Source organism: Manis pentadactyla, chromosome 2 (assembly GCF_030020395.1).
Source record: "Manis pentadactyla isolate mManPen7 chromosome 2, mManPen7.hap1, whole genome shotgun sequence".
Classification (NCBI taxonomy): Eukaryota; Metazoa; Chordata; class Mammalia; order Pholidota; family Manidae; genus Manis; species Manis pentadactyla.
In genome coordinates, this window is record NC_080020.1 from 17,280,009 (window position 1) to 17,340,956 (window position 60,948).

The following is a 60,948-nucleotide window of genomic DNA, read 5'->3' on the forward strand; positions in this document are numbered from 1 at the left end:
ATTCTATAAGGTGTCTTTCCTATGGGATTTTCTTTCTATATATTGTATGAAACCAAAGGTGGTCTTATGAAACTGCTTTTTATTCTTTGGTGCCCACTTCCATGGGAAATAAACCTGATGGGTCAGCCTGTCCCTGTGTGTGTGTGTGACTGCCAGCCGCCCCCAGCTCACCTACCTGGCCCTCTGGCACTGCCCCTCACCCCCACCACACCCGGGACAGCCGACAACAGCACATCCTTCCCAGGAGCCTTGGCCCAAGGACTACACAGCATTCGACACATTAATTAAGATGAGTATTTTTTGGAGAACCGCATGCTTTTTCAACGGATTTAAAAGGACAAAAACCAGTCAATTTTCCTCCAGATGATAGAAAAGGAGTAAGAAACAGCCCCTAGCTACATTCTAAAATGCTCTGCACATAGCTTGGTAAAACAGCACACGATTTTTTAAATGCATATGTCTAACTCTTACAAGCTATGAAGATTATAAAGGTTCAAAAGACCAGGTCAAAATAATTACAGACTGCTACCAACCACTTGTTAAGAACTTCCAGAAAGGTTTGGCTACATCCCTGAAATTAGAGCTTGAACTCTGAAAATAATAATCCTGAATATATATTTATCAAGTCATTAACTTACAATCTGTACTAGGTAAGAAAAGCTCTGATTTTTTTTTTTTTTTTTTTTAAGATTCTACCAAAGAGCTCTGTGTCATGTTGGCCACATCAAGTCCTCACACAGGCTGCCTTCAGGAGGGGCCTGGTGCTGGCTGGACGCCTGTGTGTGTGATTCTGGATGCCCAGGACACAGTGGGTACAGCCCAGCTGCTGATTCTCCCTTGCACGAGGTTTATTAGTAAATTGGGAGCCGTGGTCCCAAACAACTTTCCCTTAAATGTGCAACTGTCAAAAGGTGGGTCTCCGTTGGTATGACAAGATCAGGGTCTACTCAGGGGGACAGCTGTAGACCTCTCCAGGGTGGGCTGGGCCCGAGCTGTCTGTCATTGCTGAGGCTGACCTAATGGTCAGTTGGAGGGCGGCAGGTAAAGGGTTGAGAAGGATCTGTGGTGATGGACAGGAACTCATTTATTTCTCCAGACTTCATTTTCTTTGTCTCAAAATGAGCTTACTGAATACTCCCCAAGGTTAATGACAAATAAGATAATTTATGTAAATGCTCTCTACATAGTAAAGCACTAAGTAAAATATTTCTGTCATCTGTTTTCCTTTAGATAGATCCCAAGCTGGAAAACTGATAGCTGGTATTATAGATAGGAGTAACTCAAGCAAAGCTGGAGAAACTGAAAGGTTTAGAAAAATGCACATTTACACAAAGCCTGAAATAAATGCAACGTGGGGAGGAGAGACTAGCTACATAAGGTGGGAGAAGAACGGCTGGGTGCAAATACATCAACGCAAAAAGATAAAGTGAGGACAACTATGTTTACTCTGTAATTAGAGAAAAAGCAACAGTTAATAAAGGATTCCATTCATCTAGTTAGGGCCGCTACAATCTTTACACACACGTTAACACACCTAAATGCAGGTATGTGATCTCATTTAGTCCTCACACAGCTCTGTGAAGTGTTGGGCCTTCAGACAGTCATCTTTCTACTGACTGGGTGTCAAAGGGGCAGCTCGGGGGGATGACAAACCACACTCAAAGGACAATAGCAGGTGGTCCTGCGCACAAGATGTGGTCTGGGCTTCTAGACTCCCCTAGCACATTCCATTCCTGAAACAGGTAGCTGACACCACAACTGCTCGTGTTCCCCAAAATCTGTCAGGTTGAGGAGGCAGTCCCAACTTCTGGAGGCATTCCACTCCATGCCTGCACACCTCTACTTTCTCATCTACTCAGCCAACATTTACTGAAAACCAGCTGATTGACAGGAACTACTGGGCACTGGGACTGTGATCAAAACAAAATCTCTGCCTTCATACTGAAGAGGCCAACTATAAACAAATACTGCAGACAGTATATGCTGCAGACAAGCACAACAGAGAAAAGTAAAACAGCATAAGGGAAGAGTGAGGCCATGAAGAGGCAGGTGGTATGGACTGTCCGGGGCCTCTTGAGCATGGGAAGCATCCATCATGGGCTGAAATGGGTCTGCTTAGAACACCTGCCCTCCAGGGCTGCTCTGCCCTTTGGTGCACGCACAGTCAGTCCACATTCTACTTGAGATCCAAGTGCAACCCCAACGTTATTTTCCAGCTCCACAGCTCCACATTCCCCATTTGCTCATTCATTCATTGATTCAGTATTAAACAACTTGTGTGTGCCAACCTACCAGGTACAGGAAGATAAGAAAGAATAAAACACATTCCCTAATCTCTGGCAGTCAGCTGTGGTAGCTGAACCAGGAGTTTCCAGGCTCCCCTTGAGGAGGAGATATACTCTCTGGCACATCAGGGTCCCTTAGAAGGGAGACGGTACCCATCACGAAGAACAGCACCCCAGCATGGCCATGGATGTGCAACTGGTCTAGATACAGCCTTATTACAAAGTGGTATAATTTTGAGTTAGCCTTTTGACGGCCTTATCGCCTTTCCTCATTTTCAATTAAAAGGCCACCAATGTGCTTTATTTACCTATAGAATGAATATATAAAGGCATTTACATTTAAAATTACATATAGACGTATATAAAAAGTCTCAAAGTGAACATCTCACTTCACAGCCCTGCATGGAACTATGGGTGCAAATATCTTGATGTATCTTTCCAGTCTTTTTCTGTGCAATCACAAATATTTATACACATCTACATGCAAATATACATTACCATTTTGGTTTGCTTTTGTTACATAATTTCTTCTGTGATAGTTTCTCATTTAGTAATACACCTTAGAATCTTTCCAGGCCAGAATGCATAGGTATAACATTTCTTTTTAACAGATGCACAATATTCTATAGAATGACTGAGTCATGTTATTTAACCATCTCCTTGTTAATGAACAGTTGTATTGTTTCCAATTTTTCACAGTGAATATTCCCCCTCCCTTCTCTTCAAGATCCCCCTGCCCTACCCACTCCTTATCAAAGCAGATTTTCCCTTTGTAGTACATGCTGCATGAATTTGTCCAATCTGAATTCAGGACTTTATACCTTCCCTGTTAAATTTCATCTTGCTGATTTTGGCTCATCCCAGTCATCCAGCCAGATTTTTTTTTTGGAGCTCTGTATTCAGTTTATTAGCAATTCCCTCCAACTTTATGCCATCTATCACTTTCATGAGCCTGCTTTCTCTGTAGTCAGTTAAGTCAATAAATATGTTGAATCTGGAATGTCACCAAGGATTTTCTTAGAGTTTGGCATCAGTTCCTTTACCAACATCATCTGAGTTTGGAGTTTTAAGGCTAAATTTACTTAGCTACATCCAGTTCACAAGTTTTCATCTTAATAGTAAGGATAGTATGACAAACTTTGTGAAGTATCTTACATTATGATTTCATTAATCATTTCAAAAACACATTTGGTTAGCGCCTCACTTCTGGGCCCCTGACAAACACAAAGATAATTTTAAAAAGTCACAGTGTAAAGGGAGGGAGAAGGAGGGGAAGAAGAAAGGGGGCCTTAAGATTAGCATGTATAATGTAGGGGGGGCACGGGGAGGGCTGTGCAACACAGACAAGTAGTGATTCTACAGCATCTCACTACACTGATGGACGGTGACTGTATGGGGTTTGTGGGGGGGACTTCGTGATGGGGGGAGTCTAGTAAATATAATGTTCCTCGTGTAATTGTAGATTAATGATACCAAAATTTTTTAAAATGCCAAAACAAACAACAAAAAAAGTCACAGTGTAAAGGCAGATATGTATAAGGCAGGTTACTTTACAAATGAAAGATGGCAGGCTTTTGCCAGGAAAAGACCTGAAACTAAGAGGTAGTCTGGCCTTTTCCATTTCTTTGAGAAGTTAAATAACCCATCAAGGGGACCCCTTCTGCCGTCTGATAGAACAGGCTGAGCGGTTTCTCAGAAGCCCTTAGCCTATACCGGGCCACGCAGGGACGTGAACGCCTCTCTCTGCTGCCATCTGCTGTCGACATGGATAACTGCAGGGGCTGGGTCCTTGGCGCTTCCCTCAGCCGCGGCCGCCGGATTCCTTAAGAGACCCGTACACCTACCAGCCACATTTACCCCTCCATAAAAACCTCATTGCTTCCATTGCCCCGGAGTTTATATTTCCGACTTGTTGTCTTGTTACGGTAACCATAAAAAATGAAAACCAAAAATTCACACATAAACATACACTATTTCCTCTCATAAATAATAAATACTAAATAAGCAGTACTGGCCAACTTCTGTGCTCTCATGGTTGTAGTTAGCGGCTTTTCACAAAGTTCTTATTTGGGTGACTTCTCAGGTTTCTCTAAGTATTCTGCACTCGGATTTTGAAATTTTACCATCTAGAACCATAAATGCTATTTTCTACTCAACACTCCTCTGTGTGTTGGGGGATGGGGCGGTGGGGGCAGCGAATCTCTTGGTTTTTTTTAAATTTTTAATCGTCATCTAATATTAACACAGCAGCTCTTTAAAGATTCACCCTTTGGGTTTTACTTCTGCTATATTGTTAGGAGGCGGAAAATCACCTAATATATTCCACTGAAATTTCTCAGGCTCTTTATTAATTGTGATGTCTTTTCAAAACCTGAAAAAATAGGGTTAGGCCAATTTTGAGTCACAATAACTAAAGACAGCATGACTTTTTCCCGTTTGCCCTGCTCTTTCCAAAAGAGAAAGATCTCAATTTGAGCAGATATTTGAAAACCCATGTACACAGCATTATTCTCAATAGACAAAAGGTAGAAGCAGCCCAAGTGTCAATTGACAGGTGAATAGATAAACAAAACATGATATATAAGTATAATGAAATATTATTAGGCCTAAAAAGGAAGGAAATTCCGGCATATGCTACAATATGGACAAACCTTGAGAACATTACACCAGTCACAAAAGGACTGTGAATAAACCAGTCACAAAAGGACAAATACTGCATGACTTCACTTACATGAGGCCCTCACAGCAGCCGAATTCACAGAGACAGAAAACAGAAATGTGGCTGCCAGAGCCTGAGGGAAGGGGAAGTAATTGTTTAATAGGTACAGAGCTTTAATGGGATATAAAAAAGTTGTGGACATAGATGACGGTGATGGGTGCACAATAACGTGACTATGCCTGAAAAGATACACAAAAAAATGGTTAATATGGTAAATTTTATATTATATATATTTTACCACAATTTATTAAAGTGAAAAAAAGAAATATCTTTTCTTAACACAAAAGACAATGGATGGTCTCCAATAGGAGACACAGGTTGAAATGATAGACATGTTAAGAAGTACTCTGAACTCAGACACACATCAAACACTGTTAACGTCTCTATTCCATTAACACTGTCATGCACCAAAATAAATTCCATATATATTAACCATAAGCATTAAATTAATAAGACAAGTCTGAGCACACAGTTGAGTGTTTCCCTGCCCTGTGAAAAACAATCCTGTTCAAGTCTGGCCAAGTCATTTAGGGAAGAAGTACCGGAAAAGTACTCTGCCTCAGATGCTAGAAGTTACCTTTCCTAATCTTAAAAACATTTACAGTATTCTCTGTAGCCAAAGCCAGGTAGAATATTATGAATAAAAAGCATTCCCAAGAATGCTGATAAAAATTGGGGGTGGATGGGATACTCCCATGGCCAGCTCTTAAAAGCTCACATTTTTCTAAGTCCCTGTGGTGGTGTCCCCTGTCAACTTACTTCCCAAAGCTGGTATGAATTAGAATTCATTATAGCAATCTTGTCTAGTTTTCATTTCTGTCCCAACCAGAAGCGAAGTGTTCATAATAATGACATCTTCGATATTCAGAAGCATTTGAGGGTTGGAAGAAGTTGTTTCCAATGGCCAGCAGACTTCCAGCTGTACAAACGGTACAACAAATTTTAAGTCAAAAAAAAGAGAATTTTTTCCTGGGATTTCATCCCCAAGAATCTTTGACTACCTTTGGGTTTCCAAAGACATACTCCAACATTCTAGAAAGTAGCAAACAAAGTCGAGTGTCTATGAGGAAATGGAAATGGACACCTTTTGTTGTTGTTATTGTTTTCCCTTTTAAAAATCCATTTAATGATTTCTTCCTGGCTCATTCTGCTTTAAAATGAATAGGAAAATAATTTTGTTTATTGGTTAGGGAGAATGTCAAAAGTTTAGCTATGCTACTCGTTGGTACTGCTGCCTTGACATCCGTTTTGTTTGGACTAGAAGCCATCAGGGGCCTTGAACCGACACTAGCCCTTCATGCAACCACATGCCCTAGACAGCAGCCCTCAGACATCATCAAACATAGGTTCCTGTCACCAAGTGCTTGTCACCAAGAGCCTCCCCACCTCCCAGGGCTTTCCCTCCGTGTACCCCTTAGATAAGACCCCCATGGAGTTTACCAAAAACCCAATTTTCTTGGCTTGAATTGACTGATTTCTGTCCCAAACAGAAGCAAGGTGTTCATAATAATCACATCCTCGATATTCAGAAGCATTTGGGGGTTGGAAGAAGTCCTACCTCTCTCTGTCTGCACCCTGCTGCACCTCCCCATGTGGCCCCTTGAAGTGTGCTGGGTACTTGCTCCAAGACCTGTGATAATAAGCTTCTCTGTCTCGGTTTCCCTTGTGGTCTATTGCTGAACCGCAGCTCACCATCCAGCACACTGTGTTCCATTCAACAAATGTTAATTTAACAGTCAGAACAGAGAGGTAAGGCATGGTTCTGTTAAAAAGCAGTACTGGCTGGAATTGGCAAATGTTCAGCCCTTTGATTCCACAAGTTACTTACGTTCAAGCAAAGAATAGCACAGGGGAGCCCAGAAGGCTTATGAGAAAACTCAGTGAACTCCAAGGGTGAAATATGTGAAAGAATTCGAGGTCCATCTACTCAGTCCCATCAAGGCTCTGAAGGAATTATAAAAACCTGTAAAACTCAGTCCAGGGCTCTAGGGCCTTGCAAAAGGATATGAGAGCAAAGGAAGCTCAGATTGTTCATATTCCCTGAGAGGAGGGGTGAGGTGGAAATGCTGGACTCATTCCAGGTCGAGGACGACATACACAGAGGTGCAAAATGGGAAAGGAAGAAGCTTGGGTGCATATCAGCCAGTGCCCCAGGCAGGCAGGAAGGTCAGCTGGGCTGGGCCAGGGAGCCCCTAAGCAGAAAGGGAAGGAGGCGGAGCTTGTGTTGTGGGCAATGGGAAGCCATTGAATGCTGCAGAGCAGGGAACCACACAGTCCGAGCTAGGCTCCCAAAAGGTGACTTTGACTTCAAGATAGTTGTAGAAGAAAGACTGAAGGGACGCTATTTGGAAGGCTACTGGAATAGTCAGATATACTCACGTGGCCAAATTAATTTACTGGTAGAAAGGAAGAAATATATGTTAAATAATGTTTTATAATAATCCTGACTTGGCAACAGATTAACTATGGCAGATAAAAGAGAGAAGAAGGCTCAAACATACCTAACTTTTCATGCTGTGCAGTAGGAATTAGAAATAATTCCTGTACATTGTGAGTGGGAATGCAAAACTTTGGCTCTGAGGTCTTTTTAAAATTGATGCTGTGATCAATCAGGGGGTGTATTTAAAGTCTGGTTGGATAAAAGGATTCATAGATATTCTGCCACACAGTCATTAACTGCGCCACCACTCAGACTAGAATGATACATCCGTTTATGAAGACTGTCAAGGTCATTCTCAAGCAGCAATTGACAAATGCATCATCAACACCAATCATAGTATCTAATATTTGTAAGCTGCTTTATAGCCTTTACCTAGCACCTGTACTCTATGAATTCATTTATATGAGGTCTTACACAACCCTTTGAGTTTGGTGGTATTATTCTGGGTTCAAAGGTAAACTAAGTTCAGAGAAATCAATAAACTTCCCCCACAGTTATACAACGTACAATAATACCCAACATTTGCCCAACTTTTTAAGTGTTCAGACAAACTTAAAAGATATCAGTGTGAGAAAGCACTTGTCAGGGCAGCTGGCATAGTCAACCCCAGCAGATATAGTTGTCCTTTCTCCTTGCACATATTTTCATCTCAACAGTGTTATTAAAACAGAAGCTTTCCCCATGCTGCAGATGAGCAAACTGCCTCAAAGAACCAGGTGGCTTCTCCAAGGTAACACAGCTGCAAGTGGCGGGGCATTTGAAAGACTTTGCCTTTTGTGACCTTTGAATGTGTAATTCAGTTTGAATGTATGTTCAGAAAGTTTTTATGTTAATTGGTAATTATTTTAAACTTCCCTAGTATTTCAACAACTGGCACTCAACATAAGTACATTCCCTGTTTTTAAAATGGCATAGAACCAGTGACTTTAACTAATGCTCATTTGAGAGGAAAATGTTTTCAAAAACCCCACCACTGCAGGGTCAAGAGTACATGTGTGTGAATTCCAAAACACTTATGCCAAGACAAATAGAAGGAAAATGATCTTATACCAGTTCATGTGTGTTCACTTCCTCCTGTGTGGAGGAGGCCGCCATGCTGACGGCAGGAGGCCCCCGTCCTGTAGCTCTGGTAAAAAGGACACCAGCTCACACTACTAAATAGCCCCTTGCAGCAGGGGCATGCCCTGATTTCCAGTCTCAGGTTGGAGTGATTTGACAGGAAGGCCTTAATTAATAAAAATGCTAGGGCGTTATAGGAAGTGTTGATGATTCAGCAAGCATTTTACTTCTCTCTGAGTCAGACTCAATCACAGCAAACACTGGGTAAGACAGGTTTTTAAAAGGGCGTGGGGACCTCATCTTCAACAACCAATGGAGAAGAAACAGAGCCCTCAGCGAAGAGGGGATAATAATCTGCTAGTGCCTTTGAACTAGGTGTGGAAGTGACTGGGGAGGTGCAGGACAGTGCCCAGGACTGTGACAGACATGTGGTGATGAGGCGCTCAGCATGCCTGCTGGGTCCTGGACCTGTGGGTGTGAGCAAGCCTGGCCAGGAGGAATTCCCTGGGAGGTCAGGAAGTCATGTCAGCCATGCTGCCGCTTTGGCTGAGGGCACAGTAGGGCACCCAGGGTACTCCAGCCCGTGCCCCAGCAATGGGAGAGTCTTGGATCCATGGGTCTCCATCCCAGAATTCTGGCAAGAGGCCTTCCTGACCCTTCCCAACCCACTTATTCAAACAGTGCCTATTGGGCACTGACCTGCTGCTTCTCCTTCCAAACGCCCAGGCCCATGTCTGGAATCTGTCTCCACAGCACAGAGGCAGGAGGGGCTGCTCTGCCCGGCTGGCTGGGGCTGCTTGGCAGGGCAGAGGGCGTTTGAACGAAGCCTGAAGGCTGCTGGGTGAGGGGAAGAGGGTTTCAGGACGCAGGGGTGGGACAGAGTGCAGCGTGCTGGACTGTAGTGACAGCTTGAGCAGTGAGACCCCCGTACCCTCTTGTGTGCCAACCTCAGGACTCCCCCAAAGACCCACTGTCTTCCTACACCCTTGCCCAGACCAGGGTCATTGTTCTCTAGCTGAGTCCACAGTTCTCTTGCTGAAGCTCACTGAGGCCCCTGCAAACTCTCTCGATTCTCCTCATTGCCTTTTATTTACCCACCTGCAAGGTCCATCATTTCTGGAAGACTTAGAGTCATCCTACGTTTCTGATCCTGCCATCCTGTTGGGAGATTCTGCTGTAATGGGGTGATCTGCCCACCCCAATGTCACGCAGCCTAGGCGTCCACTCCAATGATCCCCATCCACCCTCACGGGTCACATCATACGACTGTCACAGCAAGGGGCACCCTCCTGCCCCTCGGAAGGGCTGCTCTCTGCACAGAGCTTGCTCTACCTGGGGCCATTTTCCGGCCAAAGAGATATGGAGAGACATGTTTCTCTCTTTCAACCCTCAAAGCAATGAAAAAGCTAGTTTTATAAGTCATTGAGAAAAAAGCTAAGAAAACCAAGCAGAGTGCTTTTCAGTGAATTTTTATTTTCTAACTCAGAGGATATTAAGAACACATGGTGTGACTGAAAATAGTCAGATTTATGAAAGACGGAATGATTGTGGGGGGTAAGGGAGGCGGTCCCCTAGTTGTTCAGCTCTCTGACAGCCATACTCACCATCTAAGCGACAGCAGTCTCTAAGGGCTGTGTAGGTTGTAGCTTCCCACCCCCACCCCAGCCACCCCATCACCCACTCAGGAGGCTAGGCCAGAAGGGCCAGTCCTCAGCCAAGTGCCAGGACACAAGCCGTCTGTGCTGGGTCCCCCTTCTGCAGCTCATCACTGACCGTGTTGACATTCAGTTACCACTTCTCATCCCTTTGGGGCTTGGGGGCGGTGAGCATCCCTCACCTATGACCAAGAAGTTCCAAGCATGAGGTCTGCGCCACGTCTCGGCGTGGGAGGAAAAGCGGGGCCTGAAGAGCGCCTCCCTCGGTGTAAACTCAGGTATCCCTGCCACGGACACTCCCGATCCCTGCCCGCTCGCCTCGCAGGCAGCACTGCTCCCAGCCCAGCACCATCGCGGGGCGAGTGCCCAACAAAGGCCAAGGGTTCTGGGTGCCCTCGGCTGGCTGCCGCCCTGGCCACGCACTCAGAGCTTCTCTTCACCCCCCGGGGCCCCCAGTCCTCCCACCTGCCGCCCCTCCTAGCTTCCCGCCACCCAGACCTTTAGGCACCTCGACCCCTCGCCGCACTGGCCCTTGGGGCGTCCAGCGTGGCAATCCCAGCTCTGGACCGACTGGCCACGCGTTCTCCTTGCACCGCTCCTGCCGGGAAAGCTGTGTAGCTGTGCTGGACACCTGCCCGCCGGCTTGTCGTGGCCCATCTGGGCCCTGGCTCTGTACAGCAGGCCTTTAGCTCATCGCAGTGGGGCTTGGATCCCGCCTCCTCTCCGGACCTGCATTCTCTAGCTCCTGGCTCTTCCTGGGAAGCGAGTTCATCCTGTCTCTCCCCTCCGGGGCCCAGTGCCCTGGCGGGGAGGAGCGGAGACTCCCACCAGGCTTTCCTGTTGCCTGAGAGAGAAATTCCTTCCTCGCTGCTTTTGTCATCCAAGGGCTTTTCACACCTAATCCAAGTCTGTGCCTCCAAACTCACCTTTGCCTGCTTCTTGGTGACGTCCTTCGCCCCAGCCCACATGGTCTCTTCCTGGATCTGTACACATCGCAAGATCTTTCCTCTAATTGTGGTAAAAAACAAACAACATAAAATTGACCATTTTTAGGCGTACAGTTCAGTGGTGTTAAGCACTTCCACATGGTTGTGCAGCCATCACCACCATCCATCCTCAGAACTCTCCTCATCTTACACAACTGACCCTCTGTCCCCATTAAACAACAGCCCCCCATTCTCCCTTCCCCCAGCCCTGGAAGCCACCCTTCTACTTTCTGTCTCTATTATTTTGGCTACTCTAGGGACCTCATATAAGTGGAATCATACAGTATTTGTCTTTTTGTGACTGGCTTATTTCACTTAGCATAATGTCCTCAAGGTTCACCCCTGCTACAGCGTGTGTCAGTGTCAGAATTTCCTTCCTTTATAAGGCTGTATAACAATCCACTCTATGTATAGACTACATTTTGCTTAACCATTCATTGGTCGATAGGCACTTGTGATCCATCTATTGTGACTAATACTGCTATGAACATAGGTGCACAGATGTCTCTCTGAGACCCAACTTTCAATTCTTTTGGGTGGATACCCAGAGGTGGAACTGCCAGATCATATGGTAGTTCTATTTTTATTTTTTGAAGAACTGCCATACCGTTTTCCACAGTGGCTGGGTCATTTTGCATGACCACCAACAGTGCACAAGAATTCCAATTTCTTCACATGCTTGTCAACACTCATTAATTCCTGTTGTGGTGGTAGTTGTTCATGGCCATCCTAATGTATGCGAGATGCTGTCTCATGTAGTTTTGGGATGCCTCTCACTAACGATTAGTGATGTTGAGCATCTTTTCATGTCCTTATTGGCCATTCATGTATCTTCTTGGAGAAATGTCTTTTCAAGTCCTCTGCTCATTTTCAAATTGATTTGGTGTTTTGTTGCTGAGTTTTAAGAGTTCTCTGTATAGCCTGGATACTAATCCCTTACCAGATATATGATTTGCAAATATTTTCTGTGGATTTTCTTTTTACTCTGTTGCTATAGTCCTCTGATGCACGGAAGTTTTTCATTTTCATGAAGTTCAATTTCTCTATTTTTACCTTTTGTTTCCTATGTCTGTGGTGTTATACCCAAGAAATCATTGCCAAATCCATTGTCATCAAGTTTAGCCCTCTGTTTTCTTCTAAAAGTAAGTTTTAGTCTATGTCTAGGTCTTTGATGCACTTTGAGTTAATTTTTTAACACAGTTAAGTAAGAGTATAACTTCATTTCTTTTGCATGTGGCTATCCAGTTTTCCCAGCACCATTTTTTAAAGAGACTGTCCTTTCGTCATTGAATGGTCTTGGCACCCTTATCAAAAGTCATTTTACCATGTTTGTGAGGATTTATTTCTGAGCTCTCTATTCTATTCTATTGATCTATATGTCTGTCTTTATGCCTGTTCCACACTATTTTTATTAATATAGCTTTGTAGTAAGTTTTGAAATCAGGAAGTGTGAGTCCTCTAAGCTTGTTCTTGCCTCTCAAGCTTGTTTTTGGAGGGAATCCTGTGAGATTCCATATGAATTTTGGAATGGATTTTTCACCCATTATCTTTTGTTCTTTGCTTTTGCTACTGTTGTGTCCTTTGTCCTGGCCTTCCTTTTCAGCTATCACTCAAACCATTCAAAATCCAGCTCATCTCCTTCCTAACTATTCCCATCCACACTGACTACCTCCTCTAAGCAATGCCTTCCCTCATTTCCTGTGTCACTCAAGACAGCCCCTGACTCCTCTCCCATTCCTAGCCTTTAATCCTCAGCCTTAATGTCACCCAATCTAAATTGGGCCTTTCTGTTAGTCTTTCTTTTAACTCCCTGGTTTTTTTCCTTTAAAGCACCCACCATGACTAACAACTAATTTCTAAGTTAGTTCTTATACATGCAGAATCCAAGATAAACAGTTCTTTCACATTTTAACATCTCTGAAATAGAGACCTGTGTCTTACCATTAATGACATCTTATCATCCGAATCATAGTTTTTATTTTGGTGGAACATGAGTAATGGTATGTCTTCAGTCTATAATACTTTAGATTCAATGAAATGCAGTGTATGTCTGCTTGAGTATTTACCTGTCTAATGATTCCCATTAGACAGTAAGTTCCAGGAAAATAGTAACCAAATTAGCGCACAGTCACACCCCCAGCCTGGTTGCTCTCTTTGTCCTAGTCGATGCAGTCACCCAGCTATGTAGTGGACTGGATGAGTTCCCCAAGGTAGCTATAGATCCATGATGCTTACATAGGAGCACCACAATTCCTAGGACAGGGCTATTTGCACTTCGGCACTTGCTGAATGACCAGTATTCAAGCTAGTAACACCTAATACCTGATTGGCCTAAGCTCTCTGATGGGAATAAAGGGATTCAACATACCTCATTCTTTTAGAGGCAAAAGCAAGGTAAGTACCGTCAGGAGAGCCCAGCAGCTTATGTTTTCTTTCTCTTAGCAAACAACTGACAGAGCCTTTGTGAACAGAATGTTGTTTTCTAAAATTGACACACACATAATCTTTCATTTTGCTGTTGTGGCAACAAACTCAGCCTTGGTGATGTCACATGGGAATCCGTTGAAAGTAATGTTATTTTTTTTTCTCAAGAGGGTTGGTGATATTATCTGTTAAGAAAATGACACACCTGTAAACAGGAGGAGCCAAGATCGTGGCGTGAGTAGGGGGGCAGAAATCTCCTCCCAAAACCATATATATTTCTGGAAATACAACAAATATTCCTAAAAGAGAGACCAGAAGATACAGGACAATAGCCAGGTGACAGCTACACCTGCGAGAACCCAGTGCCTCACAAAGGGGGTAAGATACAAACCACAGCCTGGAAGGACATGAGCTCGCCCCCCACCCCAACTCCCCAGTGGGAGGAGAGGAGTCGGAACAGGGAGGGAGAGGGAGCCCGGGACTGCTAAATACTCAGCCCTAGTCATCCGCGCCAGGAGAGCAGACAGACAGTGTATGGTGTGCTGGATACTAGGGAAATGGGACAGTAAAACCTGCAATCTGGTCCCCGCAGCTGGCGCCCCTGGGACAAAAGAAAAGCGAGTGCTTTTTGAAAGTCTTAAAGGGGCAGGGACCCCACAGCTGGATGGAAACATCCCAGCACACACAGCCCAGAAGCAGGGAATCCCGAGGAACTTCGGGCACCCTAACCCCCTGGGTGGCAGTGCAGTTCTGAGGCCCCTCATGGTGATAAACAGCCTCCCGCCTGTTCCCCCTCTGGTGTGGCCCCACCATAGTGGAGCAGCCGCCTGAGGCCGGCCACACCCACAGCAGCTGCGTACAGCTTCCTCCACAGCCACCGGGCCAGACTCAGAGGCCCCGTCAGCACGCAGCTGCCCAGCACAAGCCACTAGGAGTCGCCATTCTCACAGGAAGGGAAGGCAACATGCAAGCAGGAAGGGATTTGTTCTCCCAGCTGACACGTGCGCCAACTGCCCACGACTAACTCTATCACCATGAAAAGGCAGAAGAATTTGATCCAGACCAGAATCACACAGACATCCCCTGAGAAGGAACCTGGGGAGATAGATTTAACCACTCTTCCTGAAAAAGAATTCAAAATAAAGGTCATAACCATGCTGATGGAGCTGTAGAGAAAAATGCAAGAGCAAACGAATAAAGTAGAGAGGGAGAATACAGAAATTAAACAATCTCTGGGAGGACTTAAGAGCAGAATGGATGAGATGCAAGAGGCTGTTAATGGAATAGAAATCAGAGAACAGGAACACAGAGAAGCTGATGCAGAGAGTGATAAAAGATCTCCAGGAATGAAACAATATTAAGAGAACTGTGTGACCAATCCAAACAGAACAATATCCCCATTATAGGGGTACCAGAAGAAGAAGATAGAGAGAAAGGGATAGAAAGTGTCTTTGAAGAAATAATTGCTGAAAACTTCCCCAAACTGGGGGAGGAAATAGTCACTCAGACCATGGAAGCACACAGAACTCCCAACACAAGGGACCCAAGGAGGACAACACCAAGACACATAATAATTAAAATGGCAAAGATCAAGGAAAAGGACAGAATTTTAAAGGCAGCTAGAGAGAGGAAAAAGGTCACCTACAAAGGAAAACCCACCAGGCTATCATCAGACTTCTCTACAGAAACCTTACAGGCCAGAAGAGAATGGCATGATATATTTAATGCAATGAAACAGAAGGGCCTCGAACCAAGACTACTGTATCCAGCACTATTATCATTTAAATATGAAGGAGGGATTAAACAATTCCCAGACAAGGAAAAGTTGAGGGAATTTGCCTCCCACAAACCACCTCTACAGGGTATTTTAGAGGGACTACTCTAGATGGAACCACTCCTAAGGCTAAATAGATGTCACCAGAGAAAATAAAATCACAGCAAAGAAAGCAGACCAACCAAATACTAACTAAAGGCAAAAAATAAAATCACCTACCCACAAAAGCAGTTAAAGGAAACACAAAAGAGCACAAAATAAAACACATAACATATAAAGAATGGAGAAAGAGGAATAAGAAGGGAGAGAAATAAAGAATCATCAGACTGTGTTTATAATAGTTCAATAAGCAAGTTAAGTTAGACAGTAAGATAGTAAAGAAGCTAACCTTGAACCTTTGGTAACCACAAATCTAAAGGCTACAATGTCAATAAGTACATATTTTTCAATAATCACCCTAAATGTAAATGGACTGAATGCACCAATCAAAAGACACAGAGTAATAGAATGGATAACAAAGCAAGACCCATCTATATGCTGCTTACAAGAGACTCACCTCAAACCCAAAGACATGCACAGACTAAAAGTCAAGGGATGGAAAAAGATATTTCATGTAAATAAAAAGGAGAATAAAGCAGATGTTGCAGTACTAGTATCAGACAAAATAGACTTCAAAACAAAGAAAGTAACAAGAGATAAAGAAGGACATTACATAATGATAAAGGGGATAAAGAGGTCAGTCCAACAAGAGGATATAAACATTATAAATATATATGCACCCAACACAGGAGCACCAACACATGTGAAACAAATACAACAGAATTAAAGGAGGAAATACAATGCAATGCATTCATTCTAGGAGACTTCAACACACCATTCACTCCAAAGGACAGATCCACCAGACAGAAAATAAGTAAGGACACAGAGGCACTGAACAACACACTAGAACAGATGGACCTAACAGACATCTACAGAACTCTACACACAAAAGCAGCAGGATGCACATTCTTCTCAAGTGCACATGGAACATTCTCCAGAATAGACCACATACTAGGCCACAAAAAGAGCCTCAGTAAATGCAAAAAGATTGAAATCCTACCAACCAACTTTTCAGACAACAAAGGTATAAAACTATAAATAAATTGTACAAAGAAAGCAAAAAGGCTCACAAACACATGGAGGCTTAACAACATGCTCCTAAATAATCAATGGATCAACGACCAAATTGAAATAGAGATCAAGCAATATATGGAGACAAATGACAACAACAGCACAAAGCCCCAACTTCTGTGGGACTCAGTAAAAGCAGTTTTAAGAGGAAAGTATATAGCAATCCAGGCATATTTAAAGAAGGAAGAACAATCCCAAATGAATAGTCTAAAGTCTCAATTATCAAATTGGAAAAAGAAGAACAAATGAGGCCTAAAGTCAGCAGAAGGAGGGACATAATAAAGATCAGAGAAGAAATAAATAAAATTGAGAATTATAAAACATTAGAAAAAAATCAGTGAAACCAAGAACTGGTTCTTTGAAAAAATAAACAAAATAGATAAGCCTCTTGCCAGACTTGTTAAGAGAAAAAGAGAATCAACACACATCAACAGAATCAGAAATGAGAAAGGAAAAATCATAATGGACCCCCACAGAAATACAAAGAATTATTAGAGAATACTATGAAAACCTATATGCTAACAAGCTGGAAAACCTAGGAGAAATGGACAACTTCCTAGAAAAATACAACCTTCCAAGACTGACCCAGAAAGAAACAGAAAATCTAAACAGACCAATTACCAGCAACGAAATTGGAACAGTAATCAAAAAACTACCCAAGAACAAAACCCCCGGGCCAGATGGTTTTAACTCGGAATTTTATCAGACACACAGAGAAGACATAATACCCATTCTCCTTAAAGTTTTCCAAAAAATAGAAGAGGACGTAATACTCCCAAACTCATTCTATGAAGCCAGCATCACCCTAATACCAAAACCAGGCAAAGACCCCACCAAAAAAAGAAAATTACAGACCAATATCTCTGATGAACATAGATGCAAAAATACTCAACAAAATATCAGCAAACCAAATGCAAAAATACATCAAGAGGATCATGCACCATGACCAAATGGGATTTGTCTCAGGGATGCAAGGATGGTACAACATTCGAAAATCCATCAACATCATCTACCACATCAACAAAAAGAAGGACAAAAACCACATGATCATCTCCATAGATGCTGGAAAAGAATTCGACAAAATTCAACATCCATTCACGATAAAAACTCTCAACAAAATGGGTATAGAGGGCAAGTACCTCAACATAATAAAGGCCATATATGATAAACCCACAGCCAACATCATACTGAACAGTGAGAAGCTGAAAGCTATTCCTCTAAGATTGGAAACAAGACAGGGATGCCCACTCTCCCCACTGTTATTTAACATAGTTCTGGAGGTCCTAGCCACGGCAATCAGACAAAACAAAGAAATACAAGGAATCCAGATTGGTAAAGAAGTTAAACTGTCACTGTTTGCAGATGACATGATATTGTACATAAAAAACCCTAAAGACTCCACTCCAAAACTACTAGAACTAATATTGGAATTCAGCAAAGTTGCAGGATACAAAATTAATAGAGAAAAATCTGTGGCTTTCCTATACACCAACAATGAACTAACAGACAGAGAAATCAGGAAAACAATTCCATACACAATTGCATCAAAAAGAATAAAATACCTAGGAATAAACCTAACCAAAGAAGTGAAAGACCTATACCCTGAAAACTACCAAGACACTCTTAAGAGAAGTTAAAGAGGACACTAAAAAATGGAAACTCATCCCATGCCCTTGGCTAGGAAGAATCAATATCATCAAAATGGCCATCCTGCCTAAAGCAATATACAGATTCAATGCAATCCCTGTCAAATTACCAACAGCATTCTTCAATGAACTGAAACAAATAGTTCAAAAATTCATATGGAACCACCAAAGACCCCAAATAGCCAAAGCAATCCTGAGAAGGAAGAATAAAGTGGGGGGGATCTCACTCCCCAACTTTAAGCTTTACTACGAAGCCACAATAATCAAGACAATTTGGTACTGGCACAAGAACAGACCCATAGACCAGTGGAACAGAATAGAGACTCCAGACATTAACCCAAACATATATGGTCAATTAATATTCAATAAAGGAGCCATGGGCATACAATGGGGAAATGACAATCTCTTCAACAGATGGTGCTGGCAAAACTGGACAGCTACATGTAAGAGAATGAAACTGGATCACTGTCTAACCCCATACACAAAAGTAAATTCAAAATGAATCAAAGACCTGAATGTTAGTCATGAAACCATAAAACTCTTAGAAAAAAACATAGGCAAAAATCTCTTGGACATGAACATTAGCGACTTCTTCATGAACGTATCTCCCCGGGCAAGGGAAACAAAAGCAAAAATGAACAAGTGGGACTATATCAAGCTGAAAAGCTTCTGTACAGCAAAGGACACCATCAATAGAACAAAAAGGCATCCTACAGTATGGGAGAATATATTCATGAATGATAGATCTGATAAAGGGTTGACATCCAAAATATATAAAGAGCTCATGCACCTCAACAAACAAAAAGCAAATAATCCAATTAAAAAATGAGCAGAGGAGCTGAATAGACAATTCTCCAAAGAAGAATTCCAGATGGCCAACAGACACATGAAAAGATGCTCCATATCGCTTGTCGTAAGAGAAGTGCAAATTAAAACCACAATGAGATATCACCTCACACCAGTAAGGATCGCCACCATCCAAAAGACAAACAACAACAAATGTTGGCGAGGCTGTGGAGAAAGGGGAACCCTCCTACACTGCTGGTGGGAATGTAAATTAGTTCAACCATTGTGGAAAGCAGTATGGAGGTTCCTCAAAAAGCTCAAAATAGAAATACCATTTTACCCGGGAATTCCACTTCTAGGAATTTACCCTAAGAATGCAGCACCCCAGTTTGAAAAAGACAAATGCACCCCTATGTTTATTGCTGCACTATTTACAGCAGCCACGAAATGGAAGCAACCTACGTGTCCATCAGTAGATGAATGAATAAAGAAGATGTGGTACATATACACAATGGAATATTATTCAGCCGTAAGAAGAAAACAAATCCTACCATTTGCAACAACATGGATGGAGCTAGAGGGTATTATGCTCAGTGAAATAAGCCAGGCAGAGAAAGACAAGTACCAAATGATTTCACTCATCTGTGGAGTATAAGAACAAAGGAAAAACTGAAGGAACAAAACAGCAGCAGGATCACAGAACCCAAGAATGGACTAACAGTTACCAAAGGGAAAGGGACTGGGGAGGATGGGTGAGAAGGGAGGGATTGGCGGGGAAGAAGGGGGGCATTACAATTAGCATGTATAATGTAGGGAGAGGCACAGGGAGGGCTGTGCAACACAGAGAAGACAAGTAGTGACTCTACAGCATCTTAATATGCTAATGGACAGTGACTGTAATGGGGATTGTGGGGGGAACTTGTTGAAGGGGGAGGGAGCCTAGTAAACATGATGTTCCTCATGTAATTGTAGATTAATGATACCAAATTAAAAAAAAGAAAATGGCGCACCTATGTGCTCTTGGTGTTGTTAACCATTTATGAACACATTGTCCTCCCATATCAAATAAAACTGAATCTTGAATAAAATAAAGGAAATTAACTTTGTCCTCTTGTGAGGGAACATTGAGTTCCTGGTCTGCATTCACCAAGTATGACTACACAGAGGAGGAGCTTGGCCAGGTGAGCACAGACAAATCCCTCACCGACTGCCCAGATCATGACAAGGGGGCCTCTCGGAGAGTCAAAAGAGAGGGTATGGATTCACTTAATAGAAATAAGGTTTGTGTGGTGTTTTCATTTCTACCTGTTCATTCTCTGCCCAAACTAAAATCTGAGGCTATGTTTTGCAATTGATTCTTTCAACGTTTGAGGAATTCACTGATTATGTAAATGACTCTATTTACAGTAAGTAGCTTTTGCAAAGGAGGGGAAATAATGATATCTAGATCAGTGCTTTTCCTACCATCTGTAGTGAAAGGTTGTTTTTTTCTTTCCCTAATCTTGGAGGACTGGTGCCTTTGTAAATTATAATACACATGTCATAGTAATAACAAAATGCTATAAAAATTTCCAAGTAATAATAATGAGTACTATTTTTTGAGCTGCCACTATGTACCAGGCACTGTATTAGACTATTTCATATGCTGGGTCACCTTGATTCATTTTCAAAACAATCCCTTGTAGATAATCTCCATTTTTGTGCCATTTTGGGCCCATGGGACTTGCCCAGTGCTGGAGAGCTAATGAGGGAGAGACCTGTGATTTGGACTCAGACATTCTCCTAATTACTCTAAAGAATATACTTACTACTTATCTGGTAATTGCTGCTGATGGCAGGAAATTTGCCAGCAGAAATTAGTTGTGGAGGCTTGCCCGGCACCATTTCCACGCATTCCCATCACAATTGATGAGGAGTGGGGAGAGGGGTGCATTGGGGGGAAGTTTGGGGGAGAAGAGCAATCAGCATTGAGGAACTGGGTTAGGGAAAGAGGAAATGATATCTCAGGCAAAAGTAAAATTAAAATTAGAGGACTGGTAAAGTTAAGTGAGAAGAAAATGTAGCCAGTAGAAGCCAAGAAAGAGAGCAAAAAAGGAATCCAGAAAGGTAATCAATGAGCAAAACCTGTTCATCAGCCCCGTGAAGAGCAGTGCCTCCAAGCCTCCATTCCTGGCACTCCGCGGCACTATTGTGCCATCTCTCCCTCCTCTAAGAGCAAAAGTCATGTTAAGGGGATAATTCCAGGAGTTCAGGGCACACCTGTTCTTATTCTTCCGTTTCTGTGTCAATGACCTGGGCAGAGTCAAGTCCCAGGAAACCTGAGGCTGCCACCTGGTGACTCAAAGACACACCTTCTCCTCCTGCACCTTATACGAGATGGCGCAGGTATTCTACAGATTTCCAAAATCAACTGAGTCATCAGACAGGTTTTACTTAATGCTTTGACACAGTGTTAATATCAAGTATAATTAGATCTGAACTCATCCCTTCTTCCAGACGGCTGCCATCCATCACCTCTGCACAGATGCCTTCTCTGGCCACCTTTCAGAGGTATACCCCTGCTCAGACACCCCTCTGCCTCTTACCACCTTACCCTGCTGGACCTCCAGCTGTGCAAATCACCTCATGCTGAAGCCAGCCACTTCTCAACAACCACAGGAGAGTGCACAGGGTGGACTGCAGCAGATGCCCTTCTCCTTTAGAGGACATGACTAGCAAGCCTAAACTTTCTGACCAAAAAATACACACAAGAAATACATCACAAGATTACTTACACATTACTGTATAAATATAAAGTATGTGTTTATATAAAATATACGCACACATACTACACACACTACTGGTTAAGAGCAAGGGCTTGGAAGCCAGGAGATTCATATTAATATCCTGGTTTTGCCACTCATTAGCTGTGTGACCTTGGGCAACTTGTTTAATTTTTCCGAGTGTCCACTTCTTCACTGGAAAACTGGGGATCCTATCAACCTCGCTGGGTTGCTGTGAGGATTTTTTTTAAAGTATAATTAACTTGAAACATTATATTAGTTTCAAGTGCACAATGTAATGATTCCATATTTGTATATATTGCAAAATAATCACAATAAGTCCAGCTAACATCTACCACCACATATGATTTTTTGTAAGATTTTGCCCTTTTCGTGATGAGAGTGATGAGAACTTTTGAAATTCACTCTTCATGCTACTTTCAAATATACCACACAGTATCATTAACTATAATCACTATGCTGCACATGATATCCATTAATTAATTCGTTTTATAACTGGAAGGTTGCACCTTTTGACTTCCTTCACCTATTTTCCCAACCCCCCACCTCAGGTGACTACCAATCTGTTCTCTGTGTCGAGGAGCTCTGGGTTTGGCTGGGTGGCAGGGGACTGATACTACATATAAGTGCGATCATACAGCATTTGTCATTCTCTCTTATTTCACTTAGCATAATACCCCTTAGGTCCATCCATATTGCCACAAATCTCATTCCTTTTTATGGCTAAATAATACTCCTCTGTAGATATGCACTGTATCTTCTTTATCCATCCACCCATGGATGGACAGGCGGAGAGGATTAAGTGAGCTAATACACGACAATTTCTGAGCTGAGTGCCTGAACATGTAAGTACTCATTGGATGGACAAAAAAACCTCCTCTGAATCCTTCCTCTGGTGAAATAGTCCTGGTCCCTTCAACCACTCTTCATATTTCATGGTTTTCAGTCCCTGCTCCATTCTTTCAAATGGGTGGTATCCATTTAAACAGCCTTCTGATTGGATTGAGTCCAAAACTAAACACCACCCTTGAAACGTGGTCCTCAGAGCATGTGGCTCTGATCTCCTTGCTCTGTTGGCAAGCCTACCTCTGCTGGCACAAGATATTTTCTGCCACTACCATCTGCTGGCACACATGGACCTGTGCCACTATTTTGCCTTGATTCATTATCTGTGAAAGTACTTTTTTTTTTAAATAACAGAGAAGAGGAATGTATACTTATACCTCTAAAAAGGCATCTTTCTTTATGGTTTGACCATCTTCCTAGGCCAAAGCAAGCCTGGGCCTCCTCCATTGGCATCAGGAGTTGAGACAGGCAGGAACACTGACGCAGGCTCCAGGCCATGAGACCCAGGGGTGGGTGGAAGGAATGACTGCCCCTTTCAACACAGCCAGAAGCTGTCCCCGGGAACATAGGCCTCAGAGGCAAGTAGCCAGGGAGGCCATGATTACAGTGGGTGGCCAACACGCAGGATGGGGCTTGTGATGGGTGTGGTCAGTGGGGGGATGATGCAGGGAGGAGGTGCAGCCTGGTAAACAAGTGAAGGTGACAATCCCTGGGCTTGGCCAAATACAGCTACGAGGAAAGCAGAGCAGGCCTGGCAGGCCCTAAGAATCCAAAGGGTCTCAGTCAGAGCTGTGGCTCAGCTGGTGAGAAGCTCACTTTCCAGAGGCCGGGGGAGAGGTGCCTGGCTGGTCCCAAGGCCTTTAGACGACACCCATGTGGTTCCCAGTAGTTTGGAGGGGACAAACCACATTCCAGTCACAGCTTGAAAAGTCCTCCTTGTTAACCTCAGAACTTGGGGGGCCAAGCTGAGTCAGGAGGCCTGACAAGGGCTGCCCACGGGCAGAGCCAGTCCGTGGGACCGAGGCTGCCTCAGCACACACCTTCTCCAACACACACCAAGCACAGCAGCCAGCTAGACAGATCACATGAAATACTCCATGAGCTATAAGCCGGAAGGGCAGAGGAGCTGAAGCAGAAATCAACCCATTAAAATACAGTCTCTCCTGAGGCAAATTCTGAGAATTTGCTTTAACTATAAAGACCACTTCTCTTGTTTCCTTTCATGATAAAATTTTAATCTGAGACATATAATCCATTTGCCACCAAAGAATGTCAGCCTCTTGAAAAGTCATTATCTTTTTCTGTGCTGGCTTCCCCAGTTTTCATAAGCAAAATACCACAACATCTCCACAGCAGATTGTAGAGGATAAAGACCATTTCTGCCAAAAGTAAGAAATGAAAACACACCAGCACTGCAGAAGCTGTCACAATAACCGGGTGGCCCGCGTCGCAGGACTGCAGCTCGGTGGCTCACCCCTGCTGCTAGCATCCCTCTCTAGATGTTACCAAGACTTCTCCTAGTTCATAAATGATTAAGTTATTTTCCTAGTCAACCTCAGAAGTCTCAGAGTTGCACAAAAAGCCCCAGATGTGTAGTCCAAAGATGTGGGCTTGTGGACTATTGACCAGCAGTGGAAAATTCTTCAGACCTTTCACATCCCCACTCTGCCTCTGAAATGGGACGTGATCCCTTCCCTCTTTCCTCACACTTTTGTTGTGAGGCTCAAGTAAGATCAAGCACTTTTGATAAGTCTGGCTAGGGGTTTGTCTATTTTGTTTATTTTCTCAAAGAACCAGCTCTTGGTTTCATTAATTCTTTCTATTGTTTTATTCTTCTCAATTTTATTCATTTCTTCTCTGATCTTTATTATGTCCCTCCTTCTACTGACTTTGGGCCTCATTTGTTCTTCTTTTTCCAGTTTCAGTAATTGTGAATTTAAACTGTTCATTTAGGATTGTTCTTCCTGCTTTAAATAGGCCTGAATTGCTATATACTTTCCTCTTAGAACTGCCTTCACTGCATCCCAAAGAAGTTGGGACACTGAGCTGTTGTTTTCATTTGTCTCCATATATTGCTTGATCTGTTTTAATTTGGTCATTGATCCATTGATTATTTAGGAGCATGTTGTTAAGCCTCCATGTGTTTGTGGGCCTTGTTGTTTTCTTTGCGTAATTTATTTCTAGTTTCATACCTTCGTGATCTGAGAAGTTGGTTGGTGCAATTTCAATCTTTTTAAATTTACTGAGGCTCTTTTTGTGGCCTAGTATGTGGTCTATTCTAGAAAATGTTCTATGTGCACTTGAGAAGAATATGTATACTGCTGCTTTTGAGTGGAGTGTTCTACAGTTGTCTATTAGGTCCATCTGTTCTAATGCATTGTTCAGTGCCTCTGTCTCCTTACTTACTTTCTGTCTGGTTGATCTGTTCTTTAGAGTGAGTGGTGTGTTGAAGTCTCCTAAAATGAATGCATTGCATTCTATTTCCTCCTTTAATTCTGTTAGTATTTGTTTCATATATGCTGGTGCTCCTGTATTGGGTGCATATATATTTATAATGGTTATATCCTCTTGTTGGACTGAGCCCTTTATCATTATGTAATGTCCTGCTTTGTCTCTTGTTCTTTTCTTTGTTTTGAAGTCTATTTTGTCTGATACAACTGTTGCAACTCCTGTTTTTTTCTTCATATTAGTTCCATGAAATATCTTTTTCCATCCCTTCACTTTTAGTCTGTGTATGTCTTTGGGTTTGAAGTGAGTCTCTTGTAGGCAGCGTATAGATGGGTCTTGCTTTTTTTATCCATTCTGCAACTCTATGTCCTTTGATTGGGGCATTCAGTCCATTTACATTTAGAGTAATTACCAATAGATATGTACTTATTGTTATTGAAGGCTTTGGATTTGTGGTTACCAAAGGTTCAAGGGCAGCTTCATTACTGTAACAGTCTAACTTAACTCACTTATTATGCTATTATAAACACAAACTGAAGATGATTTTTTTTCTCCTTTCTTTTTCTTCCTCCTCTACTCTTTATATGTTAGATGTCATATTCTGTACTATTCGTGTATCCCATCACTGACTTTGTGGGGAGCTGATTTAATTTTGCATTTGGTTTGTATTTAATTGGTCTACTTCCTTTGCTGTGGTTTTCCTTTCTCTATGACAGCTATTTAGCCTTAGGAAGACTTCCATGTAGAGAAGTCCCTTTAAAATACACTGTAGAGATGATTTGTGGTAGGTAAATTCTCTCAACTTTTGCTTATCTGGGAATTCTTTAAAACCTCCTTCATATTTAAATGATAATCTTGCTGGGTAGAGTATTCTTGGTAAGAGGCCCTTCTGTTTAATTGCATTGAATATATCATGCCACTCCCTTCTGGCCTGTAAGGTTTCTACTGAGAAGTCTGATGATAGCCTGATGGGTTTTCCTTTGTAGGTGACCTTTTTTCTCTCTCTGGCTGCCTTTAATACTCTGTCCTTGTTCTTGACCTTTGCCATTTTAATTATTATGTGTCTTGGTGTCGTCTTCCTTGGGTCCCTTGTGTTGGGAGATCTGTGTACTTCCATGGCCTGAGAGATTATCTCCTTCCCCAGGTTGGGGAACTTTTCAGCAATTATTTCTTCAAAGACACTTTCTATCCCTTTTTCTCTCTTCTTCTTCTTCTGGTACCCCTATAATGCGAATATTTTTCTGTTTGGATTGGTCACACAGTTATTTTCAAATTTTTTCATTCCTAAAAATGCTTTTTTCTCTCTCTGCCTCAGCTTCTTTGTATTCTTGTTCTCTAATTTCTATTCCATTTACTGTCTCCTCTACCTTATCTAATCTGCTGTTTGCACCCCCTCTAATCTCCAGAGCACCATGCAATGTGGGTTTGTGCTCCTGGAGTAGATTTCTAGGGCTGGGTATTTAGCAGTCCTGTGTTTACTCTGCCTTCGCCCTCTCATTCTCTTCCTCCTTCCAGTGAGCTGAGGTGGGGGGAGTGCTTGGTTCCGCCAGGTTGTGGCTTTTTTACATTATGCTTTTCCATGAGATGTTCTCTTCTCCCAGATGTAGAGAGGCTGGTGCTATCTTATATCTGGTCACTCTCTTAGTAATAGTTGTATTTGGTGTATTTTCATAATATATTTGGTTTCGGGAGGAGATTTCTGCCTCACTTCTCACACCACCATCTTTTTCCCCTACCTAACATATCTTTTAAGAAATGTGTACAGAACATTCATAGTCATGGCAGAAGCTATCTAAATTACTATAATTTTTTATTTTCTGCCATTGTCTGCATCCAAGACCAACTGGGTTTGGAGTGCTTATTTGTGAATTAATACTTTGTAATTCAGAACAGATTGTAAATTCCTCCAGTGGACAGAGCTCAGCACAGTGAATTCTTTGATTATAGAAAGTGGAAGCTTCTCATCTCCCCCAAGACCCAGCTCATGACCTTGTATGACCACAAGTTAAATAAACATCAATTGAATTAATTTACAAAAGTACTATAAAGATATGTACAGCTCATAGCGTAACTAAAATAGTATGCATTGCCAATTTATTTAAGTAGGTAACAAATGGTACTGTCTATACAGTAATTTTAAACTAAAAGGAAAAAAATCAGGTTAACAGTTCTTTTATACATCTTTAATTTAGGTACTTAAGGAAAAGTACCACTGAGTTCTGTTGTCACATAATCATAGACAAGATTACTGTGTTTACTCTGGGCTGTTCTAAAAGGAAGGAGATATACATCCAACATTCAACAAAAGTTTCAAATCATTGAACTATTGTATTTCCATATTTTTCCCTTGAAATAATAATAGTAGGGTGTGACAGAGACTTTCCATTCAACTTCCAGTATGTATGCAAAGCACAAAGATTTATGCAGTTCCATTGTCCCTAAAATGTAGTTCCTGCCATGACTAGCAGGGGGCACCCTAGGCAAGCACATCTTAATGGTAGAAAGAGAGGCCAGAGGTGCTTCCTCAGCCTCACATGTGAAGGGTTCCCACTGACACAATAACAACATAGTCAAGCCTCACTGCATGCCTTTTTTGCTAGAAATGTTACTAAAATACGGAAACGGGACTTAGCAATTGAGAATTCAGCTCTAATCAGTTTGGCATATATGTATATGTATATATACACTGAAATTATCCTACACACAATCTTTCTTGAAACCAAATGAGAAGCAATATCTTTACAATTAAAAATTAAACCATATGATTTACATCTTAACTACCTAGAAAAAAAACAGTATGATGGGTGTAGTAAAGAATCCATTGTTATCTTAATTTTGCAAGTCTTTACACAATACCATTAAAAAAAATTTTTATTGTAGCAAAATATACATAACATAAAATTTACAATTTTAACCATTTTTGATTGCACAGTTCTGTGGTATTAAGTACATTCACGTTGTTCTGCAACCATGACAACCATCTGTCTCCAGACTTTTTCATCTTCTCAGAGTGAAACTCTATTCCCGGTAAACACTAACTCCCCATTTCCCCTGGCACCACTGTTCTACTTTGTTTGGACACATACAAGTAGAATCATACAATTTTTGTCTTCTTGTGTCTGACTTACTTCACTTAATATTCTCAAGGGTCATCTGTGTTGTATCTTGTGTCAGAGTCTCCTTTCTTTTTAAGGCTGAATAATATTTCATTGCATGTAGAGACCACATTTCCTTTACACATTCATCTGTGGATGGACACAGGGTTTCACAACCTTTAGGCTACTGTGAAAAATGCTGCTATGAACATAGGTGTCAAATATTTGTTCAAGTTACACGATATCATTTTTAACCTATAGTTTTAATGAAAAGTTTCAAACCACTGAACTATTATATTTCCATATTTTACCCTTGAAATACCCGTAGTACTGTGTGGCAAAGAGACTACAAGTATGAACTTTCACTTCTTTAGTAATCAAGAAATAAATAAATAAAAACTATTCTTGGGCTTCTCAGACAGAATAAAAAATAGAGAAAATATTTGAAGACCTTATAGAGTAATATTTCTCAATTTAAAAATTAAGTCTATATAGCTACCACCTACTACACACATACTCCTCCAGAAGTTCTACAGGGGGGAAGATATTTTAGAAGCTTTAGTTTCTTTCTCCTTGGGATAACCTTAAATTCAGACCTCAACTGAACAGGTAAACTCTCCAGGGCAGACAGATTGCTAGCCAGAATAGGTCTAAGCTCTAACAAAGGCAAGGAACGCAAGCCGCTGCATGGAGTCTGACAGCAACCAGACTCCAGTGTAACCACAGTCCTGTAATAGATGGACCACTCCTAAAAGGAATTCCAAGATCATCTGCAGCTTTCAGAATGGTCAACGAAATTCAGTCAGCTAATATTCACAGGAGGGCCTTGGGAACCCAAAAGCAAATCCAGAGTAGTCGGGAGGACACACACGGCCCTCTAACCTGAACGGAGACAGCAGACGGGATTCCGTGCTGCTCAGAGGCCCTCTGCAGCAGGCGTCCCCTCCGTGTGTGCGACACAGCCCTGACCAGGAGCCAAGCCGGTCAGCCGCGCCCTAGCATCTCGTCACTAGGACCTGCGGGGCAGGGCCAAGTCTCAAGTGCACTGCAACAAGTCCTTTAAATAAAAAAAAAGAATCCCAGTGACAGTGACAGCCAGCTAGTGGGAGTGCGTCTGATGGGAACCAGGCGCGCGGCCGCTATTTATAGCCGCCTGGCGGCTCCTTCCGGGGCTCTCCGGCAGGCTATGGGAGGACCCCTGCCCGGCTGCCCTGGTCCGCCCCGCAGGCCGTCCGGAGCCCGCGTGCCTGACCCGGGAACCTCCGAGCCGGGGCCGCCCGAGGGCAGCGCGGGGAGCGCGCGCCCGGGGCGCCCCAGGAAGGGCAAGGCGGGGCCGCGCGGCGCCTGCTTTCAAGAGCCCTGTCCCGCGGAAGTGCGCGGAGCCCGGAGCGGTCCGCTGGGGGCGCGGCTGCAGGTGGGGGTCGCCGGGGCGGTGGGGTCACACGCCGGGTAAGGGTGCGAGTGCAAGGTGGGCGCGCAGGATGTGGAGTGAGGGGCCGGGTCGTGGGTGCGCGGGATGGGCGCAGGTGCAAGGTGGCTCTGTGGGGCGCGTGCGGACTTGGGGAGGCAGTGCGGGCGTAGGGCGTGGGGGCTCGAGGGCTGTGGCGGGGGACCCGGGGCGTAGGCGCAGAGCGCCGTGCGGGCTCGCCGGGTCCGGGCACGGGGGCGGGGGCCGGGGGCCTGTGCTCGGGGCGCCGCCCCGCGCGGGGGCCTGGGGAAGGCGCGGGGGCGTGGCGCGCGGGCTGCGGCGCGGAGCGCGGTGCGCTGGGGCCGGATGGCCGCCTGGGCGGGGAGGCCGGGCCCTGGCGCGGGGCGCACGCGTTGAGTCCGCTGCAGGTGTGAAAGAAAGTGACCCTCTCGGAGTGGCCGAGAGCCGTGCGCTGGGCGGAGCGGGGTAAGCGCGGGCCGGGCAGGGCGGCAGGACGGCTGGGCGCGCCGGGAGCCCCTCAGTGTTCTGCTGGGAATCGCTGGGAACTGGGGGCGCCGCGCGGCTGGAGATCCGGGCTGAGAAAGTTTCGGATTGACGTGTCGTTGCCCCTGGAGATGCCTGCAGAGCGCCGAGTGTCAGCGGGGTGGTGGCTTTTCTTGAAGGAGTGCCCGGCTGGGCAGTGGGGGTCGGGGTGGCGGCGGCGCCCGGGCTGGGGATTTAGGGCGGCCTCGCTGGGTCTGCGCAGTGCGGCTTTTGTTAGGAGCTGGGCCCGCTCGCCTGTTTCTTTTAAGAAACTTTTTTAAAGTTGTTTGTTTTTTTAAGAAACATCCTGGCTCTAAGTGCCACGACCTTATTTCGTGACCTGAATGCTCGTCGCGCTGTGGTTAAGTATAAAGAACGTGAGGAACAGCGGAGAAACACCTGTCCGCGTTCGGGCCACTCCGTCTTTAGGGTCTGGCTGACGGGCACCGTGTTCTGCTGTCCCACTACGCTCTAGTGCACAGCGCTCTTCGTATGCAGATGAGTATTTCTGACGGGGACTTCGGAGACAAATGGATCACTCCAGTTCTTATTTTATTACGATATCGCGAAAATATGCCATTAAAAATGGCTATATACAAACAGCAGGGATGTGAATTACGCTTTGGTTTTTATTACCTAAGAATTCAAGATGATGATGTACCCTAGGTGCATCATTTCACTAGCCAGCCCATCAGTGTGCTATGAAATATTTTGCAAAATAAACAGTAAAAGATTAAAGAGGAAAAGGGAACTTTGTTTTCCAAAGGTCAGAGTATTCAAAATAAACATCAGCTAATTTGGCACATATTCCACTGGCTCAGCAGTTTGACTGGTGTTGAGATAAGCATCTAAGAAGGGCAATGCACATGTTTCTGTAGTGTAAGGTAATTCACAAAAACTTTACCACTGTAACAAATTATACAATGCTGTTTACCTTAACCAGCCTTAAACCTGTCTTACAGTAATGGCATGTAACAAAATGTCATTGTTTGCACAATAAGAAAAAAAATTGACACCATTTCCTTGAATGTTACTTACATTTCAAGTTGTGTTCACTTAACTAAAATAATTTTAACACTAAACATTTGAAATTTTAAATTAATCATATGTGCTTATCACAGCCATTTATAAAGCCTCATGCATGTAAAGAATTTAAACTATAGTCTTTCAGATGATGCCATGACTTGTTCATGTGCCTAACACAGAGAGAAACATTTTACCCTGTACAGAAAGCATGGTTCCCATGATCTCTGTATTAAGAAACTCAGCCAAAATCGGTAGCTGTGTTGATTGACAAGCCTCTTTCCCCTTCCACCCTGCCCTGCCATGGCCATTACCAGTACTATGTAGCATTTGTCATATTAGATTTTGATCAGTTTTTTATAAGTCGGCCTCTCTCACAAGAGAGAATGAACCTTCTGGGGGAAAGACCTTATCTTAATTATTTGGATATCCTCAGTGGGTAACACAGTGCCACACATATAATAGCTATTTGATAAATGTTTACTAAATTAAAAGAGGAAAAAATCCAATAAATGTGACTACAACCAGTATACAGTGTCTCTAAAAACAGTATGTTTTTGCAATTTCAATATAATGCTTAAAGGCAGTAAAATAGTGATAAAGTTTAATCTTGAATTTCATTCTTACTGTGGTGGAAAATTCTTCATCATTAGGTTCTTCATATTTAGATTAGTATTCTACTGCTTGGTCTTTTAAATCTCTGCATCTTCAGAAGTATGGCTTATTAATGGTTGATGTGAACAGTTCCTGCACTCTTCCATTGTCTTTAATTTGAAGAATTAGTGGTTTGCTTTAAATTTACTGTTAAACTAATGATGCTAAACATAAAAATCACTTAATTTTTTTCATCCATAAACCTGATTCTCTTCATGAACTACTGCTTGTTTTTGATGAAACTCTGTTTCCTAGTTAGCTTTAAAATGAATGAGAGATTTTTGGTTATGTACTAATAGAGGTAGATTTGAATAAGGAAAGTGAAACTACTGTAGAAATTACTTCTTCAAAAATAGAAAACATTTTGACAGAGGTAATTTGTGTCAGTAATATAAATGAAATAATGAAATACCATAATTGTAAGGCTGAGAGGTTTTGTTCACTAAGAAAGAGTAAAAATAATATCTGAACTTGTTTTAAAATGAGAATTCCAATTTATGTGAGGAAGTAACTGGACTGTTAGCATATCAATAATATTTAACAATATTAGACACTGGGGACTGGAAGAAAGAGTAAAAGCTTTAAATGTGCTCTAACCCATGTTTCTAAACATTGATTTAAAGTGTGGTAGAGAGCTGTAACTCAAAAGGCAACTGTTGTAATCTGAAGACTCTGCCTGGTGCATGACGCCATGGGATCAGGTGGGAGGGGAAGGCTCCCGGCACCTGAAATCCAGTCAGGGATTTTTGTGCTGGCTTCAGCACTGTGTGCTGTGTGACCTTAGGCAAATCGCAGTACCCTGTCTGGGCCTCCATTTCCTGATCTGTAAAATGAGAGGATCAACTAGACCACTGCTAAGGTTCTTCTAACTCTTAAATGCTAAGATTCCATATTTCCTCCATGGATAATGAGTATGATTCCTGAAGGATGTAATTTGGCTTTACATGGGGAAAGTACCTTTTAACTGAGCATGCTGTGTTTATGAAGGCAGCGCTTGGTATACCATCCAGAGCCTGGCCCTGTGTTTGGGGCACGCTGAGAACCTGTTCAGAGAAATGGGCTCAAAAGCTCCCCTATCTTTTTCTTTATTGTTATTGACCCTTCAGAAAGAGTACTGGTAAATTCTATCTTACTTTAAAAGTGGTGCTGTTTTTTTCATTAGTCAATTATTAAAACTTTGGGAACTAATGCTGAAGTACATTAAAATTAACACATCACTAACATGTCTAAATAAAATGTTTGAATAAGTGAAAAATTCTAATGGTATTCTAGGGTCTTTCACAGAAGTCATTGTCATTTAATAGAATGTAAAAGAAACAAGAATATGCCACAGGGTAATGGAGCAGGGATGATATTTGGAGGGTTTAAAAAGGAAGCCCAACGCTCAATGAACAGGATTAGAAGGTAGTCATGTTTCTAATTATGCTCCAGACTATATACATTTTTGTCCATTGAACTGAAGCTATTGATTTTCTAACTCTGTTATTTTCTAGTTCTAATTGACTTTCTAGTTCTAATATTAGAACTCTAGTTGTGGAAATGGTGATTTAATACTGATTTCTGGAGGGAGTATTTTACTCAAGTACTTCAAGAAGAAATATGTGGACAAAAAGTGAAGTGTATTTTTAACTTTGCCATTCTCAAATATAAAACGTTGAAGACATTTATCTTAAACTAACAGTTGCTTAAATTGGTCCAACTTAAAATTAGCTCTCACTAAGCTTTTACGTTACAGGTCAAACACAAAAGAAAATCTAATAGGTTCTTCCCTTTGATGAAAACTGAAGTGTTAACCATATTTGCCTTAGCCAAATAAAGACTTAAGAGCATATGACTTTTCATATATTCACAACTTTAAATGATATAAGTGATTTCAATATTAACTTAAAAATATGAAGATAATATAATAACATGAGTGGCAGGCACTATTATAAGTGTTTTCCATACATTCTTATTTAATAAATAAAATAGGTAGATTAAAAATATAATTTAAAAACAATTTCATATTTCTGGAGATTTAGTCTCTGACAATAAAAATATATAATCCTAGCAGTGCTTTAGAATTATAAATAAAGAAATTGAAAAATTATTGTTTTATAATTTAATTAAATCATTTGGCAATGGTTGACAGTGGTGTTTCCTGCCAGAGCATTGGATTATTGAAAAGTTAAGTAGTACAACCCATCCAGTGAAAATTAGAGAAGGAAAGCTCTGTGGCTATACGCTACTACATAATTTTAAGATAAGGATACCCTTAAATAGTATATGTGTATTTTATAGTAATACTAACAAATACTAAAATATGCATTATCTAGTAAATATATTTGTAAGAATTTCTTACAGATTTATTCTATATACCAAGAATACAGCATACATGATAAGACATGGGAAAAAGTAAAATAAACTCTCATTTTTTTTACAGCATATCAAAGTTAGACCTTCAATAAAAGAAAAACTTTTAGCAACACTAATATTTTTAAAGTCTCAAATACGCAATATTTGGAACCAAACGAATCTAACGACAAATGGCATAGTTTCAATATCATAAGAAAATACCATGAATAATTTTATGCCAATAAATTTGAAATGAAAGAAATGGAGAATTTTCTAAAAGATATAAATGATCAAAACTGACAAGAAATAGCATATCTACTGACATCAATAATAGTTAATAAAATAGAATTTATAATCTGTCTTCCTCCTAACTCCCTAAAAAAAAGACATTAGTCCCAATCACTTGTATAATCCTATTTTTTTATTAAGGTATCATTGACATACACTCTTATGAAGATTTCACATGAAAAACAATGTGGTTACTACATTTGTCCATATTATCGAGTCCCCCACCCATACTCCATTGTAGTCACTGACCATCAGTGTAGTGAGATGCCACACTTTCACTGCTTGTCTTCTCTGTGCTACACTCTCTTCCCCATGATCCCCACCACACCAGGTGTACTAAACATAATACCCCTCAATGCCCTTCTCCCTCCAACCCCATCCACCCTCCGCCACTCCTCCCCTTTGGTAACCCTAGTCGCTTCTTGAAGTTTGTGAGTCTGCTGCTGTTTTGTACCTTCAGTTTTGCTTAGTTGTTATACTCCACAAATGAGGGAAATCATTTGGTACTTGTCTTTCTCTGCCTGGCTTATTTCACTGAGCATAATGTCCTCCAGCTCCATCAATGTTGTTGCAAATGGTAGGATTTCTTTCTTATGGCAAATAGTATTCCATTATGTATATGTACCACCTCTTCTTTATCCATTCATCTACTGATGGACACTTAGGTTGCTTCCATATCTTGGCTATTGTAAATAGTGCTGTGATAAACATACGGGTGCATATGTCTTTTTGAATTTGAGAACTTATTTTCTTGGGGTAAATTTCTAGGAGTGGAATTCCTAGGTCAAATGGTATTTCTATTTTTTGTTTTTTTTCTCTCTTTTTTTATTTTGTTATCATTAATCTACAATTACATGAAGAACATTATGTTTACTAGGCTCTCCCCTACACCAACTCCCCCCCACAAACCCCATTACAGTCACTGTCCATCAGCATAGTAAGATGTTGTAGAATCACTACTTGTCTCCTCTGTGTTGCACAGCCCTCCCCTTTTCCCCACCCCCCACATTATAAATGCTAATCATAATACCCCCTTTCTTCTTCCATGCCCTTATCCCTCACTTCCCACCCATCCTCCCCAGTCCCTTTCCCTTTGGTAACTGTTAGCCCATTCTTGGTTTCTGTGATTCCGCTGCTGTTTTCTTCCTTCAGTTTTTCCTTTGTTCTTATACTCCACAGATACAGTGAAATCATTTGGTATTTGTTTTTCTCCGCTTGGCTTATTTCACTGAGCATAATACCCTCTAGCTCCATCCATGTTGTTGCAAATTGTAGGATTTGTTTTCTTCTTATGACTGGATAATATTCCATTGTGTATATGTACAACATCTTCTTTATCCATGCATCTACTGATGGTCACTTAGGTTGCTTCCATTTCTTGGCTATTGTAAATAGTGCAGTGATAAACATAGGGGTGCATCTGTCTTTTTCAAACTGGGCTGCTGCATTCTTACGGTAAATTCCTAGGAGTGGAATTCCTGGGTCAAATGGTAAGTCTATTTTGAGCATTTTGAGAAACCTCCATACTGCTTTCCACAATGGTTGAACTAATTTACATTCCCACCAGCAGTGTAGGAGGGTTCCCATTTCTCCACAACCTCGCCAACACTTGTTGTTGTGTGTCTTTTGGATGGTAGCCATCCTCACTGGTGTGACATGATATCTCATTGTGGTTTTAATTTGCATTTCTCTGATAACTAGTGATGTGGAGCATCTTTTCATGTGTCTGTTGGCCATCTGAATTTCTTCCTTAGAGAACTGTCTGTTCAGCTACTCTGCCCATTTTATAATTGGAATATTTGCTTTTTGTTTGTTAAGGTGCGTGAGCTCTTTATATATTTTGGATGTCAACCCTTTATCAGATCTATCATTTATGAATATATTCTCCCATACTGTAGGATGCCTTTTTGTTCTATTGATGGTGTCCTTTGCTGTACAGAAGCTTTCAGCTTGATATAGACCCACTTGTTCATTTTTGCTTTTGTTTCCCTTGCCCGGGGAGATATGTTCATGAAGAAGTCGCTAATGTTTATGTCCAAGAGATTTTTGCCTATGATTTTTTCTAAGAGTTTTATGGTTTCATGACTTACATTCAGGTCTTTGATCCATTTCAAATTTACTTTTGTGTATGGGGTTAGACAGTGATCCAGTTTCATTCTCTTACATGTAGCTGTCCAGTTTTGCCAGTACCATCTGTTGAAGAGATTGTCATTTCCCCATTGTATGTCCATGGCTCCTTTATCGAATATTAATTGATCATATATGTTTGGGTTAATGTCTGGAGTCTCTAATCTGTTCCACTGGTCTGTGCATCTGTTCTTGTGTCAGTACCAAATTGTCTTGATTGCTATGGGTTTGTAGTAGAGCTTGAAGTTGGGGAGCGAGATCCCTCCCACTTTATTCTTCTTTCTCAGGATTGCTTTGGCTATTCGGGGTCTTTGGTGTTTCCATATGAATTTTTGAACTATTTGTTCCAGTTCGTTGAAGAATGTTGTTGGTAATTTGATAGGGATTGCATCGAATCTGTATATCCAAAATGGATGGCCATTTTGACGATACTAATTCTTCTTAGCCAAGAGCATGGGATGAGTTTCCATTTGTTAGTGACCTCTTTAATTTCTCTTAAGCATGTGTTGTAGTTTTCAGGGTATAGGTCTTTCACTTCTTTGGTTAGGTTTATTCCTAGGTATTTTATTCTTTTTGATGCAATTGTGAATGGAATTGTTTTCCTGATTTCTCTTTCTGTTGGTTCATTGTTAATGTATAGGAAAGCCACAGATTTCTGTTAATTTTGTATGCTGCAACTTTGCTGTATTCCGATATCAGTTCTAGTAGTTTTGGAGTGGAGTCTTTAGGGTTTTTTATGTACAATATCATGTCATCTGCAAATAGTGACAGTTTGACTTCTTCTTTACCAATCTGTATTCCTTGTATTTCTTTGTTTTGTCTAATTGCCATGCTAGGACCTCCAGTACTATGTTAAATAACAGTGGGGAGAGTGGGCATCCCTGTCTTGTTCCCAATCTCAGAGGAAAAGCTTTCAGCTTCTCGCTGTTCAGTATGATGTTAGCTGTGGGTTTATCATATATGGCCTTTATTATGTTGAGGTACTTGCCATCTATACCCATTTTGCTGAGAGTTTTTATAATGAATGGATGTTGAATTTTGTCGAATGCTTTTTCAGCATCTATGGAGATGATCATGTGGTTTTTGTCTTTCTTTTTGTTGATGTGGTGGATGATGTTGATGGATTTTCGAATGTTCTACCATCCTTGCATCCCTGGGATGAATCCCACTTGTTCGTGGTGTATGATCCTTTTGATATATTTTTGAATTTGGTTTGCTAATATTTCGTTGAGTATTTTTGCATCTATATTCATCTGGGATATTGGTCTGTGATTTTCTTTTTTGGTGGGGTCTTTGCCTGGTTTTGGTATTAGAGTGATGTTGGCTTCATAGAATGAGTTTGGGAGTACTCCGTCCTCTTCTATTTTTTGGAAAACTTTAAGGAGAATGGGTATTATGTCTTCTCTGTGTGTCTGATAAAATTCCGAGGTAAAACCATCTGGCCCGGGGGTTTTGTTCAAGACAATTTGGTACTGACACAAATTTTGATTACTGCTTCCATTTCTTTGCTCATAATTGGTTTGTTTAACTTTTGTGTTTCTTCCTTGGTCAGTCTTGGAAGGTTGTATTTTTCTAGGAAGTTGTCCATTTCTTCTAGGTTTTCCAGCTTGTTAGCATATAGGTTTTCATAGTAGTCTTTAATAATTCTTTGTGTTTCTGTGGAGTCTGTCATGATTTTTCCATTCTCGTTTCTGATTCTGTTGACCTGTGTTGATTCTCTTTTTCTCTTAATAAGTTTGGCTAGAGGCTTATCCATTTTGTTAATTTTCTCAAAGAACCAGCTCTTGGTTTCATTGATTTTTTTCTATTGTTTTATTCTTCTCAATTTTGTTTATTTCTTTTCTGATCTTAATTATGTCCCTCCTTCTGCTGACTTTAGGCCTCATTTGTTCTTCTTTTTGCAGTTTTATAATTGTGATGTTAGACTATTCATTTGGGATTGTTCTTCCTTCTTTAAGTATGCCTGGATTGCTATATACTTTCCTCTTAAGACTGCTTTCACTTCGTCCCACAGAAGTTGGGGCTTTGTGTTGTTGTTGTCATTTGTTTCCATATATTCCTTGATCTCTATTTTAATTTGTTCATTGATCCATTGATTATTTAGGAGCGTGTTGTTAAGCCTCCGTGTGTTTGTGAACCTTTTTGTTTTCTTTGTACAATTTATTTCTGGTTTTATACCTTTCTGGTCTGAAAAATTGGTTGGTAGGATTTCAGTCTTTTGGAATTTACTGAGGCTCTTTTTGTGGCCTAGTATGTGGTCTATTCTGGAGAATGTTCCATGTGCACTTGAGAAGAATGTGTATCCTGTTGCTTTTGGATGTAGAGTTCTATAGATGTCTACTAGGTCCATCTGTTCTAGTGTGTTGTTCAGTGCCTCCGTGTCCTTACTTATTTTCTGCCTGGTGGATCTGTCCTTTGGGGTGAGTGGCATGTTGAAGTCTCCCAAAATGAATGCATTGCATTCTATTTCCTCCTTTAATTCTGTTAGTATTTCACATGTGCTGGTACTCCTGTGTTGGGTGCATGTATATTTATAATGGTTATATCCTCTTGTTGGACTGAGCCCTTTATCATTATGTAATGTCCTTCTTTATCTCTTGTTACTTTCTTTGTTTTGAAGTCTATTTTGTCTGATACTAGTACTGCGATGCCTGCTTTCTTCTCCCTGTTGTTTGCATGAAATATCTTTTTCCATCCCTTGACTTTTAGTCTGTGCATGTCTTTGGGTTTGAGGTGAGTTTCTTGTAAGCAGCATATGAGATGGGTCTTGCTTTGTTATCCATTCTATTACTCTGTGTCTTTTGATTTGTGCATTCAGTCCATTTACATTTAGGGTGACTATTGAAAGATATGTACTTATTGTCATTGTAGGCTTTAGATTCGTGGTTACCAAAAGTTCAAGGTTAGCTTCTTTACTATCTAACTGTCTAACTTAACTCACTTAGTGAGCTTTTATAAACACTGTCTGGTGATTCTTTACTTCTCTCCCTTCTTATTCCTCCTCCTCCATTCTTTATATGTTGGTTGTTTTATTCTGTGCTCTTTTGTGTTTCCTTTAACTGCTTTTGTGGGTAGTTGATTTTATTTTTTGCCTTTAGTTAGTATTTGGTTGGTCTGCTGTCTTTGCTGTGATTTTATTTTCTCTGGTGACATCTGTTTAGTCTTAGGAGTGCTCCCGTCTAGAACAGTCCCTCTAAAATACCCTGTAGAGATGGTTTGTCAGAGGCAAATTCCCTCAACTTTTGCTTGTCTGGGAATTGTTTAATCCCTCCTTCATACTTAAATGATAATCATGCTGTATACAGTATTCTTGGTTCGAGGCCCTTCTGTTTCATTGCATTAAATATATCATGCCATTCTCTTCTGGCCTGTAAGGTTTCTGTTGAGAAGTCTGATGATAGCCTAATGGGTTTTACTTTGTAGGTGACCTTTTTCCTGTCTCTAGCTACCTTTAAAACTCTGTCCTTGCCCTTGATCTTTGCCATTTTAATTATCATGTGTCTTGGTGTTGTCCTCCGTGGGTCCCTTGTGTTGGGAGTTCTGTGTACCTCCGTGGTCTGTTCGATTATTTCCTCCCCTAGTTTGGGAAAGTTTTCAGCAATTATTTCTTCAAAGACACTTTCTATCCCTTTTTCTCTCTTCTTCTTCTTCTGGTACCCCTATAATGTGGATATTCTTCCTTTTGGAATGGTCACACAGTTCTCTTAATATTGTTTCATTCCTGGAGATCCTTTTATCTCTCTCTGCATCAGCTTCTATGCGTTCCTGTTCTCTGGTTTCTATTCCATTAATGGCCTCTTGCATCTTATCCATTCTGTTTATAAATCCTTCCAGGGATTGCTTCATTTCTCTAATCTCCTTCCGGATGTCATCCCTTAGCTCTTGTGTATTTCTCTGCAGCTCTGTCAGCATGGTTATGACCTTTATTTTGAATTATTTTTCAGGAAGACTGGTTACGTCTATCTCCTTCTCATGGGTTGACTCTGTGATTTTGGTCTGTCTCAAATTCTGCCTTTTCATGGCGATAGAGATAGTTTGCGGGGCTGGCGCGAGTGATGGCTGGGAGAACGCCCCTTCTTGTTGGTTTGTGGCCCTCCTCTCCTGGGAGAACAGCGACCTCTAGCAGCTTGTGTTGGGCAGCTCTGCGCAGCTGGGTCTTCTAATTCTTGCCCGGCCGCTATGGAGTTTAGCTCTGCTGTTGCTGTGGGTGTGGCCTTCCTCAGGCTGCTGCTCCAATATGGCGGAGACGCGTTGGAGAAAAAACGGCCGGGAGGCTGTTTATCTCTGTGAGGGGCCTCCAAGGTGTGCTGCTGTCCAGGGGGTTAGGGTGCCCAGAGTTCCCCAGGATTCCCAGCCGCTAGGCTAAGTGTCCCAGGACACTTCTGTCCAGCTGTGGGGTCCCTGTCCCTTTAAGACTTTCAAAAAGCACTCGCTTTTCTTTGTCCCAGGGTCACCAGCTGTGGGGACCTGCTCACAGGTTTTACTGTCCTGTTTCCCTAGTTTCCAGCACCCCACGCATACACTGTGTCTGTGCTCTGGTGCAGATGGCTGGGGCTGGGTGTTTAGCAGTCCTGGGCTCCCTCTCCCTCCCCACTCTGACTCCTCTCCTCCCGTCAGGAGCTGGGGTGAGGGTGCTCGGGTCCCACTGGGCCGCAGCTTGTATATTACCCCCTTTGCGAGGCACTGGGTTCTCGCAGGTGTTGATGTAGTCTGGCTGTTGTCCTGTGTCTTCTGGTCTTTCTATTAGGAAGGGTTGTATTTGTTGTATTTTCAAAAATATATATGGTTTTGGGAGGAGATTTCCACTGCTCTACTCATGCTGCCATCTTGGCTCTGCCCTCCTACTTTTATTTTTTTGAGGAAGCTCCCTATTGCTTTCCACAATGGTTGAACTAGTTTGCATTCCCACCATCAGTGTAGGAGGATTCCCCTTTCTCTGCATTCTCACCAGCATATGCTGTTCCTAGCTTTTTCAATGTTGGCCATCCTAACTGGTGTGAGATGATATCTCATTGTGGTTTAATTTGCATTTCCCTGATAATTAGTGATGTGGAGTATCTTTTCATGTGCCTGTTGGCCATCATAATTTCTTCTTTGGAGAATTGTCTCTTCATATCCTCTGCCCATTTTGTAATCGGGTTATTTGCTTTTTGGGTGTTGAGACATGTGAGTTCTTTATATATTTTAGATGTTAACCCCTTATCTGATATATCATTTAGAAATATAATCTCCCATACTGTGGGATGCCTTTTTGTTCTACTGATGGTGTCCTTTGCTGTATAGAAGGTTTTTAGTTTGATATAGTCCCATTTGTTCATTTTTGCTTTTGTTTCCCTTGCCTAAGGAGATGTGTTCAGGAAAAAGTTGCTCGTGTTTATATTCAAAGAGATTTTTGCCTATGTTTTCTTCTAAGAGTTTTATGGTTTCATGACTTACATTCAGGTCTTTGATCCATTTCTAGTTTACTTCTGTGTATGGGGTTAGACTATAATCCAGTTTCATTCTCTTGCATGTAGCTGTCCAGTTTTGCCAACACCAGTTGTTGAAGAGGCTGTCATTTCCCCATCGTATGTCCATGGTTCCTTTATCATATATTAACTAGCCATATCTGTGTGGGTTTATAACTGAGATCTCTATTCTAGTACATTGATGTATGGGTCTGTTCTTGTGCCAGTACCAAATTGTCTTGATTACTGTGGCTTTGTAGTAGAGCTTGAAGTCAGGGAGCATAATCACCCCTGATTTATTCTTCCTTCTGGGGATTGCTTTGGGTATTCTGGGTCTTTTGTGGTTTCACATGAATTTTAGAACTATTTGTTCTAGTTCATTAAAGAATGCAGTTGGTATTTTGATAGGGACTGCATTGAATCTGTAGATTGCTTTAGGCAGGATGGCCATTTTGACAATATTAATTCTTCCTATCCATGAGCACGGATTGTGTTTCCATTTATTGGTATCTTCTTTAATTTCTTGCATGAGTGTCTTGTAGTTTTCAGGGTATATGTCTTTCACTTCCTTGGTTAGGTTTATTCCTAGGTATTCTATTATTTTATTCTTTTTGATGCAGTTGTGAATGGAATTGTTTTCCTGATTTCTCTTTCTGCTAGTTCATCATTAGTGTGTAGAAATGCAACAGACTTCTGTGTATTAGTTTTGTACCCTGCAACTTTGCTGAATTCAGATATTAGATCAGGTATCTAATAGTTTTAGAGTGGATTCTTTATTGTTTTTAAATACAATATCATGTCATCTGCAAACAGTGACAGTTTAACTTCTTCCTTACCAATCTGGATGTCTTTTATTTCTTTGTGTTGTCTGACTGCTGTGGCTAGGACCTCCAGCACTATATTGAATAAAAGTGGGGAGAGTGAGCATCCCTGTCTTGTTCCTGATCTTAATGGAAAGGCTTTCAGCTTCTCACTGTTAAGTATAATGTTGGCTGTGGGTTTGTCATATACGTCCTTTATTATGTTGAAGTACTTACCCTCTGAACCCATTTTGTTGATAGTTTTTATCATGAATGGTTGTTCAATTTTGTCAAATGCTTTTTCAGCATCTGTGGAGATGCACATGTGGTTTTGTCCTTCTTTTTGTTGATGTGGTGGATGATGTTGATGGATTTTTTAATATTGTGCCATCCTTGCACTCCTGTAATATATCCTACTTGAGCATGATGGATGATTTTTTATGTATTTTGAATTAGGTTTCCTAAGATTTTGTTGAGTATTTTTGCATCTGTGTTCATCAGAGATGTTGGTCTGTAATTTTCTTTCTTTTTTTTTTTGTGGTGTCTTTGCCTGCTTTGGTATTAGAGTGATGCTGGCCTCATAGAATGAGTTTGGAAATATTCCCTCCTCTCCTACTTTTTGGAAAACTATTAGGAGGATGGGTATTAGGTCTTTACTAAATGTTTGATAAAATTCAGCGGTGAAGCTATCTGGTCTAGGTGTTTTGTTCTTAGGTAGTTTTTTTATTACCAATTCAATTTTGTTGCTGGTGATTGTTCTGTTCAGGTATTCTATTTCTTCCTTGGTCAGCCTTGGAAGCTGTATTTTTCTAGAAAGTTGTCCATTTCTTCTAGGCTTTCCAGTTTGTTAGCATATAATTTTTCATAGTATTCCCTAATAATTCTTTGTATTTCTGTGGTGTCCATAGTGAATTTTCCTTTCTCATTTATGATTCTGTTTATGTGTGTGGACTCTTTTTTTCTTGATATGTCTGGTTAGGGGTTTATCTATTTTGTTTATTTTCTTGAAGAACCAGCTCTTGTTTTCATTGATTTTTTTCTATTGTTTTATTCTTCTCAATTTTATTTATTTATGCTCTAATCTTTATTATGTCCCTCCTTCTACTGACTTTGGGCCTCATTTGTTCTTCTTTTTCTAGTTTCATTAATTGTGAATCTAGACTGTTCATATGGATTGTTCTTCTTTCTTGAGGTAAGCCTGTATTGCAATACACTTCCCTCTTAGCATGGCCTTCATTGTATCCCACAGATTTTAAGGTGTTGAGTTATTGTTGTCATTTGTCTCCATATATTGCTTGATCACTGTTTTTATTTGGTCATTGATCCATTGGTTATATAGGAGCATGTTATTAAGCTTCCATGTGTTTGTGGGCTTTTTCATTTTCTTTGTGTAATTTATTTCTAGTTTCATACCTTTGTGATCTAAGAAGCTGGTTGGTAGAATTTCAATCCTTTTTAATTTACTGAGGCTCTTTTTGTGGCCTAGTGTATGGTCCATTTTTGAAAATGTTCCATGTGCACTTGAGAAGAATGTGTATCCTGTTGCTTTTGAATGGAGTGTGCTGTAGATGTCCATTAGGTCCACCTGTTCTAATATGTTGTTCAGTACCTCTGTCCCTTTACTTATTTTCTGTCTGGTTGATCTGTCCTTTGGAGTGAACGGTGTGTTGAAATCTCCTAAAATGAATACATTGCATTCTGTTTACTCCTTTAATTCTGTTAATATTTTTTTCACATATGTTTGGGCTCCTGTATTGGCTGCTTATATATTTATAATGGTTATATCCTCTTGTTGATCTGATTCCTTTATCGTCATATAATGTCCTTCTTTGTCTGTTACTTTATGTGTTTTGAAGTCTATTTTATCTGATGAAAGTATTGCAAATCCTGCTTCTTTCTCCCTGTTAGTTGCATGAAATATCTTTTTCCATCCCTTTACTTTTAGTCTGTGTATGTCTTTGGGTTTCAAGTGAGTCTCTTATAGGCAACATATAGATAGGCCTTGTTTTTTTATCCATTCAGTGACTCTGTCTTTTGGTTGGTGCATTCAGACCATTACATTTAGGGTGATTGATAGGTGTGTACTTACTGCCACTGCAGGATTTAGATTGATGGTTACCAAAGGTCCAGGGTTAACTTCCTTACTATCTAACAGTCTAATTTAACTTACTTAGTATGCTACTACAAACACAATCTAAAGGTTATTTTTTTCCCTCCTTTTTCTTCCTCCTCCATTCTTTATATATTAGTTATCATATTCTGTACTCTTTGTGTATCCCTTGATGACTTTGGGGGTAGTTGATTTGATTTTGCATCTGCTTAGTAATTAATTGTTCTGCTTTCTTTACTGTGGTTTTATTTCCTCTGGTGACAGCTATTTAGCCTTAGGAACACTTCCATCAATAGCAGTCCCTCCAAAATACTCAGTAGACATGGTTTGTGAGAGGTAAATTCTCTCAGCTTTTGCTTATCTTGAAATTGTTTAATCCCTCCTTCAAATTAAAATGATAATCTTGCCAGGTAGAGTATTCTCGTTTTAAGGCCCTTTTGTTTCATTGCATTAAATACACCATGCCACTCCCTTCTGGCCTGTAAGGTTTCTGCTGAGAAGTCTGATGATAGCCTGATGGGTTTTCCTTTGTATATGATCTTTTTCCTCTCTCTGGCTGCTTTTAAAAGTCTGTCCTTATCCTTGATATTTGCCATTTTAATTATTATGTGTCTTGGTGTTGTCTTCCTTGGGTCCCTTATGTTGGGAGGTCTGTGTACCTCCATGGCCTCAGAGACTATCTCCTTCCCCAGATTTGGGAAGTTTTCAGCAATTACCTCATCAAAGACACTTTCTATTCCTTTTTCCCTCTTCTTCTTCTGCTACCTCTATATTGCAAATATTGTTCTATTTGGATTGGTCACACAGTTCTCTCAATATTCCTTCATTCCTAGAGATCCTTTTTATCTCTATTCCTCAGCTTCTTTGTATTCCTGTTCTCTAATGTCTATTTCATTTATTGTCTCCTTTCCTTCATCTAATCTGCTTTTGAATTCCTCCATTTTATGTTTCATTTCAGAAATTGTATTCCTTAATGATTGAATCTCAGACCTGAATTCATCCCTGAGTTCTTGAATATTTTCTGTACCTTCATGAGCATATTTTATTTTTATTTTGAAATCTCTTTTAGGAAGATTGATTATTTCAGTTTCACTTGGCCCTTTTTCTGGTGTTTGTGGGATTTGGGGTTGAACCAGGTTGATGTTTCATATTTGCATGTGGCATCCTCTAGTGCCCAAATCTCTACTCTCTGTAGCTGCTCAGCACCTGGAGTGATGTCGGGGGTTGCAGGAGAGTGACACTGGTGCCTGGGGGGAAGAAAGAGCTGTTTCCTGCTTTAAGGCTGCTGTTCCTTTCTCTGCTGCCAGAACCAGTGGGCTGAGCACACTGGTCTAGGCCTCTGTCCTTTGTGTTTGTAGCTGCCATAGGCAGGGCCTCCCTCTGGCTGGCCTGACACCAGGGCAGGGGCTGTCAGTTTGTGAGTCGGTGTCTGCCAGCTGGGAGGAAGGCACAGCAGGCTGTGTATCATGGTGGGGGGCCTTGGAGCTGTGTAGCCAGCGAGGGGGATGGAGCACCTGAAAGTTCCCAACCTGTTGTGTAGAGTGCATCTGGACAATTTTGTCCACCTGTCCTTTTTCCTGAGCAGCAAGCTCTGTGAAATCCTTGCCCCTTTAGAAGCCCTGTTAGGAAGTCTCTCAGGAAGCCCACCTTTCTTTTGTCCCAGAGCAGCCACATGTTTTCCCTGTTTTCCACAAGCAGCTGGAATCTCGGTCTCTCCAAGTGTTCTACCTGTCTTAGCTTTCCAACCCCACTAATCTCCAGCACCATACAATGTAGGTTTGTACTCCCAGAGCAGATCACCAGAGCTGGGTGTTCAGTAGTCCTAGGCCTCCACCCCTTCCCCACTCCATTTCTCTTCCTCCTGCCAGTGAGCTGGGATGGGGGAAGGGCTTGGGTGCCACCAGATCATGGTTCTGATATGTTACCCTGTTCCATGATGTCTGATCTTTTCTCCAGGTGTATGCAGTGTGGCGCAGCCTTCTTTCCTGTTGCTTTTTCAGGATTGGTTGTATTAACTATATTTTCGTATTATATGTGGCTTTGGGAGGAGGCCTCTGTCTCACCTCTCACGCCTCCATCTTTAATCCTCCACTTGTATAATCTCACATAAGATTTTTATACAAGCTTATTTAGAGAATTATTAATTTGAGGCTAACATATCTTACTAAAATCTAATGAGAATTCATAATGTAAGCTGGTTACCAGAATGGTAGTACAGCATGGAGAATATGGCCGATGATTCTGTAACAGCTTCCTCTGTTCACAGATAGTAACTGTGCTCAATGGCAGTGAGAATTTAATAATATGGGTAACTGTTGAACCACTGTGTTGTATATTTGAAACCAATATAAATTTGTATGTCAACAACACTTCAAAAAAATCCAATGATAGTGCAAAAACCATTGAGACAAATCTTAGGCATGAACAAGTAAATAATCCAAAATAAAGTAGAAGCAGATTGAATTTGATATTATATTAAAAATAAGACCATGACAAATAGGGTGCTTCACCATCTAAAAATCACAATAGATGCAGGAAAAAAGTATTCTACTAAATCCAGTACTCATTCATGATTTAGAAAATGAAAACTGATAGCAAAAAATGGCTGGAAGGAAACTTCCTTAACCTGATACAAGTTGAAACATCATCCTGCATAAAAACCTTAGAATTACTCATAATAAAGGCAGAAATGAGAAAAGATGTCATCATCTCCACAATGTGCTGGGAGTGCTGTGCAGGAGTTAGAAGTAAGAGAATAAAAGCAGATAATATCATGATGTGCCTTACACAGAAAACCCAAAGGAATACCCTAACTCTTCAAATAAGGGCTCTCTACCAGGTTGCTGGATACAAGATTAATATATAAAAAGTTCCTAAGTGTCAATAATAACCATTGAGAAATTATAATGAAAAACATATTTCGAACAAAGAATTAGAACACTTATAAGGTATGTAGAAATAAATGTAACAAAAGATGTGTAAGATCTTTACAGACAGCATCCTAAAGCACTGTTGCAGGGCATAAAGAAGCTCTGCACTAATGGGTCATTTGTGCATATTGATTGGGAAACTATATTGGAAAGAGGTAAATTTGATTCATCTATAAATCTCGTGTAATTCCAAACAAAATCATGTCTAAGATTTCTGTGGCACTTGTCAAGTTCTACCTAAATTTCATATGGAAGAAATAAAAAGCCAAAAAATTGTCAAGACAAATATGAAGTACAAAGCCATGGGCTTGTCCTACCAGATATCAAGTATATCTAGAAACCATTGCCACTGGGTATTCTGGATTTTGGTGTGATCTGTCATTTACTTCTGGAGTTATAAAACAAATATCACATATTATTCAGTATGAAATTCAGAGGTTCGACTTTTCCTCATTTATGCTTGTGTATATAGTTGAACTTTTCCACGTTGCTGTGGCACTGAATTATAAGTGACACTGGGCCGGCTTTGAAAGGCCTGGTTTCCATTCTTGCTCTTTAGTCTAAGTAGCTTAGACAAAGCTAAATGTTGGGATAAGCTCTATAGAGTAGAAGAAAGGGTCTTTTGTTATTTCAACAAATTTATTTTAAATTTGATTTCCTTTTTAAAGAATCAGACCAGAATTATGGAAAAGTTTTGAAAAGTACATCATACCATAGTCTAGGTCTCATGGCATCTGGAAATTATGGTCTTAAGTATGAAAGCTTGAAATTAATCAGGTAAAGTATGAAAAGAACTAATGGAAAAGTATTTCCACTGGCTAAAAAGTAATCAGATATGCCCATTTTTCATTCTATCATATTTATGATTATTTCAGCTTACCACATCCTTTCAGATTGTAAGGGATGGCAAAAATTAGCTTTTAGGTCACTACTGCCCCGTATCAAACCCCAGCAGACGTTACTGATTGAAGATAGAATGCTTTCTGCCTAAGCCTGTATTTGGCCCTCAAAATCCTGCTCAGCACTTCCCAGTGTCTGCCCACATGCCATACTTTAAAAATGTAGGGCTCCTCTCTCTTCCTACATCTTTCTCTCATTCTCTACTCTAGTCAGACATTGTATTCTGCTTTAGTTTTGTCTTCAGAATATGTCTACTTTCTACCCCTTCCTTTTTTGAACCAGCCCCTCCTGTCACCCGCCCAGCCTTCAGCTCCCTACCCAGGAGCCCAGCTGTACCAGGGTCCCGCTCACCCTTGAGCAGCCTCCACATGCATCTCCCTCTCGCTGGGTTAAGTGGCTTTCTTACCTCTCATTCGTTGGCACATCAGTGTTTGCTGCACACCTACTGTGTGTGAGGTATGACCCACTCTAGTTCTTCAGGCTGAGGAAGCGGCCCTTTTGATCCACCCAGGACACAAGTATTCCCACTACCGTGGGGACATCTTTTGAGTCTGAAATGCACTCCTGTCTGCCTTCCTCCCATCTAGGGCCACCTCTCCTAACCCCAGCGCCATTCCCCTCTTCCCTGACTAGCCTTCCCTGGCTACATGCTTGACTATTAATATCCTTTTTCTCTGAAATCCCTCTGAACTTATCGCTCCCCATCTTCCTGAATTTCCCCATGTCCACAAATAGACCACCAGATAGACCGTGTTTGTCCTTCTCCTGTGCCCCACCCGACCTGTGCACCAGAGCTGAGCACAGATGGGCCCTCAGTAAGTAACTATTGATTGGCCTGAAAGGAAACTCAACATACCCCGAAGGCCAAGGAGAAAACTATGTAACTTCGGAAAAGAAATAGAACTGTTCAAAGAATGTGAGAGCACAGAACATGACAGAAGCCACATAAACCTTGAAATATAAGACCTTGTTCTGCAGTAGTGTTAGAATCAAAGTTTTCATTGAGATAAAAATGAAGAACAATTGCCGTCGCATGGAGATAATGACTGTCCCATATCCGAGCGATGTGCACACCACCCTTTCTAGAAAGTGCTCACTGACGGGGCATGCGGCACTGCGCAGGTGGAACCTACACACTTACAAAGGTGAGCCATCACCCGGGAGCTCGCAGAGGTTTCTCCAGTTTTGTTATGAAATGGCCGGCACACTGGTAGTGAGAATAAACCCCTGTGTTCCTCTGTCAAGCAGTACTCAGGATATTTCATTGGCTAACTTGCGACCATCTCACCTGACCTCAGCCCTCAGCAGACCCTGGAGTTTCCACTGTCGCCCATTTTCTGTATTTATTTAGCTCACAAAGCTTGGCTCCTCTGCAGTTCTTTTCTTATTTAAGTGGCATTAGGGGCATGATTAAACAGTGACAATGATAAAATGCCTCAAGAACTTCTGCATGCCATCTGGGGCAGACTAACTTCTGACAGTGATGAGGAGGAGGATTTCGCTTCTACTTTGAAGGTTCCCAACTTGATTGGACCTTGACCCATATAGCCAGCCTTCCAAAAGATATTAAATCCTCCAGTTAATATTTTTATTCATGCGTGCATTCTCCGAAACAAAAACAAAACCAAGAAGTATACCAGTAAGGCTCTGCAGTGAGTAGCGAGAGACCAACAGCAAGCAGGGTCTTTGGGGCAAGCTGGTAGGCTGCCATGGCAAGAGATGGAATCCAATTCAAGCTCCGTGTCCTCAGGGATAACCTCCTTCAGGGTTCGTGGTGGTCCTCAGCAACCCCAGGATCATTATTCCTTGATATCGGGCTAATAACATATATGCATTGGCCTTTTATGTGCTTTTTAGAAACGTGATTAAAGAGATCTAAGCAATAGAAACTATGATGAAAGAACACTGAAAAAGGAATCAAACTTTTTCAAAAACTAGAACTTCAAAAAATCAAATTGATGATAAATATAATAGGTTGCTCTAGGAAATGCAAAGAAATATGAAAAGACAAGAAAAATCACCCAGTTCCCAGAAACACTGTGGTTAACATTTCAATATCATCCTTGCTCTTCCTTGCTCCACCCACACACGTGAATGTGTGCAAAGCTGCTATCAGACTACAGCTTTGCATTAGGCTTTTATAATTTATCATTACAGCATGAATATTACTTCATTAATGTTCTTAGACTTCTATCTAAAGAATACCGTATATTTTAATAGTTATGAATGGACCATAGCTTCTCATTTATGCTTGGCCTTGTTCTATAAAGAATTTGTGATAGGGTATCAGTTAGAAATTATTTTGTCTGCAAGTAGCAGAAAATCTAAGTTGCACAAATAGGGTTTTTCTCCTCTTGTAAGTCTGGAGGTGGCTGCTGGGGGTGATTCAGCAGGTGCACAGTGTCACAGCAGGTGCCTTGGGACTTTCTTGACCCTTCCCTCTCACTCACATGCTTGCAGGATGGCTGCCCAGGTGCATGCATCACATCTGTACTCAGTGTGGAGAAAAGGAGGGAAGGGCTGCCCAGGGAGCATCTGCCTTTGTATTAGGAAATCACAGGCATTCCCGGAGTTCCTCTAGGGGCTTCTTACACCTTACTGGATAGAACTGCCCTTTATAGCCACCTCCAGCCACAGGAGGAGATGGGAAAGCAAGAATTCCCCTTCCTGGTCGCATTAGAGGCAGGCAAGAGAGAGGAGGACCGGCAGTAGGAGCCAGAGAAGCCCAATCATGATGTCAGCCACGGACAACCACTTGTCATTATTTATAACAGCTCATCCCTTAGTGGGCACTTCTGCTTCCAATTATTCTTTCTTATAAGTAACATTACAGTAAACACCATGTACATCCGTTTCTCAAAATCTGTGATTATTGTCTTCGTATGACATCCTAGAAGTAGAATCAGAGGTATCATTACATTTACATCTCTTGCTACCAATCATATGAGAGATGGTGCTCCCTTCAGACACCTTCTTCAGGACATATCTTTAAGTCCCATCCTTAGGACTTACTGAGCCATGGCAGCTGCCTGAGTACCAGCTAATAACTCTGCAGATGATGACACGTTATAATTCTGTGGTTACACGCAGAGGTCATGATGGAACTTTAAGGAGACATATTTTAAAGTGTTGCAGCACATGGACATAGAGACCCTGGAGAGGCTGAGCCAGCAAAGAATAGATGCCAGGATGGGTTGCCTATCTGCCATCTGATTCGCTAACTGATAAATACTTTTCCAGCCCCATTTCTCAAGATGTGCACAATGGGTATGTGGGGCAATGGGCAGCCCCATTACTGTGGACCTCCCAGTCCCCCCAGGGAAATGCCAGCAACACTTTCCAGTCTCTGTGACAAGCAGAAATGCCCCCCCTCACAGCACTGTGTGCCACCAGCATGTGTGGAGAGCCTCCCAGGCCCTTGGTTCCAGCATGTGGCACTGACTGCCTTTTAGCAAGCATGCTATACTGTGCTCAGCAAGGCAGAACTGCCTGAGCACGTGCAGAGAGGCAGGAGAAAGCATTGACTTCTCCACACTGATTTTCCTTAGAGACACCCAGAAACACGCACTGCCCGGCTGTTCTGCCTGCAGGCATCAAGAAGGAATGGCTGCACATACAAGCCTCAACCTCAGAACTAGAATTGAAGAGACCATCCACCAGTGGACAGCGTGGCCTTCTGTGGAAACCCAGAGGGCTGTGCTTGTCCCGGCAGCAGAGAGAGGGGATGCTCTTTGAAGCTTAGCAGGTGGGGGGTGTGAGGGGATGGAGAGCACCTCCTGGAACATAAAGGGCAGTGACAGCCAACCACTAAAACTGGACAGTGACAGGAAAAGAGGACACAGGACACCTGGTTCAGCCTGAGTTGTCCACCCTTGAAGGCAGTGACAGGCCAGCAGGCCAGTCCTGGATTGGGACTGAGTTTGAAGCTGAAGAAATAGCATATGGAGAGGTATAATGGTAGAATTTCAGAGACCCCAGAAAGTTTGGTCTCCCCACAGTGCTGGACCCGGACCGAGGGGTGGTGCCCAGGGGTAGATCTCCAGCAGAGTGTAGGGAGGGGTTAGGGCTGGGGAGAGACGCCAGTTAGGGACTGAGTGACAGTCTAGGGTTGAGGTGAGTGTCCTTCCAAGCCCAGAAGGATGGCTGTGGAGTCCTTATAAGAATTAGAATCAAAATCTCAGAGAAGCAGGTTATAACCTAGAATGGCTCCCTGACACCTGACATCTTTTATGGGAGAGTGGGTTGTGTAATACTCAATAAGTTTCTAAATTGAAGCATTTTACCTTCTAAGAACATACAAAATAGAAGACATCAATCACAATATGGGGCAAGAAAGCTGGTAAGATACATGAATAGTCAGATTTCTCTAAAGATCTCAAAAGATCAAAACAAAGTCAAGAGTTTATTATGACAGAGGGTTAACATTTGCCTATTTCTTTAGACCATAGTAAAGTTTTGCCTTTGAACCAATTCATACAAATTAATATTTTTAAACATTTAAAAAATTTTGATGAAAAGAGTTTGCCTGCCTTCCTCAGGAGACTTGTATATATATACATGCAGTTTACAGAGCTTTTCTTGCAGCAGAGAGCGGCAGTGGATAGCAGCGCCTTTAGTTCTCAGAAGCGCCTGGCCATCTGACGTGGGAGACACCTTCTAACCTTGGTCCCCTGACTCTGAGGGACTTGGCTGCCTTCACAAAGAGGGCCCGAGGTCTTACCAGCCTCCATCCCAGAAGCAGGTCACTGCGTTGGACAGTACGACCATCATCCCCGCCTCACAGAAGGGGGCACCGCCCGCTGCTTGGGGACATGCAGCTAGTTAGCCACTGACAGAACATCTGCAAAGTGAGACACAGTTCATAATAGCAGAGCAGAGGGTCCGTGTGGCAGGAATTGGGAAGGGCGCCTGGAGAGAGGTGCCCTGATCACACCAGAGAAGCAAGCCTGGGGTTGGGAGGTGCGGCGCTGTGTGCACAGGCCCAGAGCCCCCACGGAGACGGTGCTCCGGGAGACAAGGGTGGGAGAGGGTGCCGGGGAAGGGTCGCTGAGGCAGTTCATTTCTCGTTGGAGCTCTGAAGCAACAGGTTAGACAGCCTGCAGTCACCTCGCCTGTGGGCCCTCGCCTGTGTAATGTGGATGTTTGTTTAACTCTGCTTGGCCCGGGGTTTGGAGAGACATCTGCCCACGCACACACATCCCCGCGGAGAGCTGGCCAGCGCCTCGCTTGCTTGGACGTGGCCGTCCCCCACACCGCCTGGACGGCGCCCCCTTCCCACCTGCCTGTTAACCAGCAGTGTTCCCTTACAGGTGGGTCATCTGGAGCGATGGGCGACTGGAGCTTCCTGGGGAGACTGCTAGAGAACGCCCAAGAGCACTCCACGGTCATCGGCAAGGTGTGGCTGACCGTGCTGTTCATCTTCCGCATCCTGGTGCTGGGCGCGGCGGCCGAGGAGGTGTGGGGGGACGAGCAGTCGGACTTCACGTGCAACACGCAGCAGCCGGGCTGCGAGAACGTGTGCTACGACAGGGCCTTCCCCATCTCCCACATCCGCTTCTGGGTGCTGCAGATCGTCTTCGTGTCCACGCCCACCCTCGTCTACCTGGGCCACGTGCTGCACCTCGTGCGCGTCGACGAAAAGAAGGACGGGGAGCAGGCGCTGCCGAGCCGCGATCCGGACCTGCCGGGGCGCGCTGACCGCCGCAAGGTGCGCCTGGCCGGGGCCCTGCTGCGCACCTACGTGTTCAACGTCGTCTTCAGGACGCTGCTGGAAGTGGGCTTCATCGCCGGCCAGTACCTCCTGTACGGCCTCGAGCTGAAGCCGCTGTACCGCTGTGACCGCTGGCCCTGCCCCAACACGGTGGACTGCTTCATCTCGCGGCCCACCGAGAAGACCATCTTCATCATCTTCATGCTGGCTGTGGCCTGCCTGTCCCTCCTGCTCAACATGCTGGAGATCTACCATCTGGGCTGGAAGAAGCTTAAGCAGGGAGTGACCAGCCACCGCGGCGCGGACACCCCAGAGCCCAGGGCGGGGGCCGCAAAGCCCGGCGGCGGGAACCCCCTCCTCCCGCCGCCGCCCTGCGCCGCGCCCGCCGTCGCCGTCGAGTTCCCGCCCCTCAACCCTCGGCGCCCCCACTCGCTGGGGCAGGCAACGGCCTCGGGCTGTGCAGGGGCCTCTCTGCCCGCGGCGCAAGACGAGGTCCGCCCGGCCCCGTCCTACCACCTGCTAATGGCTGAGCAGAACTGGGCCGACCCGGAGGCCGAGCAGCGGGCGTCCGCCTCGGCGTCCCTGAGCCCGGCAGGCAGCGGCCCGCAGCAGCCCCAGGGGATCGCGGCCGGAGGCCCCGATCCCGCCCCTCCGGGAGCCCGGACCGGCCGCAGTCTGGACGGGACTCCCGCCGCGGCGGCGACCAGCGCTCCCGCTTTGCCCCTCGCAGACCCCGGGCGGGCCAGCGGGGCCAGCGGCGGTCGGGCCAGACCGACGGACTTGGCCGTCTAGGGCTGGTCTCCAGACAGCGTTGTAATAACCGTTTTTCTAGCAACAAAGAGCAGTTGAAACCAGCAGGTAGAGAGGCCTCTGGGGAGAGAGCGAGCCCGGGAGCGGGAGGAGGGGGACCTGCAGGGCGGCCGCGGATTCGCGCGGGGTGGAGCGGGGCAGCGGGCGGGCTGGCGCCTCCCAGGTGCGGCGGGCACCGCGGGCGCAGCGGCCCCGGCCCTCAACGGTGTTCACAGCGGCCCGGAGCCCGGAACCTGGGCCGCGCTAACGGTGCTGGAGCGTGAGGCGGCTGGTGTTTGCAGTAGCCGCAGTTCGGGGGCAAGTAGGCTTTCCGTTCCTGAGCTCTCCAGGGCCTCTGGGCGGTCCAGAAAGTCATAGACGCACTTAGCCCTATCTCTGTTTGATACTTTTAACTTAGAGTTGAATTTCTCTTGGGATATTTGCCAAACTGGACTAAAAAAAGATTTAGAGCTAGTCCATAGAGTGTCATCTGGGTCTCTGGAATTGCGTGTGAAGCCCAGGATATCACACTGCAGGCTTCGTGACAGTGACGGTGGGCAGTTGCCCTCCAGAGGCGGGGGGCTCAGCACGAGAGCCAGACGTCGCTGGTAGGAAAGCAGCTGGAAATGCAGCAACACTTACGGTATTTTAAACAACTGAGGAAATTGAGATACAAGTGTGGCAGGTATGCCTTAGGTGTTTATTTTTTAAGTGGTATCTTCTGCTTTGGTCTGAATTGTTACAGGCGTGCCTATCTGCCCCCACCTTCTGTCTTTAAGGAGAAATGAAAGATAGACTATTACAATGATACTGACCAAGAGAATGTTGATTTGTCCCACCACATACTACTGAAGATTTGAAATTTCTTTTAAAAGAAATTCTTCTACCTAATGGGTTGGCTAATTACTATAAGAGCATACTAGATAAAATAAAAACGGGGAAATTTTAAGAATATTTCAAACACTTGAAGTTGTGAGGCTTTTGGATGGGAGGCTAAAAGTTTACTACTATCACCAGAAAAATTATTTATACAGATGATTCAAAGGCCTACCTTTTTCTTAACAGTACAGAATAAAACTCTTAAAGTTTCCTAACCATCCTTTTGTGGGCAGCTTGTTTGCTTTCCATAGTGTAAATAAAAGCCTGGCTTTTATGTCCCGTGTCAGCGCACATGCTGGTTTCAGACGCTTGCCCTGTTCGTCTCCCACAGAGAGTGCTGCTCTGCAAGGGAGAGACGTTCCTGTGCCTGGGTGGGCGTGGCCGGAAGAGGGCGCACACCGCGGCCGTGTCCTCGTCGCTGTTCATGAGCTGATGAACGGTTCCTCGCACTTCTGACTTCCATTCAGTGTCGCCACCTTTATTCACCAAAATGCCACGCACATTCCACTTTGGTTCATTTCTTTTTACGAATTGCTTTAAGTTCCTGATGTTTATTTGCAGCCACACCTCAAACATACTTTGTGCTTTATTTCATAAAGGGTGACCCCACAACAAGCTGATGAAAAGACTGTGGTTCCCATTCTCAGATTAATGTGGGCACTGGTTCACTAGTGCATTAGGCTTACTGCAGAACCAACTGCACATTCTCCTAGGCTTGTCAAATGCTAACGTCCCATTCCTGTCCTTGCAGACTTCCTCAAATAGATTGACAAGGAAAGAGAAGTGAGCCCTGTGGAAAATTATTTGAGTATTTGCTCTCGATTCTCCCTCTCCCCGGGCTGATGCGTACATAACTAGTGCCAGTCTAGGTGCCTACGAGAGAGTTTAAGTCATCACAGACAGAGGCTGCCTTAAGTTTGGGATGGTAAAGCTTACTTTCTGGTAAGAAGATCCTCTAGAAAATCCTCATTTGAAAGCCAATCACAGTTATCAGACGGCAAAAGTCACAGAGTGGATGTGAATGCTTAGTCAGTTCTGCCACAATAAATGTTAATAACAGCAGTAAGCTGCCTATTTACCCATGATATGATTTTGAGTGGGATCACATCCATGATATGATGAGAGTGAGAACCATGAGGTACTTAGTTTTACATTTTGAAAATTAGATTTTATTCACCATATGTTCATGAAGGTGCCAGGATTGTGCCATTGCCCATAGCCTAATTGGCCCATTTAGAGCGTGGGTAGGAGTGTAAAATTAGATTCACCTACTTGAAAACCTCTAATTTACAAAGAAGTAAAACTTTGCAATATGACAGCGCCTATGGCACTTTTCCAGGTTAGTATTCTGATTTCAACTCATGTAAGAAATGAAAACATGTCTTACATATGTGGCTCTTGTATGTATCCATGACCAGGGTCCTTCTCCCCTACAGGGATGTGGGCAGTGTGAAAGGTTGCTTTCTATTTAACCAAAAACTTTAAGCATTAATGTGTGCAATAAATAAAAACAAGAAATCACCTCTCCCTGTGGTCAAGATTCCAGATATATTTTTTTCTAGCCTGTCAATTATTTGGAAATTTCACTGAAACTATTTTTCCCTTGATTTAATAGGAAAAATTTTATATCCCTAAGCTTATTGTAAAACTCCAGTGCCATACCTATTATATTTACACACATTTCTTAATCTACAGTATACAAGACAATTACTTTCTTCTGTCCCTGTTCTCAGAAGCCCAGTCATCCAGTTGGCATGACACAAGTCTATGACCGTCCCAAAGCATAGAGCAGGACTGCATTTATAGTCCCACATCCATTTCTTTAAATTCTAAAGCATTACTTACATAATCACTCCCTTTCTCCTTTGTAAACTTTGAGTTATTCTTTTTTCCCCCATGAAATTAACAAAAAAAAGATACTTATCTTTAAAAAGAAAAGAAAAAGGGAAAAAGAGTAAGCCAGAATACTTCTGATATATCCTGGCTTGCTTTGATCTTTAAGTAGCTAGAGCATGGATTTCTTTTACAATAATACCTAAAAGAAGATGAGACCTATGAATACAATTCAAATAGCCTTTTAAAAAAATGAATGAGATTTAGGTCTTTTTCCAGTTCAGGCTTTTTTTTTTCCTATTAATACTTCATTTAATTCTTCAATATTATTGAATAAAGTCCTTTTTCTGAAATATTTTCTTTTGAGCTTTTTCTTCAGATATTTGTAACATGATTTATGCATCTCCACCAAAACAAATTCCTAAGAGTACTACAGAATTTCAAAGGGTAAATGTTTTTGTAAAGATCAAAAATCCCACCAATACCCCACCCCCACCTCCAGGGAGTTCCAAGACAATCTCTAACTTTTAAATACAGTATAACTTGTGGACATTGTACATTCAAGTTGAGAAACATATTTCTCTTCTTAACTTTATATATTACACTGCAAAGGTTAGCTTTACTCACTCTAAGACTTATTATTACCCAAAAGATTTTTTCTCCCTTTCACATTGTAGAATGTCAGAGCAACACTGCCTATGGCCAGTCAAGAATTTAAGAAACACTAAAAGCAGTGAACTGTTTCTAGTACTGTATTTGAAGATGTTTTGTAGGTAAATGTTAACGTAGACCATAATATGTACAAAACTCTCACTAAAACTTAATTTTTGTGCTACAACAGTTATCTTTCCTTGACTAAATTGCAACTGAAAGTAAACATTGTATAGGATAAGTAATAAAGAGTGGCCTTAAATTTAAATCACTAGTTCTGTAGTTGGCGAATTGTTTTTATTGATAGAATTCCTGAGCAGGTTTTCAAAATAACAATTTTTATTATTTTAGGTATAATAAGAAGCAGAAACTTCTTTCCTACAAAAGAAGCTTGGGAAATTACTGCAATGGCTGTTCTCTTTCCACAGGTACTGGCTAACTTAAACCTGTGTCTTCCAAGGGTTCTTCTAGCATTGCTCTCTTGCTATGTGTTCTCCTGAAGAAATAGTATTGTAATTGTCAATCTTCTTGAACATCCCCTTAAGTCCTCCTTCATCCAGAATACTGCTAAGCTCCGGCGGGCTTAAGGAGTGGAGAGCTCTCTTTTGCCAGCAAGCCTGGAGTTTATCATTCTTGGAGAAGACTTTTCTGTATATAATGTAAATAGTTATACATTTCTGTCTTTGTGTTTATGCACTTGGGAATGCCTATGATGTGTCCAACTCCCAAGTACTTAATCAGAAGGCAGTTCCTACTTATCTATTCCTGCTTCATGACTGGGCTTTGGGGCTGCCTTGCAAGAATGCAGCATAACAAACACAAGCCGGCCTGGGTGCTTCCAGGCTCTAAGGAAATCCAGCATTCAGACTCAACCCCACAAAACATGAATGGGTGAGAAGTCCCACACTTCCCACTGCAAGGACAGAAGCCGGCTGCTTTGGAGAGAAGTGGGGCCTGTGCACAGAAGCCTCACTGCTGGCAGGCCTGTGCACAGGTGGCGCTGAGGGGCATCCCCACCCTGGCTCAGGGCACCCAGTGTTGCGGGACGGGTGAGACCCTGGGCCGGGAGGGGACACAAGGACAGCCAGAGCAGGCCCTAGGTGGCAGAGGTCTCTGCAACGCAGTGCGTGTACCCAGCAGTGATGCCTCCATCTTTGTGCCCTGCAAATTAATGGCATCCTGTCCTGTAAGGCAGGGGTTCCCAGCCTCAGCCCAGGTACTCAGGCCCACAAACAAGGTCTGAGCTCTACACCCTCCTTTCCGTCCATGCAACTTCAGGGAAGTTACTTCACCTCTTTAACTTTGTAGGTGAATTTCTTATCTGAAAAATGTAGACAAAGTTGTGAGGAGTAAATCAGAATGGACAGAAAATGCCTGTGTAGGCCTGACCCATGGTAGGGCTTAACTAAGCTGCAGTGTAAATACAGAAAACAACCCACAGCTGCCCACACAGCTTTCCTTTTTATCTTTATTTTAAAACAAAATGGTCTTATATGGACAATGGAACATTATTTAGCCCTAAAGAGGGAGGAAATCCAGTGGCATGCTGTCACATGGAGGAACCATGAGAATAATATGCTATGCAAATATGCCAGTCACCAAAGGACAAATACTGCTGACCCCTCTTATGTGGGGCCTGGAAGGAGTCAGGTTCACAGACAGGGAGTAGAAGGGCTGGGGGAGGGAGGGCAGGGGCTGGAAATCTGAGCCGTTTTGGTTTTGTAAGATAAGGAAGTCCTGGAGATGGGTGGTGAGACAGTCGCACAATGGCGTGACATAGTAATGCCACAGCTCTGCCCTTTGACATAGCTACGATGGTAAATTCTATGTTATATGAATTTTTTTCTTTTTAGGATTAGGAGTGTTATTTTATTTTATTTTTATTTCTGTTTTTTTACTAAGGTATCATTGATATACAATCTTATGCTTAGGTTTCACATGAGCACCATTGTGGTCACTAGATTCCTCTCATTATCAAGTTCCCCCCACAAACCCCATTACAGTCACTGTCCATCAGTATAGTAAGATGCTGTAGAGCCACTACTTGTCTTCTCTGTGTTGTACAGCCTTCCCCGTGACCCCCCTACATTATACATGCTAATCATAATGCCCCTTAATCCCCTTATCCCTCCCTTCCCACCCGTCCTCCCCAGTCCCTTTCCCTTTGGTAACTGTTAGTCCATTCTTGGGTTCTGTGAGTCTGCTGCTGTTTTGTTCCTTCAGTTTTTTTCTTTGTTCTTATACTCCACATGTGAGTGAAATCATTTGGTGCTTGTCTTTCTCCGCCTGGCTTATTTCACTGAGCATAATACCCTCTAGCTCCATCCATGTTGTTGCAAATGGTAGGATTTGTTTTCTCCTTATGGCTGAGTAATATTCTATTGTGTATATGTACCAGCTCTTCTT

At 42.5% G+C, this 60,948-nt stretch overlaps 2 protein-coding genes across 4 annotated transcripts in view; both read left to right on the forward strand.

The window, feature by feature from the left end:
• The window catches only part of GJB2 (gap junction protein beta 2), a 5,903-nt gene extending 5,773 nt beyond the window's left edge, over positions 1-130 (forward strand). The window contains exon 2 of the mRNA XM_036910161.2: positions 1-130. This exon is cut by the window's left edge and continues 2,573 nt beyond it. The gene's annotated coding sequence lies outside the window, so the exon portion shown is untranslated.
• A 29,116-nt stretch (positions 131-29,246) lies between these two features.
• GJA3 (gap junction protein alpha 3) lies at positions 29,247-55,389 on the forward strand. Of its 3 annotated transcripts, none has more exons than XM_036910163.2 (2): positions 29,247-29,530; positions 53,990-55,389. In XM_036910163.2, exon 2 carries the CDS (start codon positions 54,007-54,009, stop codon positions 55,180-55,182), a length of 1,176 nt encoding a protein of 391 aa, XP_036766058.2. In that variant the 5' UTR covers positions 29,247-29,530; positions 53,990-54,006; the 3' UTR covers positions 55,183-55,389. The 3 variants fall into 3 exon arrangements, 2 of the variants coding, with proteins under 2 accessions (XP_036766058.2, XP_036766057.2); XR_005029783.2 differs by lacking the exons at positions 29,247-29,530; positions 53,990-55,389 and adding exons at positions 29,807-30,010; positions 30,368-31,071; XM_036910162.2 differs by lacking the exon at positions 29,247-29,530 and adding an exon at positions 29,822-30,010.
• Positions 55,390-60,948: the final 5,559 nt, after the last annotated feature.

Bases quoted from the DNA above. Each gene is read 5' to 3' on its own strand.
- GJA3 (XM_036910163.2), top strand. From the start codon at position 54,007: ATGGGCGACTGGAGCTTCCTGGGGAGACTGCTAGAGAACGCCCAAGAG.